Genomic DNA, 72,089 nt, shown 5'->3' with positions numbered 1-72,089 from the left:
TACGTTTCAAAACTTCGAGGGAATGAAGACCACATATAAACTGAACGTTAGCTCTCCTTGAATTCAGCGTTTGCCATTAGCTAGACACCAAGGCTTTAGGTGCATTTTCCCGTTCTTTACGGAAGCTCTTGGAGGGAAGCACCATCTCCATCCCATTTTGCTTGCAAGGAAGTGGACGTTCAGGAAGGTTTAGGTAACCGACCCAAAGTCACGCAGCTAGCAGGCGGGGGACGGTAGTGACCGGAAAGCGAACCCTAGCACCCGCCCACGCGCTCCACGATGGCCAATATCTAGTGTTAGCTGTTCTGGAGAAGGGCTGTCAAAGCGCAATACCAAGTATGACCACATACGGGCAATGTGGTAGACGGCACCAGGTAAAAACTGCAAACATTCACATGCCGAAAAACCCGGTGAACGAGATGGAAAGGCAAACCACACCCATGAAAGAATATACCCTGAAACATGAATCCCTTACACTACGTAGAAGCCACTCACAAGCGAGGAAGAAGAAGGCATATACCCCACCGGAGAAAAAATAAAATGGACAAAAGACGTGAACAGGCATTTCACAACAGTCCGTAAAGAAAATGGAAAAAAGTACTCAGCCACACTAGTAATCTAAGAGATGTGAAGTACAATATGATGCCATTTTTCACCAGCAGCAGTGAGATTTTTTTTTAATGGTATAAAGGAGATAATTTTTTGAAGTACGTTAATGAGATATTCTATTATTACTTTTCCCCATCTACCCCACCCATACCCATTCTGCTGAAGTCCTCCGTTTGCTTCATGGAAGATTAGGAATCTGACAAATGAATTGGCAAAGAAAAAATTCCTATTTAGCCTTTGACTGCCAGATAGGTTTTGAGTCTCTCGTCTCAAGGAAATGGTCCCAAAGTACGGTAAGGTAAGAATGATGGAAAGAGCAAATTGGATGCGGTTGCCAGCGTTGCAGAGTGGTCAGAGACGGTTTCTCTGGTGAGCTGACATTTCAGCCGACACCTGAAGGCAGTGAGAAAGTCAGACATGCAGATGTGTGGAGAGAGAGCATGCCAGGCTGAGCCCACGGAGGCTCTGGGGTGGGAATATACTGGTCTTATCCAGAGAGAAGCCAGGAGGCTGGTCTAGCGTTGATCCAAGAAGAGAGTGGCAGGAGAGGAGGTCAGAAAGTCAGCTCAGGACTGTGTCCTGTAGAACTTTATTATGACTTGGCAATGAACTTGGATGTTCTTCTGCAGGAGATGCAAAGTTAGAGCACGAGGTGACCACATGACTAGTCCTGGCCCAAGAAATGTGAGCAGTAACTCACTTCCCTGAGACATTTAAGAACCAGCCACCTCCACGTTCGCTCTACCGTCAAGGCCATATGCAGAGATGGCGGAATACACAGTGGAGGGGGGCAGGAGCCTTGAGTCACTACACCGAGAAGTTTTGCAGTGCACTTGCCAGATCTGTGTGGGAATGTGCTTAAGAGAGAAATAGACTTTGTTGGGTTAAGCTTCTGGGATTCTGAGTTCACGTCTTATCGTGGCACTGCCTCATGTAAAGTTACAGAGTATTTTCATTTCTTGCAGATCACTTCCCAATCAGTGTGAGTGGTGGTTTCCAACAGGGGCTGGCAAACGATGGTCCATGGGACACATTTGGTCCACTCTCTCTGTTTGTAAATAAAGTTTTATTGGGACATAGACATGCTTATTTATGTACGTATAGCTTAAGGCTGCTTTTTCCCTGTGATGGCAGAATTGAGTATTGGCAATAGACAGGCAGAGTGGAGTAGGTCCAATCTACGCAACATAACCCACAAACCTCAAGATGTTTTCTATTTCATCTTTTACAGAAAAAAAAATTTGCTACCATCTGGTTTTGTGCAAAAGTTTTTAAGTGGAGACTGACTTGGGTCTGAATCCTTGGCAAGTTATTTGAGTCTCTGAGTTTCAGTTCCTTCCCCTGGTGATTAGAAGGATGAAACGGGCTAACCTATCTAACAACTTTAACCCCACGCCAACTCCAAATGAACACTCATCGTTGTGATAGTTGCCCTTGGCGTTAAACATTCAGGTCGCTTCTTGTTTTTCATAGGATTCTACACACATAATGAAATCACTTGGTCCCTCAGAATACATTCATAGAAGGAGGATTCCTAGGTTGAAAAGCATACCCACCTTAAGGATTTTTGTGACAATTTGGTAAATCTCTGGAAGGTTTGTACCAGTAAGGCTCCCCTCCCCCAGTCCACACTAGGAATTATCATGGTAATAGACATGGACTTGCCTACAAGGCAGGCAGGCTGGGAAGTTTAAGCTTCCAGTATGCCTACAAAGAATAAGAAGATGTGACTGAGCCCAGAAAGAAGCCCAGAGAGAACCCCAAAATTGCTGCTATTTACAACAGCAAATAAGAGAGCGAATCGGAGACTTTTCACATTATTGCCTAGATAATTAAGCTCTACATATAATGAACAAAAACTGAAAGCAAAACCATCATGCACATTGGCATTTCTCATTTGAAAGACATTGATACAGGGTATACTTAATTAAGAGAGTACACTGTATTCGACTAAATACATAATGTATTTATCTGGACTCAGGCTAAACCCAGCTAAGGACCCCCGGATAATCTTCTAGGTGGTTTATCTGGCTTTTAATCATCACAAACTAAATGTAACAAGAGCCAGTTTCAGCAGGAAACAAGGCAAGGGAGTAGAGGGGCTGCAGGATTTCAGGTTTCTTTGATCCAGCAGGACACAGATCGTTTTGGTGGGAAGGCAGGAGGCAGCAGAGGGGAACAATCCCCTTCTTATTTCATCGCTAGCCTTGAAAAACACACTTAAACAGTCCGTGTGTGTTTGAGAGTTCCCATGACAACCAAATCACCCTCTCTTCTCCTTCAACAAACTGTAAAGTCATCTCCTACCTATTGACAACTAGATTACAAACTGCGTGCAGGCAGAGCCCGAGTCTGTGTCCTATTACAGCTTGGAGCAGTGCCTGCCTGATAAAAGACATCAGTGCCTACGCTAAGTAGATGCCAATTGCCTGAACAGACTGAAAGAGCAGACAGGCTGGAGGGCAGGTCTCAGGGTATACAGGACTGCTTCTAGAGCGTGTGAGGCTGGACCCTTCTTCAGGTAAGTGAGAAGCTCTGGGAAATCCGCCTATAGTGGTATTTCTCACGCCCCTCTCTAAATGGCATCCTCCTCTTCTTCTGACAACAGGGGGCCCCAGGCCCTTGTCCTCATGCTCAGTGGACCCCAGGGAGGAGCATGGGACCTCACCCTAGCCCATCAGCGTATCACATTCCCCTGGCCAGTGGTTCAGAGTGGGCACATAGCCTAAGTCAGTCCAGAGAGAATGAATCTCAGGAGTTTTTCAAATACTATGGGAAAGACACTTGTTCTTTCGCCCTGGACTTGAATGTGGCCAGATGTGAAGGTACAGTCGTGGGAGCTTTCCTGATACCCATGGGGAGCATCAGAATGAAGCCAAGACGCAGGGAACGTCCAGTTTCTGCTGAAATAGCTTCGGCCAGGGAGCCAGTCCTCCCCCTGGATGTTTCCTTTGCACCGAGCAGCAACTCTCCTGTTTAGGTGTCACTGATGGAGCATGTGTCACTAAGAAGACCAGCAAGGCCTGGCCCTTTTCCTCGTGGTGACTTTTCAGGATGAAAGCAAGCCTGGAGATGGGAATTCCAAACCCCAGGGTCCATGTCTAGCTCCCAGCCAGCATGACTCCCTGGGTCCCTGAAAACGACTCCCCTCCCCCCTGCAAGGACCTAAGAAGGAACATGATGAGTCACACATAAACTCTCTGGAGTCCACAACTTATCATTGTAATCAGGTTTGGGTCCAAAGGCAAGTTTCTCCCTTATGTTTTGATTTTCCTGTTTACTCCTCCACAGCTCCCATCTCACTGGCAAGTGGCCATATACCAAGTGACAGCTGCCAAAATGTGAGGAGAAGTGATGTGTTGTCATTTCTGGCTGAGGCAGTGAAAAGTCCAGGCTCCATTCTCCAGTATGCTTCTTCCCCTCTGTGGCTGCAGGGAAAGGCACACAATCCACACGGTGCAGCCTACGGCAGCCGAATGGATGACGGCAAAGTCATCAGCGTGGGGCCCTGGCACCCCACAAGAGACGTGAGGCCTGAGGGACAGAAAGAGAACCACTTCTGTTGAGTTAAGCCACGGAGATGTGGGGGCTGTGTGTAACGACCAGCCCACCTCTGCTGATCTAAGGCGGTCTGGGTCTGTATTCCTCCACACGTGCGTTCCCCACGAACTCAGAAAACATCTTCCTTCACGACCGAAGGCGATATTAAAACCATCAAAGAGTGAAGACGAGCACTTCCAGAAGGGCTGTGCACCAACCGAGGGATGAAGTCGATCTGAAGGACTACTCATGCGGGGTAATTCCAAAATCAAAAGGTACTTGTCTGGGGGACACGTGTGGAAAAATACAAAAACGGAACCCAAACCCTTGGCATTGACAACAAAGGATGTTCCCTTCTCCTAGAAAACAGAACAGACGATTGCACAAACATCATGATTCTTAAGCAAGTTGTAAAGTAAGGCCTTTCTACCTGCACATTATCAGTTGCTGAGTTCACTCTCTCTCCACGCTTTTTGTGTGTGTGTCTATCTCCCCATAATGACCAAGGAGAAACTCAGCTGGTTATGCAAAATGGAACTCTCATCGGATTTTTCGGATGTTGATGAAAATGAGCTTTACGACGCCCTACAACAAATGCATTCAAAGTGCAAATGGTTTTAAACATTTTTCCAGGTTTTCTGGCCACTAACAGTACAGCCAGAGGCGACATCTACGGTGTTCGTGTGAAAATTTTCGAGTCCTTGTTAATAGATTGCTCTTTCTTATGTATTTATAAGTTGCATGTTTCTAATTGACTTCAAAACACTAATAGCCCTGCAAAAAAAAAAAAAAAAAAAAAGGTTATTTTAAGCCAGGCCTGCGTTGTATGGCAAGTTGAGGCACACAGCTGAACAAAACGTGCTGTCAGTGTGTGCTCATTAGAAACAAATCCTTAGGGTAGCCGTATTTATGAAAAAGGAGCACAGAACAATAATTTAGGTAATAAAAATGTACTCAAGAGAAAAACATTTTAAAGCGCGAACAAAGTACAGTTTCCTGCTATGTTGATACCTTTTCTATCCATTATTTTCATCAATACTTAAGAAAGTTTAGCTGGGTAGTTCCCAACTACTTAAAAATATAAACGCTAACCAACGTCAAATTTCTTTCCTCCTATTTCCCAGAGCTAGGTGCAGAGCCTCGTGGAAGGGAAAGGGGAGAAAAGAACCAGACGGTTTAAACTTTGAAAACAAGATTTTCATCTGAGCTGGAGACATTCGCTTTAACTTTTCATTTTTGTTAAAAGAAGGAGAATCTTCAAAGTTTGCAGGATGTCTAGGACCTGGCCTTTTTTGCCAACATTCCAGAACGGGGCCTCCAGTAAGAATGGAGCCTTTTTTTTCGAGTCTCTCCGGGAGCTGGTGCTCCCACGCAGGTGGCCTTTGATTTGAGTCCATCATAGCCAGTATTCCGTCTCGTGCGCCCTGGGACCGGGACCCTGGCAGAGGCGGGTGGGTGCTGACATAGTGTCAGAGAGTGAGGCACATCAAGGGAGGCTGCGGGTACATACACGCACTTTCAAGTTTGGTTTGTGAGACCCCCCCCCCCATAAACAGGCCGACTGCACTGGGGTGCGGCTAGGGGCAGAGCCTGGAGGGTGGTGACAGGCCAGGAAGGTCACCAGGTAGGCAGCAGAGGCTTTGACTAAAGATGTCCTGCAACACAGACCCCACACATACCAAGTTCCGGCACACTCTGCTGTTGGGAGCTCATGAGCCACCAGCAGATAAGCCGGTGTTTCCAGGGACCTTTTCCTTGGTCTCATCTGCCCCAGGGGAAGTAATCTGTCATCCTTTCTTACTTGCTAGAAGGGTAACCTGGTAGGACTACCAATAGGCTAGAAGAGCACAAGCAAGGTCTCCTTTGCAGACCCACAGCACAGGGAGCACAGGACCACTGAGTGCGCCCGCTACCCCCCAGAGGGAGAGCCGAAGGCAGAGAGGGCAGGGTTCGAACAGTGCTAGGCATTCATTTAGCAAGAATGAAGAGATCCCTGAACCCACCCAAACCCTTCCTGTCTCATGCCAGTTTAAAAAAAAAAAAAAAAATCTCATTGGTAATTCCCTTCAACTTAAAAAAAAAAAAAAATCAAAACATGGTCTAGCCTTGAACAGGGAAATAGCCTCAAGTTTGGAAAATCAAACGCTGTGCTTCAGTGGAAAAAGCCAGTGGGTCAACTTAACAAGAGAGAGGAAACTGGAACATGATAAGAAAAGTCAGATCGGACGTTCAGAAGAATGAGACAAAAGGAGGGGAGATCTTTTCTCTCCTTTCCCCCAGATTTCCAGAGTTGGGTTTGAGGGAGACCTGTATACACACACACACACACACACACACACACACACACACACACGTGCGTGTATGCACCTGCTACCAAATGCTGTCTCCGCAGGGCCATCGGCAGGAGAGCCAAGGCATCGGTTCGAATTACTCCCCAGACTCCCCCACGGTGGTCTCCACGAGGGTGGCCACGCGGACCCCAGAACAGCTCCTGGAACCCTGCACCCCCTCCCCCCTTCCGCCTAGCAGCCCCCCGGTCCGGGTTTTGCTCAAGTTTGGGTTTGCTTTTAGGGACTTGACTCTTTACGACACGTCTTGGGGTATCTCAGCCTTTTGGCCGACGGCATGAATCTGCTTCTTGTGGAAGAATTTTTATTCCCTTCTTGTTCATTTCTTGCACTGAATTTTTTTTTTAATAAAGTGAAAATACCAGAGAACTTTGTGATTACATAACTGTCCTGGATTATTTTGGGAACCATTCTATTTGCTACTGAAATGTTACTCTCATTGACGCTCACTTTATTTTGAGAGAGCATGCCTCCTTTTGACAAAATTAAGAAGTAAAAAATAAATGGAGGGTTTTTTTTTTTTTTTGGTTAAACAATGCATCGCACTTAAAAGATAAATCCCTGCCTTAAAAATAGTTGCAGCAGGAATAGCACCAATTTTCATCCAAAGTAAAATTATCTCCTCACAATGATCTTCATTCAAGAGGAAAGACGGGCTGTGGCTATGTGACCTTGGCAAGGTGAGCTGGGTCTTTGTTTCCTCATCTGTACATTGGGAATAATACCAGAAAAGAAGCACTTTCTTCTGAGGAGCCTCCCCCCACCCACAGGGCCCCCCCATCCCCCAGGATGTTCACCTTTTCCTGTCAGGCTCTCCCTCTTGGGAATCTGGGACTGGCAGTCAGACACAGCCAGGCCGTGGGGGATTCCAGGTGAACTGGTATAAACTTGCAAACTCTAGAACAGCCTTCTCGTGCCATGTTCCATGTTTGTGGAGTGACCAAGAAAGCTGGACGGGACGCCTGAAAGAGCCAGGCAGGTAGGCAGAGAAATGAGGGAGAGAAGAGAGGCGCGGAGCCAGAGTTCCGGATCATCTTCTACCTTGGCCTCCCAGCTTTGCTTCCTGCCAGGTCTGACTGCGTTCAGCATTTGCCTTCCTTAAGACATCACTGTATTTAAATACAGATGTAGCAGGCTCCTGTGAAAATTCTAGACTCATTTAAAACAAGAATAAACTTGGGGCGGCCTGGGTGGCTCAGCTGGTTAAGTGGCCGACTCTTGGTTTCTGCTCAGGTCACGATCATTGCAGTTCATGGGTTCGAGCCCCGCATCAGGTCTGGCACTGATTGATGGGACCTGCTTAGGATTCTCTCTCTCCCTCTCTCTCTGCCCATTCTCTGCTCTCTTTCTCTCTCTCTCTCTCTCAAAATAAATAAATGAACTTTTAAAAAACAGGGACACCTGGGTGGCTCAGTCGATTAGGCATCCCACTTTGGCTCGGGTCCTGATCTCGCAGTCGGTGAGTTCAAGCCCCGCGTCGGGCTCTGTGCTGACAGCTCGGAGCCTGGAGCCTGCTTCGGATTCTGTGTCTCCCTCTCTCTCTGCCCCTCCCCCACTGTGCTCTATCAAAAATAAATAAATGTATAAAAAGAAATAAAATCACCTCTCCCTCCCTTTTTGTGTATGTGACATAAAACAGTACTCACTTATTATCTGTCAGGATCCAGGCAGGGCAGTTCTTCTGGTCGGGGCCCTATAGCTGGGCTTCACCGGCCCCACGGGATGGCTGCCCTTACGTGTTTTTATCTTTATTCAAGTAGAATTAACACAGCGGTCTATCCGTTTCCAGTGCACAACGTGAGCTTCGACAACTCCGTCCATTTCTCAGGGCTCATCCCGACCCCCTTGGCCTGTCTCCCCATCCCTCTACCCCACCTCCCCTCTGGCAACCACCAGTCTGTCCTCTGTATTTAAGAGTCTGTTTTTTGGTTTGTCTCTTTTTTTCTTTGTTTGTTCTGCATCTTAACTTCCACGCACACGAGTGAAATCACATGGTATTTCTCTCTCTCTGCCTGACTTACTTCACTCCACATAACCACCCCCCCCAGGTCCATCCGTGTTACAACCTCAAGAATTTTAACTAGAACACAGCAGGGGGAAAAAAAATGCCAAAGACACATCTTTCTTTACCCAGTCTGGCTCTTCAAAGAGAACTCTGCTGCCAGCCGGGGTGCACGTCGGCCCCTCCCGTGCGCGGATCCCAATTAAAGTAAAACAAGGTCTTTATGCCCACGTGACCACGATATGCATAAAGGTGGCACCAAACCAACATCAAGTGCCCAATTACCCAAATGTCTTGCTCACCTAACAGCCTTTAAATAGTCAAAGGCTCTCTGGCAAATCATTCTCTTTAGAAATACTAAAGGCAACGCTGAACGCAGATGACTTCACATCGCCTTCACAGCCACTCTTGGAATAATTGAAAGCGCTTCCCGTCGTAGACAGCGCCGGGTCAACACGGTCCCGTGGAGCCATTGCATTTAGCTGGGGGGAGGCCGTCCCAGCTCGGGCCCCCTTGGGGTTTTCACGTGTCCGACAAGCAGCTTGGCACTTACGAGGAGCCTGAAGGCAAGACCTCTTCCAGTGAGCTATTTGACAGGAATCAAGCCCGGGGTCCCCCTCCTGTCACAGCCTGAAGGTTCATTGTGTCCAGATGTGTTGTAGCACTGGGAAGGTCCATAAGGGCAGGGCCATCTGGGGGCTGGCTGGGGGGACAGGGAGATGTCTGAGAGTTCCTGACTCTGCCACGTGCAGTTCAGAGAACTTCGCGAATGATTTCCGGGACCACGAAGGAGGCCGGCGTGTAGCTGACGGGACAAATGTGATGTGTCACTGCAGATGTGAGTGCACAGAATTCTCTTCATTTGCCTACACCCGCAGTATTCCGCTGTATGTGTCCAAGCGAGCCCATTTACCAATGAGCTAGCTCTTAGTTTAGCAAGGAGAAATTCACACTCACTCCGCAGCGGAAGGATAAGCAAACTTAAGAAGGTCTGATTGGGGTGCAAATCAACTTCCTCTCGATTGTGTTTCTCACTGATATTTTCTCTGGACCCCTGTCACCGGGGGACACAAAGTCCCCCACCTCCCAAACACTGGAACAAAATCTAAGGACTCGCATAACCTGGCTAAGCCCGGGCTCAGGGTATGAGATTATGCTTAAGAAGACAAGCTTCTTACCATCTAGTCAACACCCCCCACATTTCTAGGAACATCTAGGAATTCCCAGGGGCAAAGAGGTCTATTTAGTGGTGGAGGAGAAGCAAAATCAGACTGTGTCTTTATTTGCTTCACGTGTATCACCGCTGTGTTGACTTCCGGTTTCAACTCCCCCCAAGTAAAGAGTTTGGAAGCTGTCCCTCCCATCCTCATAACAAGAAAAAGCTCAACGAACTGAGAATCAATGTCTGGTCTGGGACCCAGGGGAGCACCAAGGCCAGAGAACAGACTGCCACCCTGAAACCTAAAGAGGGGACAATTCAGAGGGCTGCGGCCAGGATCCGCTCACACGGAACAGAAGCCACTGGACCTATGACAGGCAGGAATAGTTAGGCGGTAATTCTCATGAGCCGCTGGGGGCTGAGAACAGGCTAGCATGTGGCTGAAATCTTAGGGGGACCCCACAACCTCATGGCCTTTACCTCTAAAAACCCCACCAGGTTCTCCCAGTGAAGATTCAGGTAGGATCCCCTGACGGCTCTGCCTGGGGGAGAAACGTAATCCTTGTGAATTACACACGGAGCGTTCCTCAAAACTCAGGTACTGCTGTCCTTTGTCCCAGACAAATCATAGGCGTCATGGGATTTTTGTTGGTGGTAATGCTGGACGGTTGCATGGATGGGTAAATGAGCGGAAGATAAGTCACCCAAGCCCTCATGGAAATTGTCATACGGAAATTCCTACATTTGTCCCTCACACAACGCCCTCACTAACAGCTTCTGGTGTTAATGGCTGTGCCATGATGTTAAAAAGTTCTTGTGTGTTCAAAAAAAAAAAAAAAATTGGTGGGAAGGGCTCAATTTAGGAAGTTAACCAGATTTCTTTACTACAGGAGACTGGATCCCAGGCAACTTTCTCTTCCTAGAATTTAGCACAGCTCTTATTGGACACTCGGTAAATTAATCAAGAGTGAAAACATCACAGAGTAATTCAGTCATATTCACTCCACAGATACTCACGGAACACCCACTGCTCTGCAGGCACCGAGCCAGCGTCTAGCGAGCAAAATGGGACAAACATGAGCAGAATCCACCCTCACGGAGTGGAAAGTACAGCAGAGGAAACAGACGTTTCACAAGTAAGCTCACAGGTAAGTGCAAAATCACCACCGTGACGCTCGTTACCGTAGAGAAGCAGATGGAAAAGATACAGTAAAGCGAACAGCCTGGTCAGGGAGGTTGGGAGAGGCTAACAAAGGAGATGAGAATTTAAGCATTAGGAAAAATCAACGTGACAAAATGGAATATGGGGGAAGGATCACTGGGAATCCAGTAGAGACAACGTGTTGTCAATGTCCTTTTTATTTCTTTTTAAAGTTTATGTATTTATTTTGAGAGAGAGAGGACCAGCAGAAAAGGGGCAGAGAGAGGGAGACGGAGAGGAGAGGAGAGGCAGAGAGACAGGATCCAAAGGGGGCTCCGTGCTGACAGCAGAGAGTCCAATGCGGGGCTCGAACTCACGAACCGCGAGATCATGATCTGAGCTGAAGTCGGACACCTAACTGACTGAGTCACCCAGGCGCCCCTCCTAATGCCCCTTTCAAGCCCTACAGCCAGAGGGAGCGTGGCACATACAAAGAATGGAATGAGATTCCACACAGCTGGGGAGGGGATTCCACACAGTTGTTTATTGGTTAAGCCTCCAAGTGTTGTAGAGATTTGTTACGCGGCATTAGATGCCTAATACAGGTATAACTCAGAGAGGTCAAGGTTTCTGTGCTGGATATGCTCCCTTGACCCTTCCAGATTCAATCCCCACCACTGTCTACCCTGCTGTTTGCCCTGAAAGTCACTTGGACGAGCTGCATCAACCAGGCTCCCTTGTCCTCTGGATTCCACTTGGGTTTGGCCAAGCGGTGGCACCAGGAGAAAGTCGGAGGGTGGGAGGCAGGAGAGGTCAGCCTATCTCTCCTCTGCTCTCCCAGCTGAGGTGCACTTTGACACTCACTGTATTCTCTACCCAAGGCCAAGAGCTCTTAGGGAGTGGTCCTTCCTACAGCTCCAGTCCTCCCTGGGTTCCAGGACCCACTCTCCACCTTGCTCCTTCAAGCTTAGAGGCATAAGCGGCCTCCTGCTGTTTCTATCCCTGGGTGGCTTCACCAACCCCCACTGTTCCCTTGATTAACCCCACCTACGCCCTTGCAAGCAATCCTTTCCGTTGACTCTCTCTTTATTCATCCCCTTTGGATGTTCTATCAGATTCTGGTGGACACAACTCATCTAGAAAGTAGTAGAGCTGGGACATTAAGTTTCAGAAACTCAAAATTATTTCTTTTTTGAAACTAGAGTATCTATACCTTCCCTCAGCGGGCATAAGCCCAAAGACTGAAAATACACCAACATGGGTCCAGAGCTTCTGTGGAAATTGAATCGGCCTCTTTGGGCCTCAGTTTCTCCATCAGCAAAAAAGGAACAATACCTACCAGTCAACTGGTCACTACATAAAATTGCCGTGAGAATCGAAGGCAAAAACTTACGTCAAACACATGGTACACAACACGGGCCAGTAAATGACCACTACTGAGACGCCATCAGCGGGGCGCCTGGGTTGCCCAGTCGGCTAAGCAAGCCCAACTCTTGACTTTGGTTCAGGTCATGATCTCACAGCTCGTGAGTTCGAGCCGCGCACCGGGCTCTGTGCTCACAACGTGGAGCCTGCTTTGGATCCTCTGTCTCCCTCTCTCTGCCCCTCCCCAACTGGCTCTTTCTTTCTCTCTCTCTCTCTCTCTCTCTCTCTCTCTCTCTCTCTCTGCCTTTCAAAAATAAATAAATGTTAAAAAAAAATTTTAATGCCATCAGCAAAATATCTCATTTTGTTAAACCAGCCTGACCCTTTTTGTATTGTCAGTAGCCGCAGGGGCTACAGTAATCACCAGTTCAATCGGCCGACCCACAGGCAGATACTAGAAGGAGGCACAGAGATATTATCTGACCCGTTTTGTATGTACCTTAGCCCTGCAGAGCTGCGCTAGTCAGAATCGCTTACCAACGTCGTGTGCGACTCCTAGTTCAAAAGAAGCGCTTGGCTTGTTCAGGCGCCACCACTCTTCGCCATCTCAGTGGTATTCAGAGAAAGGAACTGGTCCCGGAGTCCTGTCACATCGAATCTTCTCCTCCCGGGGTCACACGTTACCCAGACAGGTTTTTGAATGTGCAAAAGCATGAGGGAGGGATAGAAGAAAACAGGAATCTGCACTCGGTGACATTACCAGAAACATGTTTTGACTTCCGATCGCGGTTCTGAGAAAGGGCAGCACTGTATGCCACGTTTACAGCCGTTCCAACTATGTTTTAATGAGTCCCTGAATGCTGACAGGAGGGCCACTTAGACTTGAGTAATTGGGTCACCGCAGTTTCCCAAGGACAGGGGGCAGGCTGCGGGGTCTGATCGTTGGCAGAGAAGTGGCTGGTGGACCCGATTCAAAGTCACCGGAAAGTGACGGTGTGCTGGAAACGGGGCCAGGAGCCGGAGGGTCCCCAGATGAGTGGCACAACCCCGCCAGGAGTGTGGCCCCACTTGGCAGTCCGCTGTCCCTGCAATTAGACGTGCTGTGACTGCTTCCCAGCGTCCGCTCGTGCTCCCCACCGAGGTCTCTACAGGCTCACACCCCACTCGTCCATTATTTATACTTAGGTCTCTTTAAGTCGACCCAAAGTCTTACTGAAGTAAATTTACTGTCATTGAAATTTTGTATCGTGACCACCAGCAGAAGCCACCATCACTTGCGATCAAGAGAAACCAACAATTAAAATAAACACCATGAAAACAAGCATCATTACCAGATTCCCACTGGAGACGGTTTTCTATGGAATGGTCTGAGTCTGCTACTGTCTCCTCGATTTAAAAAAATAAAAATAAATAAAAAAAAAAAAAAGGAGGTTGGCACGTGCTCAAGCACCAAACGAGATTTTTTTTTTCTCCTATAATCGGAATCATTAAAAGAGAATGGGAAAGAGAACAACTTTTGGACTGTGCTATTCAATTTTACTTTATGCTGAAATCACCGAGGAATGCATCCACAATCATCTTGTTACGTAACCCAGGGTTAGCCGTCCGGGATTTGGCGTCTCCTCTGCACGGCTGAAGCCTGGCCCTAAGCGATACCAGCCATAAATCACGGTCTGTGGGGCTGGTGCACACTAAAGAAAGTAACTATTGCAATTAATCTCTTCCAAGTACCATCTAAATGCGTCTTGTCTGCTCCCCAGGGTACGGATGCCACCCTTTGCAAAATGCCGAAATACACTGAACTTCAAGCTCCACGGGCGAGAGACCCACGTAGATCACCACCTTGCAGTGCGAGAACTACATCCCAGTGAAAGGAGCCACCTTCTCTGCCGCAGAAGGGGTCTCTGTGGCCAGAAAGATGTCAGGGAGAGATTCTGCACAAAGGAAGTTGGAGGACATCAGGGGTCTCATCCCGATGAAGACCCCCAGCCCCCAGGCCTTGGAGATGGAGTTGCAAATGGAAAGCGCTCTGGATGGGTCCTCAGAGGACCCGCAGTCCACAGGCCAACACCTCCTCCTCGGAGGTCAGGACCCTTCTCTGGAGCCCCGGGTTTGGCTCAGGCAAGCTTCTGCCCTACGTGCTTCCTACAGCTGGATGGTTAGGCAGAGCCCACAGGACTGACCTGGGAGGCCAGCCATCCAGCTGATCCGGCCGGAATGTGGCAAATCCACAGTCGGCTGGAGTGACCAGTGCGATGCGATTCACTCACAAGTTCGTCTCATGCATGTTCGTTAGGTCCCTACCACGTGCCAGGTACTATTCCGTGTACTAATGGTACAATGGGAGAAAACGGGCAAATTCTCTACTCCTGTGGAGTTTACGCTATGGCTGGAGAGACAGATAATGAGCAAAGGCAGGAAATGTCAGGTGATCATCCGTGATCCGTGAGGACGACGGTCGGGAGTGAGGTGGGAGGGGCCGCGTTACAGGGAGTCCAGGAGGAGGGCCTTTATTTTTCCTTAAGTTTATTTATTTATTTTGAGAGAGACAGAGACAGTGTGAATGGAGAAGGGCAGAGAGGGAGGGAGACAGAGAATCCCAAGCGGGCTCTGAGCCGGGCTTGACCCCATGAAACCGCGAGATCACGACCTGAGTCAGGTGCTCAACTGACTGAGCCACCAAGGCGCCCCCAGGGGGGCCTTTAGACAGTGGGCAGTTGAGGAAAGGCCTCAATGGGATGAGAGAGTGAGCCCCGTTCGTCTGTTGGGAAGGGAAAAACGTGCCAAAGGCGGGACCCGTGACGGCAAAGGGCAAGCACCCGACCGGCGTGTCTGGGCAGCAGCAGGGGAGGTGGCAGGAGACGTGGTCGGCGGGAGGCCACACGGTGGGGGCGTCGGCATTGACTCCGGCAGAGGCGGTCGGCCCCTGGAGAGGTCGGAGCAGAAGAGCGGACATCGTGTGACTTCCGTTGTGGAAACACGACCGCGGCTGGCAGGCAGAGAGAGCATCACGGGGGCCGGGGACCAGGCAGGGTTCCATCGGGAAAGGGTCTGGAGATGACGCGGGGCACCCTGGTGCAGGGCGGAGGCGGCGGAAGTGGCAAGAAAGGGACACATCTGGAAGGCGTGGGTGACGGCACTTACAGGGGAGGGAGCTGAGCCAGGGGTGATGCCGAGACTTCTTGTGAAAAGGGAGCTGCCGTTTGTGGAGATGCAGCGACCTGGGCAGGAGGCTGAGAACGGGGCTCCGGGCTGGTTCAGTTCCAGACCCTTCAGGGCTACACGAGCGGAGACGTGCACCGGGCGGCGGGAGGTTACTAATCACATTCACCGCTACTTGCCAGCCTGGCCTCCGAGTCTTCACGCTGCTCTTCTCTCCTTATCACCTCAGGTCCCACCTAGTCTGTCCTCAGGCGTCTCCCGCCCCCCACGCTCACATCCTCAGTCGGGGTTAGGGACCCCTTCTCCGTGCTCTTCCCCCCATGATCTGGTGTCTCTCCTGCCGACTACACGAGACAGAGTTTTAATATTTTTTTAATGTTATTTATTTATTTGTTTATTCATGTATTTTGTGAGAGACGGAATGAGTGGAAGAGGGGCAGAGAGAGGGGGAGCAGAAAGAGAATCCCAAGTGGGATCCACGCTCAGCACCTGAGCCCGACTCGGGGCTGGATCTCACACCCGTGAGATCGTGACCTGAGCCGAAATCAGAGCCGGGCGCTAAACCGACTGGGCCACCCAGGCGCCCCGAGTTTTAATATTGATACAGAACTTCCCTACAGTTACGTCTGCCAAAGGGCTTTCCATTCCCACCCCTCAATGCCCTCAAGGTCCTGTGACGGTCTCTTCGGCCCAGACTGGCTATTTGGGGACTGCTTTTTCCCCAAGCCATGAATGTGCAGAAAATTAAGGGAAAAGTACCAATTTAACAAGGAAAGAAGCCTAGTGTTGGGAGGGGGTGAGAGAAGTGCAGGCCATTCCGATAGGTTTATTTTCCCATCCACGTTGTTCTCCGTTCCCAGCCCCCGCCCCCACCCCCCCAGCCCACAGCTTCCTTGCGGACCACTTGGAGCTTCTGAAATTAAAAACATCACTGCCTGTCTAGCAGACAAGCAAGGGTGGGACCCGGGGAGGTAAGGAGAAACATAAACATGACATGTCAAATGGTCCAGCTTTCCCTCTAGAACCCAAGGTCCGTTTTCCTCATCCCAGAATTTGAGGGATTGTGGGTAGAGGAACCAGACATTCCAAATTTTATCAGGAAAAGATGCCGTCTCTTACTGTGTGACTTCGGACAAGCGGCTTAACTTCTCTGAGCTGTTTCATCTGCCCGAAATGACAGTATTCGTGATATGTATCTCACAAGTGATGGAAAGTTTGGAGGAAATGTGTTAAGGGACCTACAGTGTCTGGCCCAGAGCAGACACTCAAAAAAAACAAAAACCAAAAAACAAAAACAACAATCCGGTAGGCTCTTTGCCAGGTGATGGCAGGACCCCCCATGTTATCTTCAGAATGACAAAAGACAACTCTAACTGCTCCTCAGAGAAGCTTGGAGTCCCGAAGCTGCTCCTCCCCTTCAGGACGTCACCATCAACAAGGTTCTGATTAACTTTGCCAAAGATCTTTCTAATTTAAACTGAGTTCTGTTGGACAGTTCAAGCTGTCAGAGGAGGAAGAGGCACAACCATGGCTGACCTTTTCAAACAAGCTAATTGCTTGGGGTTTTAAGGTTATGGCGCTGAAATCTTGCCATATATTGATCCAGGGGTGCAAATTTCCCTCCTAATTCCTCATTTCCTCTGGAGGAGAAAAGCAGGAATTTGTCATGATACCACCCATCTTCTGCAGGAGGAGCATGAATATTCAGGAACTTTCCGCTTGCAAATCGAGTTGGCCAATCGTGCAGCGCGATTTCTCAGGCGAACGCTCTGACCTGACCATTTAGTTTTTCATTTGGCCAGTAAATACTTCTCGGGCGCGTCTGGTGGGCCAGGCAGTGTGCCGAGCTCAGAAGTCACAGTGGCGGGCACGCCTGACGGGACAGGGGGAGGTCGCTGTGAATCAGGGGATTACGCAAATCGACATGGCGTCGGGGGAGAGCTTGGGTGGGCCAAGAGGGGCTGGGGCAGTGGGGCCCCCCCAGGTGCTGGCGGAAGTGGGGGCTTAGTCTGTGGGGGACGTGAAGGCAAGTCAGTGTGCTTTTCAGGGTCATCACATGCCGGAAAGTTTAAACGCTATTGGTCCTAAATGCTCCTCCCTCTCCAGATAGACCTCCCTCCCACTTTCATCTTGGGTGCTCCAAGAGGAGGAAGAACGAGAGGACTTGTCAAGTTCACGGCAGCGAGGCTTTCCAGGAAGACGGGTCCCCACGCCAGGATGGGAAGGAGGGCCTCGGTGCTCCCGGCAAAGCCATGAGGGCACACGGAGCAGTGATCCTGGGCCACTGGAGGGAGTGGACCAACCAGAGCAGGGGCCGGAAGGTAGCACACACGAGGGGAGTGGGCTGGAGGGGGTGGGGGAAGGGGCACAGACACAGGCGTGTGTGTCCCAGAGGAAGGGCAACAGCTACTCAGCGGCAGCTGATCTATTCTCAAGAGAAGCCAGAATTCGGATTTTTAAGTAAAACATGCTCTTTTTTTTAAGTATTGACAACCAATTTAACAATCAGAACACCAGGGGCTCCTGGGTGGCTCAGTCAGCTGAGCGTCCGTGTCTAATTCTTGATTTAGGCTCAGGTCATGATCCCAGGGTCATGGGATCGAGCCCTGCGTCAGGTTCTGTGCTGAGTGTGGAATCTGCTTGGGATTCTCTTTCTCTCTCTCAAAAAAAAAAAAAAAAATCAGAACACCATATGAAAAGCAAAGTACATCCATTGGACAAATTGACCTTATAACCTCTCCACTAGGGTAATCAGAAGAAATGGGAACCAAGGAAGAAGAAGCAAGATGAGAAGGAGCCATCTTCCCGGGGAGAATTAACCACAGCTCCCTCCCCTGAGCCCCTGGGCATAGACCTGGTCCACTCATGGGCTCGCTCTATCATGGGGACGATTCTGTTAGGCTTGGCCACTCCTCTCTCCCCCCCAGGATTCCGTAAGGGCCTCGAAATGGACCTTCATCCACTTTGCATCCACTCTGGGCAGGAGGCAGTGTTGGGCACTTGGTAGTGATCAGCAAACGTTCCTTTGGTAGAATGTATCAGCTGCCCCCCATCTTCCAGCCCCCCATCTTTCAGCACCCCCATCTTCCAGCCCCCCCCCCATCTTGCAGCCCTTTAGCATACTCGGATGGCTTAATGCTCACTCTGAGAGAATACCTACCACCTCCTGAGCACCTGCCCTACCCCCCGGAATGACCCTGACCCCTTCGCCCACATCGTCTCCATTTATCCTCCCGACCCTACCGTCAGGTCTGGACTATTCTCCTGCCCGCTTCACAGAAGAAGAGACAAAGGCTTGGAGAGAGAAGTCAAGTTTCTGAAAGTCATGAAAGGAGTAAGTGGCAAAAGCTAAGCCCCAACTCCAGGTCATACCTACTCCACAGTGCGAAACCATAACCACTGTGCTGCACCGAGATACAAGCAACGGAATAGCACCGAACAAAAAAGCTACCGCTCCCGGAGAGGACACAAAAGCTCTGCACAGAGTGGCCACCATCCGTGGTTTGCACAAACCGCTGTAGGTGCCATTTGTTCCTGGCCGCACACTTGCTTGCCAGCTACGACCCACGCTCCAGATGGGAGAAGCTCAGTTCAACGGTCTGTCACCTCACCGACACCTGGGACAAACCCACACCAACCCACCCAGGCCTACAAAGGAAATGGCATCCCCCAGCCCTCTTATTCCAGTTTCTTGGCTTGAACAGTGTGTCCTGTACTGTAGAGCGGAGGCAGATACCCAGGATCTAGGGTCGATGGATGAAAGCAGGTTGCAGCAACATACATAATATGATCCCACTTTAAAATGGTAAAAATCAGGGTGCCTGGGTGGCTCAGTCAGTTAAGCCATCAGACTTTGGCTCAGGCCATGATCTCACTGCTTGTGGGTTCGAGCCCCACGTCAGGCTCTGTGCTGTCAGCTCAGAGGCTGAAGCCTGTTTCGGGTTCCATGTCTCCGTCTCTCTCTGGCCCTCCCTCTCTCTCTCTCCTCTCTCTCTCTCTCTCCTCAAAAATAAGTAAACATTAAAAATTTTTGACAATAAAATAATAATTTCTTAAAAATTTTACTTAAATAAATACAGGTAATTTCAATGAGTCTGTGCGTGTGGAGAAGGGTCTGCAAGGAACTCACCCACCTGCTGACAGTGGGTATCTGGGGCTGGGGGCTGAGAGAACGGTTAAGGGTGAGCTGTTTGCTTTTCGGTTCCAATATTGTTGAATATTTTGCTAGAAGAGTATGTTACTTTGCATTTGGAGAGAAGGCGTCCAAATGGGAGGCCATTCGTGCCTTTGGAATTTGTCCCCTTTGAGGAGAGCGTGGCCGCCATGGGTTGAACCCACACGGTGTAGCAAAGCCCTCCCTTGCTCCACGATGAGTCCCTCCCTCACTGGAAACACAGAACCACTAACAAAGCCCCCAGTGTTCCAACATGGATGGGAAGACAGGGCACGCTCACACATTACATGTGGCTAATAAGAATCATAAATAATAATAGCGACTGCCGCGCCATTTACCGAGTCCTCCTTCTGTGCCCGACACTCAGCTACGACTGTTTATATTAACCCACTTCATCCTCACAAAGACCCACGATGAGGCTTCTGCGATTATCCTCTGGTGTTCAGACAAGAGAAGACGGAGAGTAAGTAATGCACACACCATCACATCACTACATGGCACACCCGAGATTCAAACCCAAGTCTATGCTGAACCATCCTGCCACTGCCCCTAGATATTCGTAAGGGCATATCTGGAAGAATGGGTGCTGGTATATACCATCATCCCCCCCATCACCATCGGCATCATCATCACCATCGTCAGAGGTGAACAGGCACCGCGCACCAGGTATGGTGATAAATGTTCTACAGAAGATCATTTACTCAACGATCTGGCCAACACCATCCTTCTGTTAAATAGGCAGCATTGGGGTGCCTGGGTGGCTCAGTCAGTTAAGCGTTCGACCTCTGATTCGGCTCAGGTCATGATCTCACAGTTCATGGATCGAGCCCCGCATCAGACTCTGTGCTATCGGCATGGGGCCTGCGTGGGATTCTCTCTCCTCCTCTCTCTCTGCCCCTCCCCTGCTCTCTCTCTCTCTCTCTCTCTCTCTCTCTCTCTCAAAATAAATAAACTGTAAAAAAATAAAAATAAGTAGGCAGCAAGAGTACTGCTACTCTTTACAAATGAAGAAAATGAAGTTTAGAATGGTTAAGTCAGACCAAAGTGGCCAGAGACTACCCACAAACTACAAAATAATAACACTCAAGCTTGAGCCTATCAGAACAAAGATAATTCACTATTCGATTTTTTGCCTTAAGCTGGTCTCAATGGTTCCCCCACTTTACCTCGGTGGTTTACCATTTTTCGCTCTATAGTTCAAACTGCCAAAGTGGTCCGGTTTTCTCTTCTGTTGTTATTATTATTATTATTATTATGTGCATCAGATTGAGTCAAGAAAATGTTGGAATATCTGTCTGACAGAGATGTGTCCTTACGTCTCACGATAGTAAGAAGGAAATTCAAAATTTCCCCCAAAACATCTACCGTCCTGACTATATGAATAAAATGTCAGTGGAAACGTAAATTGTTATGAGATCTATAAATACAAAAACATGCTCTACGATAATATAGATACACCAACTACATCCCGTGTCAAAACCTTAGCCAGTGGATAGAGCTAATGGGACATAAAAGTCTACCGTGTTCCCTCTCCTGCCACGAATCTCAGGAAATTTTACACCTGTCAGTAAAAAGGAATCTTTTATATTATAAGATCATGACATTTCTAGGCTAAAAAGACCTCGAAGGTCATCCAGCCTAACCCAGACCAAGATGTGTTAAAGGCTTCTTCCCCTTGATCAAACGGACACCACAGACTCCAACAGAAACCGGACTCTACCAGGGCTGGTGTCCGGGGCCTCGCGGGGAAAGCCTCATCCTACCTCCTACTGACCCTCTGGAAAGCATCCTGCTCCAGTTCCAGCAAATCTTTCTTTTTTTCAATTTTTTAAAAATGCTTATTGCGAGAGAGAGAGATGCGCAAGCTGGGGAGAGCAGAGAGAGAGGGAGACACAGAATCCGGAGCGGGCTCCAGGCTCGGAGCCGTCAGCACAGAGCCCCACGCGGGGCTCGAACTCGTGAACGATGAGATCATGACCTGAGCCAAAGTCAGCGCTTAACCGACTGAGCCATCCAGGTGCCCCTCTCTTTTTTTTTTTAAACTTATGTATTTATTTTGAGAGAGAGAGAGACAGAGCATGAGCAGGGGAGGGCAGAGAGTGAGGGAGACCCAGAATCTGAAACAGGCTCCGGGCTCTGAGCTGTCAGCACAGAGCCTGACACGGGGCTCGAACCCACAGACCGTGAGATCATGACCTGGGCCGAAGTCGGACGCTTAACCGACTGAGCCCCCCAGGCGCCCCCGTTCCAGCACATCTTGACACACCACTCCCTGACTGGGAATCGGAACCAAAAATTTCCCAGTTTGCTCCCTGCTTCCTCGTACTCAGAAGATAAATCAGCTGTAGGACAGGAGAGAGTTCTGAGGGGTCCTGGAAGGTCTGGGTATCACCTAAAGTCACATAATTGATGACCCTCTTTAAAAACAACTACAGGTCTAGGAACTCAAGGCCTTTTAACACTTCACACACAAGAGACGGAGAACAGCTAAACAGAACAAAAAGATGAATGAATGAATCAATGAATGAATGAATGAACGAATGAATGAATGAGTATGTGGACATAACAAGAGGCCCACATGGTCTTAGCTGATACTCTGTGTCCCCATCTATTCCAAAAAATAATACAGCATAACAAAACATGTAACCAATAGGAATCCAAATCTTTACTCATTCCCACGAGTCTTGATAAAACAGGATATTATTCACATACATTAAACATTTTTTTCCAGTGCATGGCACCCAGTTCTGCTACTCCCCGTCCTCCACATGGAAAAGTACTGATCCCCAGACTCGCTGCTGAAACATTTCCTGGAAACACAGTCTGTATGGTTCTTCTGACCCTTTATCATCCTCCTCTTTGCCCCAATTTATGCTTGTTTATTTGCTGATTTACTTCTTTTACTATGTCATTCCCTTGCGCTCTCTGACATCGTTCCTTGAGGCCTTCCTTGTCATCACCCAGATCCTGCTCAACAAAGGAAAGCTGGGGCACGGGGCGCCTGGGTGGCTCAGTCGGTTAAGCACCTGACTCTTGATTTCGGTTCAGGTCATGGTCTCACGGTGGTGAGATCCAGCCTGGCGTCAGGCTGCGTGCCGACAGTGTGGAGCCTGGTTAGTGCTCTCTCTCCCTCTGCGCCTTCCCTGCTCACGTGCACTCTCTCTCTCTCTCTCTCTCTCTCTCTCAAAATAACATACATACATTAATTAATTAACTAAGGAAAGCTGAGACTTGATGCCTGAAGCAAAAGTCACTTCCTTTTATAAGGCAAGGGCAACACTGAAAAAATTGTAAATTAATCTCTTTCAGCTCATTTATACACAAATGTACATGTATTTTCAAGATGTATTTCTGTATGTAGACCGAAAAACGTTCCTTGCCTTTTGATCACAGCGGCTTGTGGCAAAACTGTCGGTTTACTCAACCGAATGCCAAGAGCCGGTACAGAAGTTCACAGCAGCAAAGAACTCTGTCATGGAAAATTTTGAGAAGGCAGGTACTACAATCAGGTGGGAAACCGCACCCAGCCTCTCGGAGTCCAGGTAAGAATAACAAAAGTCGCACAGCGGGTCACTGAGCGGACACTCAGAGAGCCCCGGCTGAATTCAGGGCTGCTAAGGAAGGAGTGAGGTCCCTGAAGGGGGGGGGGGGGTGTTTGTTTTAAAAACGACTGTTGGGTGGGTTGCTATTTAATCGTATCACTGGGGGAAAAGGTTCAATTTAATTTTTCATTATCGAAGCCAATTTTTATTTCCTTTAATTAAAATGTGCATTAGGGGCGCCTGGGTGGCTCAGTCGGTTGGGCGGCCGACTTCGGCTCAGGTCATGATCTCGCGGTCTGTGAGTTCGAGCCTCGCGTCGGGCTCTGTGCTGACAGCTCAGAGCCCGGAGCCTGTTTCGGATTCTGTGTCTCCCTCTCTCGACCCTCCCTGTTCATGCTCTGTCTCTCTCTGTCTCAAAAATAAAATAAAACATTAAAAAAAAAAAATTTTTTTTTAATGTGCATTAAATACCCTTTTCTCCAGCCCCGTTAATGAGACTAAGGAGAGGCACGTGGCCTCACCCCAGAACACCAACAGCCGATTGTTCTGGGCTAGTTTCTGCTGATGGAGCCTCACGGATGGGCCTCTGCTGACCTCACACTTAGGTCCCCAGCACACAGGGTGGAAAGGTCTATTTGGAGGAGGCTGGGAAAGAAAAGGAGATAAATTATTCCGTTTGTTCATCTGACACCCACATAGATCAGACGGGAAAACAACAGTCACCACAGATTTCTCAAACTTCTTTTTCTTTTGTTCCCCAGGGACATTACCTTTATTTCATAATCTTAGTGACCACAAACCCCAGTCCCACCTCACAGCCCGTCTCCACTACCACAATATTTAATTGGGAGAAAATGCAAACTGCTCTTTGATGATCCCTCGCTTGGTGTTAAAAAAATTGGCTTTACGTCCAGATCGATCGGAAAGAAACCATTGTAAAAGCTTGTCCTTGCACATCGCAAATGCCTGTCGGGACACCCTGGTGTATTTCACTATTATTAAAACAGCAACCCAAAATAAATAAATAAAATAAAACAAAGAGGGAGCCCATGTGGGGGCCGAGTAAGGCAACGACTGGAAAATCATCTCTGCTTTGGCAGAAGATTAGAATCAAGAAATGCAACCATTTCATCGCGGGTATGACTCTTTGTAACGGATTTCAGCGATGGCCCCAAATGGATGGTGCCTGCTCTTCTGTTACCCACAGTTGATAAATGTGCATCAATTTTTCATTTTGAAGCGTTTTTCCTTTTGCAATTTGCCAAGTGCCTTTTCATGCCCCATTTGAAGACTGTCCCTCGAACAAACCTCCTTCAGGGAAGACAAGTTAATTATCTGACCGCCACTCTGATTGTTGGCTGCTGGAAATAAAATCCTTCGCCAGCCCCGATGGTGAAATGCCAACTCTGCCATTTGAAAATGGTGTCAAATTCCCGCAGGTCCAGTCGTGGGCAAGTAGGAGAGCAATGGCCAAGAACCCAGACCTGGAGTCAGTCAGACCTGGGCCCAACCGCTGCACTTACTTTGGGCAAGTTATTTAACCTCGATGAGCCTCAGTTTCCCCCTTTGTAAAATGGAGGTAAGACTAGTTCCTGGGCTCTGAGATTATGATAAAGATTAGACAGCATGCGTACTTAGCTGTTGGCACGTAGTAAGCATTGAACAAATATTTCTGTTCTGATAACTGTAACAACCAAAGAGTCCCCTGCCGCTTACCAGGAGAGACTGTTGATTTCATGATGCTTCTCTAGACATCACTGCAGAAACACTTCCACACTAGACATATTTTCTCACTTCCCCTATGTTTAGTGTGCACATTGATGACTTCGGGAAGGACGGTGCCAATGTGCTTTGTGTGTGCTCTGTAGCACATCGCTGCTTGTTGGGGAGATTTTTCCAAAGGCAAATCAACATTCCTAGGTGCTTCTTCTTTTTCCTGAGGCAACACTTAGCCACTCTCCTCTACAAGTATACCCTTCGTAGTCATCTAGTTTTTAAGAGTCCAAACAGAAGGAATCTGGGACAATGCCATTCCTGAGTTAAAATAATTAGTTTACCCCAAGAAAAGAGAAAGGAGGGGGTAGAAAAGTCCCTTTGGTTTAGTGTTTAAACATTCAAGCTGTGGGATGCATATTCTAATCTGAGTTTCAGAAGAGGAAAATAAACAGTACAACACCCAAATATGTATTAATTATGGTTTATTTATTTAGCGCCACTGATGCGTATCAAGCTATGCAGACGGTAAATTGAAGGGGGGAATAAGGTCCCAGTTCAAGGGAGCAAATCATCTCAGAATACCTCCACATCTGAATGTTTTACATAGAGCTCAGTGGCCGATGATGACGACGGGAAAATGGGAGTTAAATCCACAGAAGAGGTGTGAGGGGGACAAGGCAGAGGTAAAAAAAGAGAGCTAAAGGAAACAATTCCAACACTGTTTAAGATCCCGGCCATGCGGGGGATGTCAAGGGAAAATTCCCGCTGCCTGTTCCCAACTCCTCTGAATCCTTCACAGACCAAGAGAGACAAGATTGCAAATCCAAGGCAGTCGTTTGGACCACCTTCCTGCAGATCTCACCACTAATTTCTAATCATGCAGACAGAAGGCTCAGGATGCCCCTGGAAAGACATTTCCCCCTTGATGAGTTAACATGAGGAGACTCACCAGTCCTGACAGCAATATGTAACTGTGAGTCATGCAGGTGCTGCTTGAGAAATGCCTCCCGGAAGATTCTAGAATCCTGAACCTGCAGGCTGCTGTGAAACATTTTGACAAGAGCAGGAATCATGACACATTCCTCTGTTTTGATTTCCCAAAAAGACCTTATTTTTTTATAAAAGTCTCCTTTACTGGGGTCTAATGTATATAGGATACAATTTACTCATTTTAAAGGCACAGTCTGATGAATTCTGAGAAAGGCATACAGTCATACAGCCACTAGCAGAATCACGGTGGAGAAAATGTTCACAACCCCAAAAGGATCCCTCATGCCCCTCTACAGTCAATCCCCACCCCAACCCCAGGCCCTCACGACCACAGATCTACCGGCCATCAACATGACTCTTGCTTCTTGGAGAATTTGCTACGAGGGCTCTTGTCCCTGGCTTATTTCACTTTCAATAACGCCTCCAAGGTCCGTTTGTGTCTGCAGTATGTATTTGCTGTCCAGCCTTTTTCTTGCTATATAGTACTCCACTGTGTGACCGCACCCCAGTTTATCTATCCACGGACATTTGGGGTGTTTCCAGCTTGCTGCTAGTATGAATACAGCTGCTGCAGATTTCAACTACAAGTCTTTGTGTGAACATATTTTACTTCTGGGGGGAGATGCCTACGAATGAAACCACTTGGCCATACGGGGAATGTGGCTGACATTTAGAAGAACTGCCTCTATGTTTTCTAAAGAGGCTGTATCATTCTGCTTTCCCATCCTTGCCAACACTTGCTAGTGTCAGTGTTTAATTTTAGCCATTCTGGTGGATGTGAAATGGTATCCGCTGTGATTTTAATTCCTATTTCCCGAATGACCGATTATGTTAAGCAACTTTTCACGTGCTTGTTCACCGTTCATATATACTCTTGGGTGAAATGTCTACTCAAAGATTTTGCCAATATTTCAGTGGACTGTGCTTTTTATCCAACTTATTATTTCTTTCATGATTTGTTGTTTTTATCTCTTAACAATCTTTGCCTAACCCAAGGTCAAAAAGATTTTCTATGTTTTTCTATAAATTTTTATTGACAGATCTTGACATTTAGATATATGATCTACTGCACTTTAACTTCTGCATGTGAAATGGGATAAGGGCTGAAGTTCACTTCTACATATAATATCCAGTTGTGGGGCGCCTGGGTGGCTCAGTCGGTGGAGTGTCTCACTCTTGATTTCAGCTCCCATCATGACCTCGTGGTTCGTGGGATCGAGCCCCACGTTGGGCTCTGCACTGTCAGCATGGAGCCTGCTTGGGGTTCGTTCTCTCTCTCTCTCTCTCTCTCTCTCTCTCCTCCTCTCTCTCAAAATAAATAAATAAACATTAAAAAAGAAAGTTATTTAAAAAACACCCAGTCATGCCAACACCATCTGTGGAAAGACGATCATTTCCCGCTGAGCTGCCTCTGAGCAAAGCTGGTGAATGCCGCCAGGTAAATGGACTCAACAGCAGAGCTCCAAGTGAGAGGTGGTGGTGGGATGATTCCAAAACAGTGACAGAAGCGTTTAATCACATTAGAGAATCCTACTCCACAGCCATTTAAAGTGATGATAAAGATCTGTATTTATCAATGATGAAGATACTTAATAAAGTATCACTTAACAAAGCAATGAAAATGTATCACTCGATAAAGTGATGAAAAATGTATCACTCGATAAAGTGATGAAAAAACCATATTACAAAACAGATAGATAGGATGATTTCATGTTTCTAAATAGAGTGGGAGACAATATGAAACACAAAGACAGGGGCACCTGGTTGGCTCGGTTGGAGGAGGGTGCGACTCTTAATCACAAGTCTGAGTCCCATGTTGGGTGTAGAGATTACTTACAACACACACACACACACACACACACACACACACACACACAGACCGACAAAAGGTCTACTCCAAAAGTACGTCGTGGTCATCTCTCCACCAACGTGAGTTAAAGATGATTTATATTTATATTTTTGGCAATTTTCTAAAGTTTCTCAGTGTGTGTAAGGGGTGTTTTCATGATAAAAAAGACTTTCCTATTTTGAAAGAGTGTCACAGGTGGAAAGCCAGAAGTGAGGGTGAGCAGTGAGTTCCTGTTCCAGATCCGAAGGGCTAAGCCATCCCATTTGTCACTAGTAAGTCTTGATGAGTCTCAATGCCATGTGAACAGCATGGAGAGAACCTCAAGTATAGTTCCAGACAACGCACCCACTCTCTGTAAGATGCATGCTGACGTGTGTAGTTCTTAGATCCGAGGATGCTAAGGTCGAACGCATGGCAAGAGAAACTGCTGGGAAACGTACGAATAATGGCAGAAATCCGTAGTCAAGCTATTTCCGATTAGTTCTCATTCAGAGTCAGTTGTTCATGGCCGTAAGGCAGCAACACGCCACTGTCTACAGAATCTTGGAGTGACTCCGAATTAACTATAATTGGATTTCCTGCCTTGCAGATTATCTGCAGTGGCTCTCGAATTGGCCCATTCAGCCCAGCAGCTCTCCAGCTAAGTGCCATCACGGAGCCCAGTAGCCCAGCATCTATCCAGAAGAGTTGAACGCAGACGCAAAAACAGAACAAGGTCAAGGAATCAGGGATGGACTAACACAGAAACAAGATGCCGAAGAGATTACTACATCCACCTGCAGGTTTTTGATAGTAAAGTTATTAACCAGCCAGGCAACAAAGGGGAATAAGTAAACCTAAGTTAAAATTAGAAAGATTTTCACTTTGGCCGCAAGATATGCTTTCCTGAGAACATGGTTACATTCGTTCACTATGAACACTGTGGCTCAGACCACGTCCATGGTTTTTCAACAATGACCAGTTGGGGCTCAGATCCTAAGGGGGCCCCACGGGGCCAGTTCCTTGGATTCTTGAAAAAAATAACCAGACTTTGGCAATCAGCCTCCAAAATTTTAACCACACGTCAGTGATCAAAAGCATCATTGATTCCATCAATTAATAGTTCCTGATAATTAAATATAACCTGGCCACTGCCCATTTTCCCTCAATACCTTCTATTCATTCTGTAGAGTGCTTTAGGAAATAAATACGTCTGAATGAACATCTCCCATAGCAAGTGTGATACTCCCTTGAGATTTCTTTCAGCGGGAGGAACAGTACTCCCGGCCTCCACAGCTCTGGCAGTCACAGAAATGTCTGCCCCACACCCTCTGGTCACCATCACCTTTTCCTACAGGTGCTTGTGCTGCTGAGCACGGGGAGCAACAGAGAGAGAGGAGGAGGAGAGGAAGAAGGTGCAGGCTTGGCTCTGTGGGGTTTCAATTCCTGAAAACTATTCGCAAGTCTGACTTAAGAAAGTAATTTCACACAGAGTCAGGGGTTCTCAGAAGGAGAACCCCCTTTTCCCCTTCAGATACTAGCTATTTTGAGGCTTCTTGGATGAGGACTCCTTTGGGGTGACAAATTTCTGCCTTCAAAGCCTATCAGGGAAGAAAACTGAGTGACCCATTGTACTGCATTACAGCTTCCCTTAACGCCGGAAACAGGGATAAATTTCTGGAGTTGCTATACAAAGAGGGAAAACAGGTAATGTCAGCCCATCAATAGTAACAGCTAATGATTATGGAAATTCTCTATGAACTGATACTATGCCAGGTGCTTCCACATATATCACTTCATTTAAAAAAAATTTTTTTTAATGTTTATTTATTTTTGAGAGAGACAGACAGACACAGAGAGTGAGTGCGGGAGGGGCAGAGAGAGGGAGACACAGAATCCAAAGCAGGCTCCAGGCTCTGTGCTGTCAGCCCAGAGCCTGACACGGGGCTCGAACCCACGAACTGTGAGATCACCACCTGAGCCGAAGTTGGTCGCTTAACCGACTGAGCCACCCAGGCACCCCGATAGCACCTCATTTTATTCTCACCCCAACCTATGAAGTAGGTTACTACCATCACTTCTTTAATGGGCTGGGAACTGGAGCTCAGAGAGGTTAAGCAAGCAGTCCAAGGTAACACAGCAGTAGAATCAGGGTTTGGACTCTCATCAGCCTGTCCCTAACCTGGGCTTTAAGTCACCAGCTGTCCTGCACGTTCTACACCCAAGAGAAGCAGACTGAACTCCAAGAGCAGTTACTGGCCTCATCACAACGTATGCTCTTTGAGGTTTCGGGTCTTTTTTTTTTTTTTTTTTTTTTTTTTTTGCATCTAAATAAGATTAACCTAAACAGAGCTCTTCCTGAAACCGTGTTGATCAGGATGAAGAAGCAGTAAAGCCATCCAGACAAAGCCTGGTGCGCCTCACCACAGAGCAGTGCCCTCTACCCCGTTCCCAGCCACCGCCAATGCCTTCCCATGGGAAGACTTTCAGATTTTTCTGCCAACACACTGTGGGAGTTTGACGTGGGCCCACCTGACAGCTGAGAGGAGACTTTTGTCTTGTGCTTCCAGAAAAGGGGAAAAAGGAAGAAACGAGAAGAAAAACCAGAACAACAAAACCAGGGAGAAGCCTGCTTGTCTTTTCAGCACCCGTTCAATCAGTTCGGAGTGGCAGCTGGCAGAGTGTCCCAAACCATCGAGCAATGACCCTACTCAGGAAAGACTTTCCAGTTAGACGAGAAACCAACCCAACAACCCCTCCAGCATCTAGCAGGGCAGCGTTATGACCTTAACCAACAAAGTGGTGTTAGCATTAATTCCTATAACAATAGCTATTTTTTTTTTTTTTTTTTTTTTTTTTTTTTGCTCAGGGGGATTAAGTGATTTACCCAGTTCATCAGCAACACAGCAGGGATTTGAACCCAGGCCCGTCTGAGTGCACAACCCCGGCTGCTGACCACTCTTCTGGACCAAGCGTCAGCACGCGCTTTCCGTAAAAGGCCACGTCCGTAATATTCTCAGCTTTATGAGCCACGAGGTCTCTGTTGCAACTTCTCAGCTCTGCTTCTGTGAACAAATGGGCGTGGCTGGGTGCGAAGAAAACTTTATTACAAAAACAGGTCGCCAGCCAGATTTGGCCCAAGGGCCACGGTCTGCCAACCCCCATTCTAGTCTTTCACACAGGAGAAAAGACCTGAGCTGCATCTGTTAAGGACTGTGCATTCGTTTGCGAAGGCTGCCGGGACAAAGTGCCACGAACTGGGTAGCTTAAACAACAGAGATTTATTTTCTCACAGTTTGGAGGCTGGTAATCTGAGATCCAGGTGTCAGCAGGATTGAGATGGGTTGAGAGAGTCCAAGCCCTCTCTCCTTGGCTTGTAGATGGCCATCTTTTCCCTGTGTCTTCCCATGGTCCTCTCTGTGTGTGTCTCTGTCCCTTAATCACCTCTTTTTATAGGAACACCAGTCATATTAATCTACCAGCCTCCTTTTAACTGAATTACCTCTTTAAAGACCTTGTCTCAAATACAGTCACCTTCTGAGGTAACAAGGCAGTTAGGACTTCAATATATGGAGGGCGGGGGGGGGGGACACAGTTCAGCCCATCACAAAGGGAAGATCTCAACAAAGAGAGGAAGGGAAGAAAAGTAAGGAAAAGTATAGGGTTTTATGAGTGTCTGTACAAGTCAGCCAGACCTTAAATTGGGTGGTTAGGGATCTTTCCCTGAAGAAGTGATATTCTAGTTGAAGTTGCCTAAGAATAGCATCAAGCAATCAAACCAACAAAAAAGAATATTTATTGGCTCATGGAATTGAAAAGTTCAGGCCTAGGTCTAGCTTCAGGTATGGTTTGATCTAGGGGCTCAATCACTGTCACCCACAGAAGGTTGTGTAAGGAGAAGAATGCCTTTATTTGTTTAACAAACACATACTGAATTCCCTTTTCACACCAGCCCTCTCTTAGCACTAAGGCTTACCCAATGAATGAGGCCTTCAAGAAGGTTCCAGTCCCATGGATGCCACCATAGCAGAGACCTTGAATGAGGGTAAAACCCACACAGAAGAAAACAGTGCTGAGAAATGGAGAAGAGGACAGATCTAACGGCATTGATGAAACACCCGCATCAGGGCGCCTGGGTGGCACAGTCAGTTAAGCATCTGACTTTGGCTCAGGTCGTGATCTCACGGTTTGTAGGTTCAAGCCCCTCGTCGGGCTCTGTGCTGACAGCTCAGAGCCTGGAGCTGCTTCGGATTCTGTGTCTCCCCTCTCTAACCTTCCCCCACTCACTGGCTCTCTCTCTCAAAAATAAATAAACATTAAAAATCTTAAACAAAAAACACCTGCCTGAAGCCACACCTGAAGTTACCATACCCCTAAATATCTCAGTCCATGGCCAGTAACTTCCATTGATTTCGTTTGCTGCATTTCGCTGTGTACTTGGACCATTCCAACTCAAACATCCCTTCTTCGTAGGAAGTGATGCTGACCATCCATAAGACCAGGTCTTCTTTATACCCACCCATAACCCCCAGCACTTTTTCATGCCAGTTATCACACCTGCAATTAAGTTCTGTAACTAATTTCCTTAACAGCTACCTCCCCTGAGAGCCCTATGCTGGCACACGGTGGGTGCTCGCTCCACCAAGCTATTTTTTTTAATACGTCTCCAGAGCAGTTTTAGGTTCCCAGCAAAATTGAGCAGAAAGTACAGGAAGTTCCTGGGGCCCCTGGGTGGCTCAGTCGTTTAAGCGTCCGACTTCAGCTCAGCTCATGATCTTGCAGTTCGTGAGTTCGAGCCCCACGTCGGGCTCTGTACTGACAGCTCGGGGCCTGGAGCCTGTTTCAAATTCTGTGTCTCCCTCTCTCTCTGCCCCTCCCCTGCTCATGCTCTGTCTCAAAAATAAAATAAACATAAAAGTTAGTTTTAAAAAAGTACAGGAAGTTCCCATTTACCTCCTGCCCCCCCCCACACACACGCAGCATCCCCAATTATCAATATCCCGCACCAAAGTGGTCCCCACCAAAGTGGTCCATTTGTTACAATCAGTGAACCAACTGTTGATATATCATTGTTGCCAGAAGTCCCTAAGTTACGTTAAGGTTCACCCCTGGTGTTGTACGTCCTGTGGGTTTTGACAAATGTATAATGACATGCGTCCACCATCATGGTATCACACAGAGTAGTTCCACTGTCCTGACCCTCCTCTGAGCTCCACCTCTGCATTCTTCCTCCTGTCCCCAAGCCCTGGTAAAATTTAAACAAACAAGAAACAAACAAGCCCTTTTACACAAACAAGAAACCTGTATTTTTTATGCCCCTGCTACTCCGGGATGCTGCTTTCTGTCCTGGCCCCTTCTTCCAGCCTCCAGGGCGGTTCCCTCCAGGTTACCAGTCTGTGCCCAGGATAGGACAGGAGCACAGGGCACTCAGTAGCATCTCAGAAAGGGGGCCTCGAAACTTCCAGGCTTATGCCCTCTGCAGCCTCCATTCCACTTGGCAACCGGCAGCCCGGCCACTTTTTGTCCTGAGATGTGCCAGAATGCATCTGGAGCGAGGCATGATCCCCCCACTTCCGACAGATTCACTTAGTGTAAGGTCACAGGTAAATGTATCCAAACCCCAGAGATGTTCTATTTATGGTAATTGCTCTGAAATGTTACCAACGTGTGTCTCAAAATATAGGTGTTGTCTTGAGCATGTGATGAGAGGGTGAGGTGTGCCTCTTTTCCCTTCTTCATCTTGGACCCCCTCCCGGAACAAAAGGCTTCTGACAATTAACGATTCCCTGTTTTCTTGGTTTATTTCAAGCCTTCCGGAAGGTACCGTGAGCCTCAAGGCTCAGCCTCCCCGTCTGATCTCACTAATGCAACTTACATAGTATGTGCCATTGCCAATGTTAAAGAAAGGGATCCAGGATGCCCCCAAAGTGTCTTTCATACTCTCATCTGCCTTCTGGGTTTTCGGACAAAGACAGATTGAGAGGGCGGGGGGTGTTCACTGCCCAGTCCTCTTCCGCTTGAAGGTAGGAAGTATGCTTCAACACCAATGGATTCGGGGGTGTGGTGCTGATTTCCCAACATCCACCTCCTGGAAAAGTCATGAAGCCTCATCCATGGCTCTGCTCGGCCTTTCCTTCATGCCCGGTCCTCACCATATCTCCCGCCTCAGGCATCCCCCTCCCTATCTCATGACCCAAAGCCCAGAAGGATGGGACCAGTACCTTGGGCTCTGCAACCTGACAGAACACTCCCTCCAAGGATGCGGTGAGGAAGGGAGCTGCCAGGACTTGGGACTCCCCTCATAGAAAGCATCATCCGCTCAAATTCTGTGTCCCCCCCACTCTCTCTCTCTGCGCCCCCCTCCCCCGCTCACACTCTTTCTCTCTCTTTCTCAAAAATAAACATTTTAAAAAAAAATTTTTTAAAGGGGTGCCTGGGTGGCTCAGTCGGTTGAGCATCCGACTTCGGCTCAGGTCATGATCTCACAGTTCGTGGGTTCAATCCTTACATCAGGCTCTGTGCTGACAGCCCGGAGCCTGAAGCCTGCTTCAAATTCTGTGTGCCCCCTCTTGCTCTGCCCCTCCCCCACTCACATTCTGTCTCCCTCTCTAAAATAACATTAAAAAATAAAAAAATAAAAGCACCATTCACTTCACATGTGCTACCTGAGCATGCCCGGCATGATGGGGCCTCTGGGGACGAGGCCGTGTGAAGGAAAGAGGAAAAGAGAACAGTCCATGCCCTCATGGAGCTAAAATTCAATTCAAGACACAAATTTTACCACACAAATCACACAAGTACGTGTAGAATGTCCAGTGGTGACCGAGAATACAGAAAAGCACGTGGTCCTGTCTCTGGATGACAGCAGGGATGCGTCCCATCAGGGCAGGCCTCCCTGGGGACGTAGGACTCCCGGCAGTCACTTCCTCAACTCACTCAGGTCTTGCTCGAAAGTCGTGTCCTCAGAAAAGATGTCCTGGACCCCCTGAAGTAGCCCTCTCCCTACTCCCTGCCCTCACTCTGCCTCAGTCTCTCATTCTACTGACCACCCCCTGAAATTACACTGCACGTCCACTGGCCTCTCTTTGCTGAGAGAATATAAGCCCCACTGTCTTCTTTTCATCCCACCAGCAGTACCTACAACAGCGCCCGGCACATAGTAGGCGCTCAATAAACGTCTGTTAAATGAACGAGTCCGTTGTGCAGATCTCTGAATGACCACTAGGTGGAAACACTAGGGATCCATGAGGGGAACCAGACCTTGGGCGGTGTAACCAGTGTCACGAATGCCCGAGGGACCAGCGTCCGAGGGGCGAAAGAGATGGGACCACCGAGGATGAGGAGGCAGGGGCCGAGTGGCCGGGGCAGATGTCATGGTGTCTGGTGTTGCTCCAAACAAAACTGTGACCAGCCAGCATTTTCACCTTTACCCTAAAAGGAAGAGAGGGCTAAAGAATCATTCCAAGCTGGGAGGGAGATTGCGAGGGTGGTTAAAATATAACCAGATTCGGGGCACCTTGGGGGCTCAGTCGGTGGAGCCTCTGACCTCACAGTTCATGGGTTCGAGCCCTGAGTCGGGCTCTGTGCTGACAGCTCAGAGCCTGGAGCCTGCTTCACATTCTCTGTGTGTCTCTCTCTCTGCCCCTCCCCTCCCCGACCTGTGCTCTCTATCTCTGTCTCTTTCTCTCCAAAATAAATAAATACACACTTTTAAAACTTAAAAAAAAAAAAAAAAAGAGTTGGAGGGGAAGGCTGGGAAGGTTCCCCAAGTTCCACGCAGTGACCCACGAGACCCAATGTGGTAGCCATGGCCCCACCCCCTAACAGTCAAGAACAAGGGGGCTTCTTGGAAACCCGGGCTTAACCCCGAACCCACCACCTTACGAAGACGTCCTCCTGCACCCATCCACCTGAGGGTGGTGTTCTTTTCCCACCTAATGTAAGCCTCCGACTCTCCGGGTTTTCTTTTTCACTCGACTCGAAATTCTCTTGCTTTCCCCCTCACGGACCTAAAACAGACACTAGAAGTGCAGGAAGGGGCCCCTCCTCGACGCACCCAGGGAGAGGGAGGTTGCCTACAACAAGGACCCACCACAAAATTACAATCTCTTTCATATTTTATGTTCTATCGACCACCTTGTTGGTGAATTTAATCCACCTTTGAAACCCACCGAGAGCCCGCATGGTATCGAATATACGGGGCTTTTGTACGATTTTGAAATACAGGGTGCCTCTGGTTAGAAGTGAAATTGCCAGGAGAAAATCATTGCTACTTAGCAAGCTTAGCGTGAGGGGAGAATATCAATCAACAGCATGTGTACATGCACAAGCGTGTGTGTGTGTGTGGTGTGTGTGTGTGTGGCCGCGCGCACACGTGTGCGTGTATGTGTGGCACAATGAGAGGAGAAAGAAATTGCCAATTAAGTGGGGGAGTCACCTGCTCTCTCTCTCACGCACACACGCACGCGTCTGTACTCTTGACCCTAAAGTGGAGGCAGCTTGAACCCTTTGTGGGTTGCCATCACCACCCGTCAACGCATGTTAACGACAGAGCCCTGCACTTCTCTGATACACATGAACGAAGCCCAGAACTGTTAACAGGCTTGCAATGGCCTCCTGGATGGCTCAAACCGAAACCGTGACTGTTCCAGAGCCAGAACGCAAGGGAAAGAAAGCACGGCGTGGATACGACTGCCCACGACCTCTCTGACGCGGGGACGCAGCAGCTGTGGCACATCTTTTATTCCAGACCAAGGCACTGATAGGAAATCTGAGCGTGAAGAGCTGCTGTCACGTGGCTGCATCTCGAAACCAGCTCTCTTTGTGCCCCTCCCCATGTGGCATGCACGTGCTGGAGTCCGGGACCGAGGACGGATTCCAGACCCTCTGGCCACCGCCTCTAAAGCGTTTATCCAGCCCCACTCTGCCCACGGAGCCGGCTGCTTCCGATCCTAAGACGGGCCCGCAGAAAACTGTGCCAGCCCTCACGTGTCCACTGGTTAGGGGGTGTTGCTACCTCTCTGATCTCAGGTTGGGGTCCACTCTGAGCTCTGCCGGTTACGGTGTGATGTCAGGAAAGTGACCCAACCTCTCTGAGCTTCAGCGTTTTCCTCTGCAAAACAGGAATGGAAGGTCATCACCCCACCCCCCACCCCCGTTCTAACACACACACTGATTTCAGAACTGTCCGTGTGGACTAAACGCAGTAATACACGTGAACTGGTCAGCGAAGGAAGCGTCTCATGTTTTGTTGATCGACCACGTCTTTCATACAGCTCAGTTTTAGATACTTTTCTAAGCTACGGCAAATATCAACTGATTCCATGTTCAAATGACCTTAGGAGGCAGATACTGTTGTTGTTTCCTCTGCTCTATGGATAAGGAAACTGAGGCATCGGGACAATGCGGGATGTGGCCACGATGCCAGCCAGTCAACGGCGGCGCATTGCTCAAACCCACGCCTGGCTCCGGAACCGATGTGCTTCGCCGCTGCACTTAGCAATCAAGAAATGTTCGTGGCGCCCCTGGGTGGCTCAGTCACTTAAGCACCTGACTCTTAGTCTCGGCTCAGGTCACGGTCTCCCAGTTTATAGGTTTGGGCTCACATTGGGCTCTGCACGCAGCATGGAGCCTGCTTGGGATCCTGTCTCTGCCTGCCTCTCTCTCTCGCTCGCTCTCTCTCTCTCTCTCAAAAAAAAAAAAAAAAAAAAAAAAAAAAAAAAAAAAAAAAAAAACTAAATAAACATAAAAAAAAAAAAAAAGAATGTTCATTATTCTCGTTGTTTCAATCCCTCATTCTAAGCATCTCCAAAGTCAGCATCCAGCCGACTGTCCTTTCTTTTACACATTTTGCTCAGCTCCACTTTTCCAGTCCACTCACCATCACCTTAGAAAATTCTGTTTCCAGGGCACCTGCGTGGCTCAGTCGGTTAAGCGTCCGACTTCAGCTCAGGTCATGATCTCGTGGTTCGTGAGTTCGAGCCCTGCACCGGGCTCTCTGCTGTCAGCGCAGAGCCCGCTTCAGATTCCGTGTCTCCCCCTCTCTCTCTCTCTCCCCTTTCCCCATGCGCTCTCTCTCTCTTTCTCAAAAACAAATCCACATTTTTCAAAAAGAAAATGCTGGTTGCCCTGTTCTAATCTACCCTGCACGTCACTACAGAATCAGCTCTCCTCAAGTGTTGCATTCTGCTTCTGCCTACCCTACCTGCTCAAACCCTTCGATACTTCCACTTTGCTTGCAGGGCAAAGCCCAAACCCCTGAGAGCCCTTCGTCAGCTGGACCAACCCAAACTGTCTCGTGCCACCCTGCGCAAACCCTCCGGTCACCTGGTCCACCCGGGCCACGGAGGCCCTTCTCCACTCTTCCTGCCTCCCCAGTGCTCACGCCGGCACTTGCCCAGAAATGCCTTCACTGCGCCTTTCCAGACTCTGCACATCCTGTACCCACCCTTTACTGGGCACAGCTCAAACCTGTGGGGGTGGGAGGGAGTGTCAGGAGCCCAGGGACGGCGTGAACTAGAGGGCGAAGAGGTGCCCTCAGAAGGATCCATCTGGAAGCAAATTTCTGAAGAGACTCAGAGAGACAGAGACGCAGAGAGAAGAAACAAGGAAGCCAGCGATCCCAATGCCGAACTTCCTTAACAGTATCTCCTTCTCTGATTAATAACAACATCAACACAGAAGTCTCAAGCTGATGTTGAACAAATCAAAAACAACCCATAGACGTGTTTTTCTTTCTTTTGTAATTTTTTTAAATACAGAGAATTCACAGGAAAATTCAGATTGCTAGCTTCTCTTTATTTTTTTTTAGTTTATTTATTTATTTTGATGGAGAGAGAGAGACTGTGTGTGGGCGTGTGCAATGTGCACACTAGTGGTGGAGGGGCAGAGAGAGAGAGAGAGAGAGAGAGAAAATCCCAAGCAGGCTCCACACTGTCAGCATAGAACCTGACATGGGTCTCAATCCCAAAATCTTGAACCTGAGCCGAAATAAAGAATCGTATGCCCAACCGACTGGGACACCCAGGCACCCCTCTAGCTTCTCTTTAGAAGGTTTAGCCACTTTGGACCCACATTCTCCCTGCGACAACATGTGTCAGATCTGACTGGTTCTGCAGCTGCTCCCTTTACACAGGGCATTCACCTTCTAGTTTGCCACAGTCCCCACCACTCTATTATTCAACACTGAAGTCAAGTTGCCATTTACCATTGGGCTTACACTCTTTCTTTCTTTGCAGTAGAAAGCCACGTTTTTTTTTAAGTTTATTTATTAATTTTAAAAGAGACAAAGATAGCATGAGTTGAGGGAGGAGCAGAGAGAGAGAGAGAGAGAGAGAGAGAGAAGAAGCCCAAACAGGCTCTGCACTGCCAGCACAGAGCCCCACGCAGGGCTCAATCCCACAAACCACAAGATCACGACCTGAGCCAAAATTCAGAGTTGGACACTCAACCAACTGAGCCACGCAGGCACCCCGAAAGCCACTTAGTTATAACTAAGGTCTGTCATAGAAGAAAGATCAAATATAGACTAAGAGGAACATGTATTTCCAGGCAAAAAAAAGAGGCAAATACTTTTGGTACCTGGAAATGAGGAATATTCCTACATCTTTAATATGCAAACCCACTATCTGATTTGACTCTTTGTGTTTACCTGCCGTCGTGGCCATTAGAAGTTGTGACCCCAGCTTTACATCCTTCCTGGAGCTTCCTGCCAAGCCTTACTCTGCTTTGACTCTGGAAGATGGGGAAAGGCCATCTTGGAAGCCATCACAAACCAGGACGGCCCCCAAAGGCCGGTCCGGTGCCCTGAACCTTCTCCTAACATTGCTTCTGCTTCCAAAACTTCTCCTCACCTTTGGAGAAATCATATGAACTCATTCCAAATAAGGTATGGAGGCCTGATGATGGTTTCACGTACTCTCCCTCCGGGTTACAATTTAACAGGTGCCCACAGTGCTTCATAAGCCGGTGGTTATAAATGGGCTTCCTGAGTCCTTAAGTTCCTCTCGGGGGCTGGTGTGGGAAATCAGTTACGGGGAACAAGGTGAAGGGAAGATCACATCATTCGCCAGACCAGCTCCAATTTCCCCTGCCTTCTAGAATGAAGGTCCCTGTAAGATGCCATTGGAGGGGAGAAAGGGGAGGGGCGGTGCCACCACTTTTAAGAAAAAAAATATGTGTAAGTTTTAAAAGCAACGACGTCGCAGCTACGGTTTTGATTGTGAGTAAGCAAAGAAAACCAATTCAGACTGCGTTTACAGTAAGTATAACGGCCCCAAGGAAGGGGGGGGGGCGGGCACTCCCAGACATCTGCGGGAGCTCAGATGGGTCAGACTTGAGCGCAGGCACCACGGGCAAGCGGGCAGCAGGAAGCAAAGCATCGTACTGGAGCAGAGTAGCTGGGACGCTACCCTGTGGCCACCGCCGTTAGAATGCGTGGCTTCCATGAGGCCTCTCCTTACTCGATCAACCTGGAAATTCCAAGTCACAGGAAAGCGCGTCCACTTTAGCCCAAGATTCTTCAGCTGTAGCACTGTCGACATGCGGGGGCTGGAGCAACTGTTGAGGGGCAGAGCTGTGCACCGTGGGGTGTCCAGCAGCCCCCCTGGCCTCCGCCTGCTAGACGCCAGTAGCACCTCCCACTGCTCATGACAACCAACAATGTCTCCAGACATCGTCAAAGGTCCCTGGTGCCGAACTGCCCAGTAAGAATTATCAAGTTAGGGTGGCGCCTGGGTGATCAGTCAGTTAAGCGTCCGCTTCGGCTCAGTCATGATCTCATGGTTCATGAGTTCCAGCCCCCTGTCGGGCTCGTGCTGACAGCTCGGAGCCTGAAAGCCTGCTTCTGATTCTGTGTCTCCCTCTCTCCCTGGCCCCTCCCCTGCTCACGCGCGTGGTCCTTCTCAAAAGTAAACAAACATTTAAAACAACAAACAAACAAACAAAAGGAATTATCAAGTTAGCCTAACTTGAGAGATACCCTGGCTGTCTTGGGATGGGGCGGGGTGTCTGGGCCCTCAGCGTCCATAACAAAAGGCAGGTGCCCTAAAATTATCCTCATACTCAAATGATAATTAATCAACAAGGAAATCTGGGGAATATACTATTAGGGTAATGAGCAACCGAAAGCTAAAATTCTGCAAATGATTAGTTCCATCACCTCAAGCTTCAAACAGAAGGGTGCGCTCGCTCTCTCTCTCTCTCTCTCTCTCTCTCTCTCTCTCTCTCTCTCTGTCTCGGCCACTGTAAACAGCCGCAGAAGTAATGAGATGGGAAACATCAACTTTCCCAGAGCACCTCATATCTGCCATTATCTGCCTGCCCACCTGCCCCATCTCATCAGCTACTCAGCAACTAAATTCTCCAAATCCAGTGCAGAGAGAAACGGCTGGTTCCACGAGAGACCTTCCAGTCTGCATTCCCCAGTCTGGACTTCTCTGGGGCGCCTGACAGGATGTGCCAATCCTTTTAATGGGGTGGGGTGAGATCACAGGTTAGTTCTCTATCAACCAAGACAGCAGATTTGTTCCCCCGACCCCTCATTCCACAGTCCCACTGAATCGTCACTGTGCGACCCTTGCAGTTCGGGATCATGTGAATTCGTGCCAACAAATCATCTCTGCCACCATGTGCTTGGAATTTTTCTCCCCCTCCCCGCCCCGGGACACAGCTAAAGTTGCTCACTGCAAGCCTCATATCTTGGAAGCCCTTCAAAACTTTTGAACTTAGTTCCACCACAACGAATGGCTTTAAGATCATCCAAACAATGAGAGAAGGAAGGCCGAAAAGCGAACAGAAATACAGAAAGAAGCAAAGGAATAAGTCTCTGAAGAACTTGAATGACCCCCCCCCACCCCGCACGTGATGCCTGAATTTAAGTCTGCTCTATATTTGCAATTCATTCTTGGTGCACAATTACATCTTAAGTAGATAATCCTCGGTAGAACAGTTCTTCTGTAAACAGCCAGTAATTTTGACATATTAGAATTAAAGGAAGTTTCCTAAGGCCAAATTCTGCCATGTTTTAAAAATACGTACCCTGGTTATTTCGAGAATAATTTTGCTTCAGGGACCCAATTAAAGTTATCAAAACTGTAGGTTCTCCTGGATGCTAAAGATGCAATATATTTTGCACATACCTCTACGGTTATTATTTTTCAGGGATTTCATTTTACAGATTCAAAAAAATAAAATCTTCAACTAAGGGGAAGGGTTTTAGAAGATCACATAATTCTAAATTGCGAGCAAAAGCACAAAGCCCCGTAATCACGAAGGCTTGTAATGAAAGAAGGACCAGGTTTGCTCACGGACAGTTGAAAAGGCAATTGCTGATAGGTCTGTTTATGAGACGCTGTGATTTTCAACGCTCTGAAGTTTAAGATGTGGTGAGCACGGTTCATAGAGGCATAAGCAAAAGCAGAGGTTTCTGCTCCTGCAAAATTATGGGGTGTCCCATATGGGCTGGCGTCTTGTGCGATTGTAGATATGGTAATTACCCTGCAAGAATCCTGACGTTCCATGCTTTCCCGGGGAAGAGAGGGGAACAATGATACAGACAGGTGATGACAGCCTTTGAGTGTCTCAATCCTCCCGGCTGCAATTGTTAAGGTCTGAGCAAAGGAGCGGCCAAAGAGAGCCAGAGAGAAGGTGTTATGTGTGGAGAACAGGTAAATCAAAACAGTTCTATTTGTGAGATCTGTCAGATTCTCTGTCAGCCTGATAACTGGTGAGGTTTCCGACACATTTCAGTTAACTGGGTATTATACTTGCAAAGAAGATTTGATCAGCTTGACCTTATCATTTCATAACTAGCAAAGGATTTGCCTGTCATACCATGATTTCTGTTATATGGCTTCAAAAAGCAGGAGCCAGAAAGCAAAAAAAAAAAAAAAAAAAAAAAAAAAAAAGGAAAACCGCATTGGTCCATTTCGCTGCTGAAATGTCACCAAGTCAACCTATAGGATGTGGTCCAAGAGACAGGACGCCAATCTGGCCTCCAGAAGTAACAGTTGGCTGGGAGGCTTGGTGGGCAGAGGAGGGACCTCCTAGGTCTACGATTTCAGAAGCTGAAACGTCCAGATTTTTTTTTTCAAAAATAAGTTGGATCTGATTCCCCGCCCCCCCCCGCCCCATTTTCTAGAGAAGGGGCCAGCAAACGTTTTCCGTAAAGGGCCAGGCAGTAAATATTTTAGGCTCTGCAAACCACAACAGTCTCTACTTACAGCTACCCGATTTTCAAGCCGCCATAGCATACTGCGAATGGATGCACAACGGCTGTGTCCAAGAATGCCGAGTCTTACAAGACAACTAGCAGGGCCGCACTTGCCTGTGTGGCTTGGTTTGCTGACCCCTGGTGTAGTAGTTGGACGGGCTCCACATACCCTCACAGCTTCAGAGGTGCTACAGGATCTCCAAGGTTTGGGGAAATCTCTCCTGTAGCAGCTATGACGTTTTGCTTCAACGAGGACGAAAAAACCTGTCACCCACGACAGAGCTTTATTCTTTACTGTCTTTACTTTGTGGATCCCATCCTCCTCTCTCACGCAAACCCTTCAAGCAGGTATTTTCAGGTCCATTTCACACAGGCTTGTCCGAGATGGCCAGGTGAGAGGGACAGAGTCCCCGATCTCCATCACAGCTTTGGCAGGTGCAGCCGGAGAACAAGGGGACGTGTAGCTGCTGCTCGCCACCAGATCCCTTTCCAATCCAGGGAACACTTGGCAGCTTCTCACTCAGGCTGGAGTGACCCCAATAGCCGCACCGCCCAAAGTCCTGGCAGAATCACCCAAGTAGAATCCGGACGCCTTGTCGCAGGCTGATAATGCTTTCTTTTCAGTTCAAGGCGCCGGGATTTTTTTTTTTTTTCAAAGCATCATTTTCCTTGAAAACTAAAGCCCTGGAAACATTCGATGCTTTTGAGGAAAGCTGGCTCTTTTGTCTGCTACAAAAAGCCACCTTCCCTCTACTCTTATTGAGTTAAAACAAAATTGCTGGTTTCACATTTCATTCATTTTGTTTTCCTCGAAGTTCTTGAGTAACGTGATTCTTCCCAACGCTATGCTTAAAAACAATGTGTGGATGTAAACTCTCATTAATACCAGTTTGGAAAATGTGAGTGTTACAAAACGTTGCAATAATGAAACTGGCGTACCTGTAACCCCGGACCTCAGAATTCTTTCGCTTAATCTATCCTGTCAGTTACTAGGAAGGACATCCTCGTACTTGGATCCTTGGTTTCATCTCTTTGGGGCTCCTTCCTCCCCCTCTGAGACCACTAATGGAACAGCCCAGAGCCTCTCACTTTCAAGGTGAATGAGCTCTGGCCTGGCCTTGTTTAAGACCCAAGACTTGTCATTCAGGGTCTGAAAGTTCCAGCCCCATCCTCCCGCCAGCCAGCCACTTTCAAGAGGAGCAATGAATAGAAAGAGCTTTGCTGGCTTTTTAAGAGGCTGAGGGCGGCTTTTCTACCCCTGGTAGAGCAATTTAAATAACAAGGGTCAGGATTAGTCCTTTATAGAATTCAGGTGGGGAAAAAAAAAAAAAATCCGCAGTGGCAGTGAAATGAGAAAGGTGGACAGGATTCATTCTCCTACAATAGATCCTTCCCATCTTGCTAAGCACACACGGCCGTAATTATATTGCCCGCCGCTGACTTGTATATACTCTACCTCCCTGCCATAAACACACATGCGCCTCTATAGATGAGAACCGATTTTAATATAGAAACCTCGGTATCTATAATTCATGCTCTTTAGCCTTTACATATTTATTCTGCATTTTAATTAAGGCCAAAATCTGAATACTTTAGATGGATGGTTTCTTTCTTCTATGCATAGCTTATAGGCAAATTACCTGGCAGAGGCCCAAATGTTAAGCAAACATAATACAGCCGGAGACTGGAGTAAGCCATTATCTGGACACAACCAGCCCCGAGAGCTTACAAAGCTCTCTCCTCTCAAAGGTAACCATCTTCCGACTGGCAGCATTCACCCTCCCTGCAGTCGTGACAAAAATGCCAGGACAAAATGCCAAAGTGTGGGCTTACCAGGACATCACACGTCTCCAAAGCAAAGCAGCAACGGGTCACATCTGGTGACCTCCAAGAAGGGAGGGTTCAAGGGGTTGGGGAGATGAGAAGGGGCTTGGAAGGCCCTGAAGCGTGCCCAGAATTCACCATCAGGACCTAGGACAGAAGTTCCCCCAAACTAACACTGGAATAACCCACTGACACTAAACACAGGCCTGAAATCAGAAAAGCCAGAAGCTCACGCTTGAGTGTGGTTGGAACGACCAGATTTTTCCACAAAATGTTTGATGCCATGGAACCCTAAGAGGTTTCCTCATCAATAATTTATCAAGAGAGAGAGAGAGAATCCCAAGCAGGCTCTGCTCTGCCAGCACAGAGCCCAACGCAGGGCTCGAACTCCTGAAACCACGAGATCATGACCTGCGCCAAAACCAAGAGTCAGGTGCTTCACTGACGGAGCCACCCAGGCGCCCCTCTTTTTTCAATTTCTAAAGCAGGTCAAACCTGAACCAGTATCTGTTTTGTAAATACAGTTTTACTGGAACACAGCCACGCTCACTTGTTTACAAATTACCAATGGCTGCATTCTCTCCGGCATGTCAGAGTACAATACTTGGGACACAGACTGTCCAGCCCGCAAGCACTAAAGTATTCACTCTCTTACACTCTACAGAAAAAGTCTGCCAACCCTGCTCCCAACAGTGGCCCCTCGGCTTTCTGCCTTTTATTTTCTTCCTTCTGGAAAAGAAGGGGCAAACAAATCAAAGAGACATTTGGAATTCCCAAATTGTCTCCACTGTACTGTTTCTTCTAGTCTTTAGAGAGCGATAAAGAAGCTACAGAAAATTCTCCCCAAGCAACTTCTCTGGAAGTAAAACAGCCCATAGTAAATTTTCAGTCCTCATAACACTGTACTGGTAAACTTCCACACTAACTAAAAGCAACGAAAACAATGCAAAACCACCATGGACAGCGCCTATGGGCCAGGCACTGGGCTAGTGCTTTCACCCCGTTATCTCATGTTAATATCCGTACCGCCACAAAGTACGTTCTGCCAGAACACCAATTTCACACTCTTGATAAGAAGCAGTTTTGAAACGCTGATGTGTCTGATTTCAAATCCTGTCATCTTAACTACTATATGCTATAAGCTGCCTGAGCTCTGACCCCACCTTCATTCACTGCTGATATTGATACACTTCTGCCAGGCACTGCTCCATTACCCCTCAAAATAGACCCATAGTGAGAAAAGTGATAGTATCATACCTATTTTGCTGATCAGGAACTCGAGGCTCAGGTAGGTGACATGACTTACCTAAGGTTACCCAGCTCGTGTGAGGTGGTGCTGGGGAGCTGACTGCAGAGCAGACTGGTAGGTTCTTCATCTCTGGGGCTCAGCCTTCTAGCTATAAAATAAGGGGTGTAACTTTTCAGGACGTTGAAGATGTAGCAAAAAACTGATTTGCTAAAAAAAAAGACAAAATGTTTGCGGGCCACTGAATAGACTTCCAGTCCTCCCCAAACCTCAGAAGCAGCTGCCCAGAGGCCACTGTGGACATCAAAACTCTGCCCCCAGGTCATGTCAGAATGGACATTCAATTCCACATAGATGAAGGTCTCCAGAGAGGACTCTACAAGGACATGTTTTTTTCCTTCCACTACGAATTTCCACAAGTGCTCAGGGTTCCCAGATCTCCAATTAAAATGCACACTAAGTAAGTAAATAAATAACTACTGAGAAGGCAGAAAGAGAATGTAGACGATGCCACGATATGAAAGTGGTCTGTGGATGCTTACAAATGGCTTTTTTTTTTTTTTTTTGCCTTCCAGAAGTTATTCTGCTGTCTTTGAGAAAGTACCCCAACTTCCTCTGCAGGAATCACCTTGCCCCTGTTGGATCAATTGGGTTAAATGGGATCTCAAATGTGCTCCACCCTTGCCTGGCCAAGAACAGGCCACACCCCAAGCTAGGTTTCTCAGAGCTGGTTTTGGAAACTCCAAAAAGAGGGTGTTCACATACAGGATTCTTCATGGATCCTGGTAGCAAGAGCCAATGCCTCAGCCTTGGCCAAGCCCAGCTCTAGCCTTCCCTCTGTTGTGGGAACCACCGGGCAGACTGCCAATAAATCCTGTCTTGCTTAAGTTACCCAAACTGGTTCTCTTGCTTATAACCACACTAATTTTTTTTTTACAATTCCAGAAGCATAGTTCTTAAAGAACAAATTGCCTTCATTCAGTATCATTTTGGCCTCACCTGGGGTCTCCTTTCTAAGCATATTTTTCAACCAATTTTGTTTCTACTTTCTCCCTTCAAAAAAAAAAAAAAAAGATAGCTATTTTAAGATTCCAGGTAAGGTAGAAACTGACTATATATGCACAGACCTACAAAGTGAAATTTAAAAAGTGACACTTCATAAATACTTTTCTGAATTGTCTTAACGGGGAAATATGCATTTATTTTCATTTATCATTCAGATCTGACCATCTAATTCATTAGCTTTCCTCTCCAGCATCGCCCTCTAGAACTGAGATTCTCTGAACTCAGCTGGGTCTTGACCTCAATCTGTTGTCCAAACAGGTGCAAATTCGCTGCAAAACATTACAGTCCACTCAAGATTTTACTACCTATCACAAGTTATTTCATTAAATGCTTTCATGAACATAATCCACAATATCCACAGAATGTCTTTGCTTTCATAAATAGCACAAGAAAGGAAATAGAGTTACTCGGCACCCCCTTGTTCATAGGAACCCTACAAACAATCGTTTTCTTCTCAGTGTGCTTATAGACATACTGAGTAATATCTGTCCCACACTTTAGATCCTGCAACAGTGTCCATAATATCTGGAATGAAATCCAAACTTCTGACCATGGCAAACAAAGCCCCCCATCAGATGGGCACTGCCTGGAGCTCCAAATTCATCACAGACCTTCCCTCTCTTCTCCCCCCTCCCCTTCTCCTCCTCCTTCCCCCCTCCCCTCGCTCCTTCTCCCCTTCCTCCACCTTGTCAACCCTGTCCCTGCTCTCCCAGCTGCCACCTGTTGCTCACACAGGCCAAGGCCCCTCTCACCTCAAAACTTGCCCTTGCCCTGCCTGGAACGCTTCTCCAATCTCCAGGACTGGCTCCTACTCACCATTCAGGTCTCCGCTGAAATATCACCACTTTAAAAGGCTTCCACGGGTCACCTAACCTAAAGTATCCCCCCTCCCCCGCCCCCAACTTGCTCCCGTATCTCCCTGTTCTGCTTTGCCATACGGAATACATTATTTATGCTTTGCTTCCTTATCTGTTGCCTCAACTACAGTACAAGATCTGTGAGGGCAGGGATTTGATAGTCCCAGCACATAGAACAACATTGTCTGGAACAGCAAGCTTGTGAAAGACACAGGAAGGAAGAATGGAGAGAGGAGGAAGGATAGAGGGGAAAGAGGTTTGTCAAGCCCAGGCATCCCTTTGGCTGGCTATTAACTTCTGTAACCTAAGCTTTCAAAAGCTAGGACACCAGGCACCTCTCCCTAAACCTTCTGATCATCATAATAATAGTGATTCCTCAGGTGCAAAGCTTAGTTTTGTGGGACTCTGTAAGTTTCAGAGACCCTCTTTTAGAAAAAGGATATAGAATTATGTACATGATGGCAGGTATAGAAGGGCATATTTATTTAAAATGAGAAAAGAAATCAGGACAGATGATAAGAATTTTGGAAACTCGACTCCTCTCTCCCTGGATCTCTCTGGGTAATTTGCCAGAAATCTCAAATAGAAATGCTTCCTGACAGTGGTCTGGCCTCCGCTCCATACCCGGAACACTGGACTACTCCTCACCACCCCCAGAACTCGGGGGTCCAGGCCCGTGAGAGCCCCATAGGCTGTGCTTTTGGTTCCCGGCACGTGGATAAACCACGAGGCTTGGCCGTATTCTGTCTTCACTCTACCGTGTCATTTAACCCAGAACCCGCCCCAGAACCAAGCCTCACTGCACAGAGCGGGCAGCTGCTAAGGAGGCGGGGGCTGGTTCTCAGCACCTGCAGGGTCATTTGGGTCCAGGCCCAAGGGCAGCATCCTGCCTTCTCAGGAAAACATGAGCTCTTCCCGGGAATGCCACCCTCTCCCCATCTCCCATTCTTATTCCAGCCTAACAATTTTCCTCATCAGTCATTTCTATTCCAAGCTGCGGCTCCCTTTAGTAAGTTTCCTGACCACGCTCTTAGCATCTTTAGGTTGGCTTTCGTTATTTCCATGTTTGCACAAGTGTGGAATTCGGTGTCCCCCATGGGTTCCATTAGCAGGCTCTGTGCCCCTCTTGCAAGTCACAAAGGCAGCTACACAGAATGGTGATAGACGGTGTCCTACGAAGAGCTGGGAGGGGAAGGCAGACGGCCAGGGGCTGCTCTGCTTCTACGCAAGAGAAGTGGAAACAAAACCGGCACTGCCGGGCGGTCTCTCGCCGACCAAGTGAGGCTCCGGGGACCCAAACTCGCACGACCTTTTTCTGGATGTCTTTGGCAATTTCTATCAAAATCACAAACGCACTGACCCTTGACTCAATAAGCCCACTTCCAGGAATTTTTTTTTGCATGTGTATATGTTTACTTACACACTCACACATGTGCAAAGAAATGAATGCCTAAGGTCACTCAGGACAGTGTTATTTCCAGTAACAGCAAGCTATAAGCAAGCTCTGTGTCCATCTTTAGGGGCCTAGTGAAATGAATCATGACACAGCCAGGCAACAGAGTATCGTAAAGCTGGAAAAAAGGAACAGATGAGCACTTTATCTTCAACTAGAAAAGGAACCATATTTATTGACGTAGAAGCAGGCACAGTGCAGTACGTATAGTTGAACGGCGTTTTTCATTTAAAAAGGGGAAATAAAGGGCACCTGGGTGGCTCAGTCGTTTAAGTGTCCATCTCAGTTTCGGCTCAGGTCATGATTTCATGGCTACGGGAGTTCGAGACCTACATGAGGCTCTGCACTGACAGCGTAGAGGCTGCTTGCGATTCTCTCTCTAGTCCTCCCCCACTCATGCTGTCTCTGTCTCTCTCAAAATAAGTAAATAAAATAAAAATATGAAAAAGGGAAATAAATATTTTTAAATATTTTTAATGTTTATTTTTGAGAGAGAGAGAGAGAGACAGAGAGAGAGAGAGAGAGAGAGAGAGAGAGAATAAGCAGGAGAGGGGCAGAGAGAGAGGGAGACACAAAATCCCAAGCAGGCTCCAGGTTCCGAGCTGTCAGCACAGAGCCCGAGGTGGGGCTCAAACTCACGAGCTGTGAGATCAGGACCTGAGCTGAAGTCAGGCCCTTAACTGACTGAGCCACCCAGGTGCCCCTGAAAATAAATATTTTTCTTATTTAGATGAATAGAAACAGCACATGAAGGATAAACAAGAAACTCATTAACTGCAGTTACAAGTTTTGTTTTCGGAGAGCATGGGAATCAGGACAGGAGAAATATTTTTCCACTACTGATGTTTTCATCATTTTTTGTTTGGCTACAAAGGACTGGATAACCTTGTCAAAAATTAAAATTAAAAATTAAATGGGTCACCTCACACTCATTAGGAGGGCTACTATAAGGGTAAAAAAAGAAAGAAAATAACAAGTGTTAGCAAGGATGTGGAGAAATTGGGACCTTTAAGCTCTGTTGGTGGTAAAATGGTAAGCTGCTATGGAAAACAGTAAGGCATGTCCTCAAAAAATTAAAAATAGAATTACCAGGGGCACCTGGGTGGCTCAGTTGATTAAGTGTCCGACTTCAGCTCAGGTCATGATCTTGCGGTTCACAAGTTCAAACCCCATGTCAGGCTTTGTGCTGACAGCTCGGAGCCTGGAGCCTGCTTTGGATTCTGTGTCTCCCGCTCTCTCTGCCCCTCCCCCACTCATGCTCTGTCTCTCTCTCTCTCCCAAAAATAAATTTAAAAAAAAAAACATAAAAAAAAATAATTACCATATGATACCATATGATTCCACTTTTGGATACATTCCCAAAAGAATTCCAAACAAGGTCTCCAAAAGAGATCTGTGTACTCATGCTTACAGCAGCTTTTTCACAATAGCCAAAAGGTAAGAAGCAACCCAAGATTCCATTATAGATAAACAGATACACAAAATGTGATGTATCCATACAATGGAATATTGCTCAGCCTTAAAAAGGAAGCAAATTCTCACACATGCTACCAAGTCCACATGGATTATCGAGAACATTATGCTAAGTGAAGCGAGCCAGTCACAAAAGAACAAATACCACTTACGTGAGGCATTTAGAGTAGTCAAAATCATATAGAAACAGAGGGGCACCTGGGTGGCTCTGTTGGTTAAGCATCTGACTCTTGATTTTGGCTCAGGTCATGATCTCACAGTTCTTGAGATTGAGCCTTGTATAGCCTGCTTGGGATTCCCTCTCTCTCTCTCTCTCTCTCTCTCTCTCTCTGTCCCTCCCCCTGCTCGTGCTCTCTCGCCCTCCCTCAAAACAGGTGAACAAACTTTAAAAAAAAAAAAAAAATCATAGAGACAGAAAGGAAAATGGTGGGTCCCAGGGAGGGGGAGGGGTGGGAAGTTTTAACTTAATAGTTTCCATTTTACAACATGAAAAGGGTCCTGGAGATAGATGGTGGCAATGGTTACCCAACATTATGAATGTATTTAATGCCATTTAACTGTCCACTTACAAATAGTTAGGATGACAAATTTTATGTTATGTGTATTTTACTACAATAAAAAAAATAGAGAAAACAATTAAATGGGGAGACTGCAGACTGAATCATTAACATCTCTCCAAAGAACAGTATCACTGGCCATTAGTCATCAGTTGAAGATACATATGGTATCCCAAGATCTTAAAATTCCTGTCATCGTGCCAAAACTTATCAAATCTAAAAGGGGAGGTTCTTTCAGTTACAAATTGGTGGACTGAACGTTCTAAACAAAGAATACCTTGAGGGAGACCGTGGTGCTGTGCTCAGCAGGTATCTCACTTTGTCTACCCAGAATCCTTCACTGCCTTCTCCCGGTGGCAAAGCCCTTTTACTTTCAACACCTGTCCCTCTACCACGTGGTGGACCCAGTCCAATCACAAGTTTACTTCCCTCTTCCGGGTGGCATGTGACTCAGGCTGGCCAATAGGAGCCCTCTGATCAGAGCACAGTGATTGGCCCATGGTGACCCAACCAGGCCAACAGCAGTTCTTATTCCAGGAAAGGGAAGGAAAGGCTGTGGTCCCCGCTGAGACTGCGGGCATTAAAGGTGCTGCAGCCCGGCGCTGCTGCAGACAGCAGGAGGGTGAAGACGGTGGAGGGCGACACCCTACCGAGAAATGCAGAGCGAAAAGATGGAGAGAAATCGGGGCCTCGTGGCATGGATCCAGCTATGGCTGAAGGAGGACCAGTCGCGGGTCTTTCCCATTTATTTGAACCAACATATTCCGCCATACTGCTGAGGACATTCCAAATTCGTGTCTGTCACTTGCAAACATGCACGTCATTGATGCCCAGCATGGCAGCTGTGGCTCGAGTCTCGCCCTCACTGGCTTCTATAAAGGCACTGTTCTGAGAGCAGTTAGTGCTGACAAATCTCCTTCAACGGTGACTGTCCGGGCGGTGAAGAGAAAGCACCAGCGTGGGCAGCAAAGTCACCACAACCACGGGCTGTGATGTTGTTCGCTCCACCCAACTCCCCCCAAGCCCCACTCACTCCAAGAGATGACTCACAGCAAACAGCTTAAGAGGAAATGACGTAAGCCAACACCCCATCCAGACTTCCTCATAAGGAAGTTAGCAGGACTTGAAGTCCTGACATCCGGCAGAAACCAAAGTCAAGCTCCTGATGTGCTGTGGACCAGCCGTGTGTCTCTGGGCCAGTCACCTATGCCCTCTGTACCTCGTTTCTAATCTGTAAAACTAAGCCCATCATCCCCCTATCACAGGATTGCTGTAGGGACCAGTGACATAGCACAGGGGAGGAGCTTACCACTGAATAAGTGCTCAGTGAAAGTTAGCAATCAGTTATCATTGATTCGTTCAGTAACATTGACTTATCTCTTATCAGCAAAGTGCAGTGAAAGACGAAGCAGAGAATATAAAGTTCATCACACGTGGGTCCTAACTTCAAATAGCTTATGGTTTATTTTTAAAAAATTTTTTTAACGTTTTATTTATTTTTGAGACAGAGAGAGACAGAGCATGAACGGGGGAGGGGCAGAGAGAGAGGGAGACACAGAATCGGAAGCAGGCTCCAGGCTCCGAGCCATCAGCCCAGAGCCCGACGCAGGGCTCGAACTCACAGACCGCGAGATCGCGACCTGAGCCAAAGTCGGACGCCCAGCCGACTGAGCCACCCAGGCGCCCCTAGCTTATGGTTTATTAAAGACACAGTTAGGACAAGTATTCATATAACTGTTAATAAAATACTAATAGGTCACACTTCCTGTGCCAGGCCCTGGAGATTTGGCGATCAGTAGGACGATGGCCTCTGTCTTCATGGAGGGTTTCACATGTTATTGGAGGGGACTCGATAAATAACTGAGTATCTGATTTAAAGTTCTGGTAAGGGGGAGTCTGAGTGGCTCAGTTGGTTAGGCATCTATCCCCTGATCTCAGCTCAGGTCATAACCTTACTACGGTTCGTGAGTTCAAGCCCCACACCAGGCTCTGCGCTGACAGCACAAAGTCTGCTCAGGATCCTTTCTCTCCCTCTGTCTGCACACCACCACCCCCCCCCCCCAAATAAATAAATAAACTTTAAAAAAATAGAATAAAGTTCTGGTAAGAACTACAGAGGAGGAGTCCACACAGTAAGAGAACAATAGCACAGACTTAGAGGTGGGGTGTCTTGACATGAAAGTGATGTATTTAAAAAAGCAGCCCCCAGAGAGGCTGGGAAGAAGCAGGAGAGGGAAGGGGAGGAGGCCAACCATAGGGTCTACCTCCTGCAAAGTCACCTGGCCCTGCAGGGGACCGGGAGTGTAAGTGAGGACTCAGATTTGTCCCAACCTGACCCCAGCAAGCCGGACTGTCACAATCCCACACCTGTCAGCCCTTGGCAAAGGGCCACGCTGGGAGACACAAACCCAGACACTCCTGGTCTCTCTGGTTGTGGCAAGATGGCCCCAGTAGCCCAAAGGAGGTCCTTCAGTGGAGATGTGCAGATGCAGGCAGTGGGGGCAGAAGCCCAGGAGGCCAGTGAGGGGCCCCCAGAGCAGTGGAAGTAACCTACCGGATGTGGGTGGAGCTCCGCAGTGTCCATTATCCTGGAAACCTTGACCTCCTGTTAGGATGCGGTATACAAAAAGGCTTCCCTGAGGAAGTGACGTTTTGGCTGAGTAGGAGTAGCTCGACAAGGAGCAGGGATAGTTCGGTTTGAGATTAATTAAGGGGTTATTTAGATGTAACATTTTCATGGTAGGCAGCGGATCTGGGGAGCTTGTAGGATGCCATTCCCACCTGGGCTCTGTCTGCAGCCATGACTCTCTCTGCCGAAGCCGTTAGCGGCTGATGCCAGGTGGCCGGGTTGATGTCTGCCACTGGTGACAGGCACCGTAACTAGAGATCCGGGGATCTCAGCGGGAAGCCCTTGACAACCTCAGAGCTAAATGACTCAACCTTTCAGGGGCCAATTCGTTACTCCTCCAAATCTTCCCAAACACAGAGCACCTGGCGCTCTCTGGGTACCAATACTTAAGGCTCCCTTACTCCCAGAGTCCCTTGCCACTGATTATGTTTTCCTGGTGCAGAAGTTCTGAAAGATCTCCCTTCATTGTCAATCACGTCCCTAACTCTTACCCAAAAAGTAAGATCCAAGAAATATGGGGGGGAGGGGTGGTAATTTTTTTTATTGAAAATTAATATTTTAATTTTTTTATTTATTTTTGAGAGAGAGAGAGAGTGCGATGGGGGGGGGGAGCAGACAGAGAGAGGGACACACAGAATCTGAAGCAGCCTCCAGGCTCTGAGCTGTCAGCACAGAGCCCAATGCAGGGCTCGAAACCGTGAACCTCAAGATCATGACCTGAGCCCAAGTCGGACACTCAACCACCTGAGCCACCCAAGCATCCCGCAAGAAATACATTTTAAGAGAAACCAGATCTGGGTCTATCTATACCGGTGCATCTCATCTGGGGATGGAGGTCTGTCCCTCAGGAGACATTGGCAATGTCTGCAAACATTTTTACTTTTCATAACTTGAGGTGGGAGTGGGGAGTGGCATCGGGGGGTAGAGGTCAGGAATGCTGTACGAGTGTCCAAAATGGCCACGCCAGCAAAGAACTGTCTGGCCCAACATGTCAACAAGTACCAAGGGTGAGAAACCATGAAATAAAACAATGGCCAAATGCGTGGCAAAGGTTGGATCTCCAATCTAAAACCTCTCTCTTTTTTGCCAAGTTCAGTGATGTGGCGTGTGTAAGACCCAATTTTTTTCAGTGTCAAGCAGCAGCAACGATGTTCAACTATCTTAAGCATAAAGGATTTGTCATTCAAATAATTGATCGGTCCAGGCACGGACCAGTGTCCACATGACGCCATCAGGAATCATTGTCTCTCTCCCCCGGCCCCTCTCCCTCTCTCACTACTTCCTTTGCCCTCTTTCCTCCCTTCTGCTTTATCCTCAAGCAGACCCTTTGCACGTGACGCTCTCAGGAGCACAGGCTTCCATCTTGCCAAAGTGACCCCCGGGGGCCGGAGAGCTTCTTTTTCCCGCTACCGTAGTTACATCATGATCTAACAATTGGTTTGACTTTCTAACTGGGGTGATGTGACCATCTCTCAACCAATCACTGTAGCCAGGGGGTGCAGAACTGCCACGGGTTGGGCCCGAGTCCCATGTCTGCACCTGGAGGCAGAGAAAGTAAACCCACCCAGACTGGATCTCCAGGAAAACAGGTGCTCCATGTGTAAATGCGCGTTCAGTCCTCACACTGGTCCTGGAATGAGGAGGGTGTTTCACACCATTGTTCAGGCAGGGAGTCCACTGAGGAGGCACAAGGTGAAGTGGTCGGAATTGCACTGTTTGGAGCCAGATGGACCGGGTTCAGCTCCCGGCTCAACAATGACCTCTGGCCAATTCTTACCTTTTGTGTGTTGCTTTCCCTGTCTGCAAAGGGAAACGGATTGTCCCGGGAGTTAATGAGTCCACACGTATGAAGGGTTGTAAATCATGCCTGGGACAGACGAGCTAAGCACTTGACAAATGTCATCTATCACTTTTGGGAACTAATCCAAGCTCCTCATCTTACAGAAAGAGAAACTGAGGGGCGCCTGGGTGGCGCAGTCGGTTAAGCGTCCGACTTCAGCCAGGTCACGATCTCGCGGTCCGGGAGTTCGAGCCCCGCGTCGGGCTCTGGGCTGATGGCTCAGAGCCTGGAGCCTGTTTCCGATTCTGTGTCTCCCTCTCTCTCTGCCCCTCCCCCGTTCATGCTCTGTCTCTCTCTGTCCCAAAAATAAATAAATGTTGAAAAAAAAAATTTAAAAAAAAAAAAAAAAGAAAGAGAAACTGAGGTCAGAGAAAACTCGGACTCCTTCCAGACCCCGCAGAGGGTCTGTGGCAAATACAGGACCAAAGGGCCCACCCGTTCTGACCCAGGGCTCTTTTCGCTACACCACGGACCCTTCTGAAGCCTTCTGTCAGCTGTAAATTTCATCAGCCCCAGCACGTGAAATGTACCACAGAACCCAGCACTTGTGGATTTTATAAACTCCCTCCGCTATGGCAAGACAGCCTTTCCCCAGGTGGAAAAGCCTCCCCAGCCATTCTGGGAACGAAGAGCCTGACCTTCTTCCCCTGGGTGCGCACCCCCCTCCCTTGGCCGCAGAAGAGGGACGGGTCCCAGTTTCGAGGCTCACTCACTCACTCACACTGCTCTGGCTTTCCCAGCAGCCTCCCTCTTGCTTTCTCAAGCTCCCTGGAAATCCATCAGCTTCATGATATTTATTACATGCTCCTTCCATTTATGAGTTTGCTACGGAAAAGGAGAAGCCGTGTGCTCCTTTCAGACGGCACGAGAGGCAGCGAGAAGAAAAGGTTATGGCTGTGTTTACTTTACTCAGTGCTGTTTTCCCGCTGCCTCACAATCGACGCGCCCCAGCAATCCAATAGCATATTATTAACCAAAGAGCTTTTTCCGATAAATACCAAACAGTCGCTCTAATAACACAGAGCCCAGGTAGAGAGGCAAAGATAAATGCTAATTTCAAAATTAAATTGCTATCCCCCTGCGTGTCTGAGAGAACGGGACGAGCATAAGGAGGGTAAGCGAGGGGACGCTATGACGGGGGACGCGCCGCATGGGGCATAGGAAAGGCAGCAGTGACCACGGTGAGCACGGACGCTGAATATCTGTCACGTGCCAGACACGATGCGTTATTTCATTCATGCCCATGGTGACCCTCTATAGACACACGTGTTTTGGGGATCTTCCGTCCCACATGAGGAAACTGAGGCTGAGAAAGGTCGAGTAATCGGCACAAAGTCCTGCCGGGTATAAATGCAGAAGTTCAGATCGGAATCCAGGCGGCCTGGCTCCAGAGCCCATGAATTTAGACACTACTGCTCAATTACGTCTAGGACCTGTGCACAGGGACACAGTGTTTCTCAGATTGGAAGGTACCTTTCAAGTTCATCAGTTACTCATGTAACAAATATTTACGAGCTCACAGTTGTTGGCCACTGTGAGCTGGCTACAGCAAAACCACCTAGAACCTCCTGTTGCTTCCTCACAAGAACAGGCTTATGCATGTCCTGGCAGAGGGAAGCAGGCTTATTTAGAAGGAAAGATGGCTAGGGGGCATCCGCTGGGGGCCCAGAGTTTCCTTTCCAGGAGGGAGCTCCTGTGGCCCAGTGTTTCAGCTATCAAGAGAGCTCGGTTCAAATCCCAGAGTCCTCTCTCGTACTAGGCGCCACCTGCAGAAAGGGACGTGGTCCCTCCCAGCATTTTTCCTCTGTGTGCAAAATGGAGAAAATAATCCTGCGTACCGCTCGCGGTCCTTGTAAGGATTAAACAAAGATCTTTACCAATTCTGCTGAAGTTCCAAGTTTGCCTGCAGGAATTAGGCTGTCGACCGCTCCCCTGCCGTCTTAACTGTCAGACATCGTTTCTTCCATCACCAGAGTGCTCCTGGCCTCCAGAATCCCTGGGGCCACCCACTGGAATCTTCTCATTGCATCCTGTGCCCTCTGGTGGAACCGGAAGCCATCTGCACTAACAGCTCCAAAGGGCTGGCTCTGGGAAAGTAGTCTGAACTCTGTGCACAATGCCGGCTCATGACAAGCATCCGTTGGTATTATTTTCTCCACAAAACCCCAACGGATTTCCTTACTACAAGTTTGAACATGCGAATGGGGCAATGGAGGCATAGTGATAGATCTTTCTCCTTACTAAAAACTCCTCACACTGATGAGCTGAGATCACCTGTGGTCGAATCACTTCTTCGGTCCCGATTCTCCATTAAATATGGTAGTTAGTGCAAAGCCCGCCCGTGACAGTAATAACCCACATGTTTAGCGCCTCACCAATGCCAACATCGAGTTAAGCACTCCCTAAACATGAGTCCATGAACTCTCACTACCTCATTATGAAACAAAATCGGTAACTATTCCCGCTTTACATGTGGGGGCACTGCAGCTCAGGAAAGGCTGCTGATGTCACCCCAAGTCGACACGTTATTATATAATTGCTGAATTAGTCTCTCTTTTTTTCAATATTTATTTATTTTTGCAAGAGAGGAAGAGCATGAGCAGGGGAGGGGCAGAGAGAGACGGAGACACAGAATCCGAATCGGGCTCTGGGCTCCGAGCTGTCAGCACAGAGCCTCACGCGGGGCTTGAACTCATGAACCATGAGATAGTGACCCCGAGCTAAGCTGGACACTTAACCAGCTGAGCCACCCAGGTGCCACTCAGACAGTTTCTTGGGTTGGAAAGGGCAGACCGCGCCCAACCCAATGTGAGTTAAGAGGAAAAAGAAAGCCCGTGAATATGTTGGCACATACAACTAGAAAATTCAGAGGTAGAGACTAATTCAGGCATGGAAGGATCCAGGCCTCAAATGTCTCCTGTGACATCTCCTCCTTGACCCTGCTTCCTAGGTGTCGACTTCATCCTCAGGTATGCTTCTCCTTCCCGATAACAACATGGGCACCAAGAAGTCTAGGCAACACAGCAGCAGAGGGACGGAGAAAACTGAGCCATCTCTCTGGTGTCTACAGTTCCAGCAGGAGACCTGACTGGGCTTCGGGGTCCATCTCGGGGGGGTCACGTGCTAGCCCCTGTCACGTGCTAGCTCCGGCATCCATCACTTCCGGTGACGAGGAAGCACCGCCCCGTGATTGGACACACCTGTCATGTGCGCGTCCCTGGAGCACGGGGATGGGAGAGCGGCGCCCAGAGGGCCTAGACAGAGAGTGCGAGGTGCGGGCCCCCCCAAAGGGACGTCAAGGGACTGCCAGCACCAGGAGCAGCAACACGAGACGCCAGACAAAGCAGAGTCCCGGAGCCCACTCCCGGAGCCCACTCTCTGGTTCTCTTTTCCTTGCTCTCCTGATCAAAAGGCACGCCTTTTTTTTTTTTTCAACGTTTATTTATTTTTGGGGGGACAGAGAGAGACAGAGCATGAACGGGGGAGGGGCAGAGAGAGAGGGAGACACAGAACCGGAAGCAGGCTCCAGGCTCCGAGCCATCAGCCCAGAGCCCGATGCGGGGCTCGAACTCACGGATCGCGAGATCGTGACCCGGCTGAAGTCGGACGCTTAGCCGACTGCGCCACCCAGGCGCCCCAAAAGGCACGCCTCTGATGCTGGCTGGCTTGGCTCCTGCCTCTGGCCCATTTTCCCCGACCTTGCTCTGTGACCGAGCAGCCGTGTAGAATGGAGTGAGCGTAGGAAGCTGTATAACCATGAGGATTAGTCTAAGAGTGGCGGGGAGGCAGGGGGAGAGAGAGAATTGAGTCGACTCCTTTCCCAAAGTTTTGCGGCAGCCTAGAGGTCTCTGGTTTATGGATACACATTAAAGAACCTTTTCAAGAGGGCTGTTTCATGTGAGGAAGCCGTTTAGGCACGGAGGCACTTGGCTGCTCCTTCTAAATGAACATTTTCAATTAGTCTGAAGAAGTTAATTACACCATCCTTTAATAACTGCCCTGTGATTCTGCAAATCCTCCATTAATTGATTCAACCGTCTGCCCCCAAACCAAGAATCAGCAAACAGGTAGAAAGAGACCGAAAAGCAGCAGGAGTGGAGCGGGGGAGGCAAAGATGAAGACGTGCTATGTCGTCTGCAGGGGCAGGTGAGACACAAAAGCCGCGTCTGGGACGGTTGTGGGAAACTGCACAGGGTGAGAGGTTTGGGAAATTCATTCCACGGATCCAAGGGGCTTTCACAAGCGGATACACAATATGCTGGCAGGATGCGTCCCTCCCTCTGCTGCGTGTCTCAGAGAGAAAGCGAGCCCGTGGAGCTTGGTCCAGACCATAACAAAGAGCTCCTGGAGCCACATTCCCTGGCCCACGGTCGTTCGGGAAACTGCTACAAACAACAGCTTTCCTGTGGGATAGAGAACATCACCAAAGCAGAAGTCAGAAACCAGGAAATCCAGTCCCAGCTTTGAAAAAAAAAAAAGGGGCAACTTCTGTCCTGAAGTGCACAGCACAGGCTCCTGTCATACAGGCACCGGACTGGCCTGGGTTCCGATGCTGGCTCTGCTCCTGGCTGGCCGCGCGGCCCCGCGTAAAACCTGATGGGCTCTCAGCTTCCCCATCTGTTAAATGGGGAAATACACATATCTGTATCATAGGAGTCTTACAGCAATGAAATGAGATAATGTCATATAAACTGTTCAGGTCCTGGAATATGGTAAGAATTCAGTAAATCCTGGGGCACCTGGGTGGCTCAGTCGGTCAAACGTCTGATTCCTGGTTTTAGCTTGGGTCACAATCTCACCGTTTGTGGGTTCGAGCCCCTCACCAGGCTCCATGCCGACAGCTTGCAGCCCTGCTTGGGATTCTTTCTCTCTCTCCCTCTCTCTCCTCTGTCCCTTCCCTGCTTGTGTTCTCTGTCTCCCTCAAATAAGTAAATAAGTAAGTAAATAAATAAAAAATGTTTAAGAATCTAGTAAATCCTTACTGGTGTATCAGTCCGCCCTTACTCTAACAATGTTACATAACAAACCACTCTCAAAACTTAGGGGCATTCATCAACAAGCATTTATTTCTTGCACACGAGTCCGCAGGTTAGCTGCAGTTGAGCTGGGCCTGGCTTCAGGATGCAGGCTGGACCCAGGCCCCTGCAGTGTTTCTCATCCTCCTCGGGCAGGTCGCTACTGAAGCATGTGCCACTCACACAGAAGAAATACAGTGGCTGAAGAGGGCAACGCTGACCCCAGAAGTGCACTTCAAGATCCTGCTCACATCTGCTAACTTCTGGTTTGCGAAAGCAGGTCACACAGCCAAAACCAAAGTCAAGGGCAGGGAAATGCACTCCCCCCATGGAGGTAAGAGAGAAGGAATTCTATTTGCCAAAGAATTATCTGATTTAGCACAACCACCTTGGTCATATGCGATGAGCACACAAATGACGGCGAAGCCGGCTAAGATATGATTAAGTGTCAAGTGACGGTTTATTTTAGACTGGATTGTGTTCCCCGAAATGTATATTTTGAAGGCCTAACCCCCAATGTGACTGTATTTGGAGACAGGCCCTTAAAGAGAGAATTCGGGTTAAATGAAGTCATAGGACCAGGGCCCTGATCCCACAGAACTGGTGTCCCCATAAGAAGAGGAAGAGAGTTCAGGGTGTGTGCACCCAGAGAAAAGGCCACGTGAGCACGCTGTGAGAACGCAGCTATCTGCAAACCAGGCAGAGGGGCCTCAGGAGAAACCGAACCCGGCGACATTTGATCTTGGACTTCCAGCCTCAAGAACTGTGAGAAATAAATTCCAATTGTACCCAAAGAAAAGACAACACTAATTCAAAAGAATATATGCGGCATTATTTACAACAGCCAAGATATGGAAGCAACATAAGTGTCCACGGATGGATGAATCGATAAAGAGGATGTGGTGTCTGTCTGTGTGTGTGTGTGTGTGTGTGTGTGTGTGTGTGTTCATACAATGGATTATTACTCAGCAATAAGAAAGAAAAAGATCTCAGCATTTGCGATATGGATGGACCTCTACAGTATTCTAAGTGAAATAAGTCAGAGAGAAACAAATACCATATGATTTCACTTATATGTGGAATCTAAAAAACAAAACAACAAAAAATATGAGAAGCGCCTGGGTGGCTCAGTCAGTTGAGCCTCCGACTCTTGATTTCGGCTCAGGTCATAATCCCAGGGTCATGAGATCGAGCCCCATGTCGGGCTCTGTGCTGAGCATGGAAACTGCTTAAGATTGTCTCTGTCTCCATCTGCCCCTCTCCCCCGCGCTCGCTCTCAAAAAATAAACTAAAAAAATAAACAACAATTTAAAAAAAAATATATAAAAAACAAACAAAAAACCAAAAACAGACCCATAAATACAGAGAACGCACTGGCGGTTGCCAGACTGGGGGCGCTGGGGGAAAGTGGGTGAGGGGCAGCGGGAGGCACAGGCTTCCAGCTATGGGATGAATACGTCAGGAGACAAAGGTACAGCAGGGACTATAGTCAATGGTATCACAACAGCGCTGTATAGTGACAGATGGCAGTCACGCTTGTGAGCACAGCGTACCGTGTAGAGTCGTCGAAACGCTATGTCGTACACTCAAAACTGACGCAGCCATGAGTGCCAACTCTACTTCCGATAAATTCGTTCATTCATTCATTCATTCCAATCCACACAGCCTCTGGTATCTGCTTGTTAAAGCTGCATCAGACCAACAGGGCAATAGAGAGATTAAGTCCCAAAGGAGGAAGAGATTGCTTAGAGACAGAAGGAAGCAAACTCCACGGAGAAGACATCTTCTGGTGAAAACACAGCCAGGTGGGGTCCAACAGGTGCCGGTGGACGCGAGTCAAGAGGACGGCATCCGAGGGCACCAGAGATGGCCGCAGCCTGTTCTGCAGACGGACAGAGAAGGTCAAGAGCCAAGACCTTTGAACCCCTGGCTGCAGGCACCGCCTCAGGCGCTTCACACGAGTGCTCGTGTTTCAGCCTCAGAACGGCCCTAAGAGGTGGGTGCTACTGGCCTTTTCCACTTGGAGGAGGAAGAAACAGGTTTGCCAAGATAACGATTAGCATCCAAGGAGATCGCGCAACAGAACAGAAATATGTCGGCAATTTCTCCTCACTGGTGGTCATTAGCTGAGGTCTAGAAAACAATCCTGTGGCCTAAGGATGGGGAAACAAAGCGCTTCTAAGAAATATCAGACAGTGGGGGGGATACGGGGAGTACCTGGGGGGGCTCAGTCGGTTAAGCATCCGACTTCGGCTCAGGTCACGATCTCACGGTCCGTGAGTGCGAGCCCCGCGTCGGGCTCTGTGCTGACAGCTCGGATCCTGGGGCCTGCTTCGGATTCTGTGCCTCCCTCTCTCTCTGCCCCTCCCCTCCACTTGCACTCTGAGTCTGTCTCTCAAAACTAAACATACATTAAAAAAAAAAAAAAAGAACCACGCCTTCCCTGACATTCTCAACAGCAAAATGGTAAGCCCTACAACAATGCACGTTTTTTACATGCGTCCTGTATCCCCAGGGAGCCCACAAGCTCCCGGGAAGGGGATCTGCTTCACATCACACAGCCAGGCTCCTTACTGAAACCACTGCTCCCTACCCCAATAAATGCGCATCGTCACATCTCGCTGGCAGCTCCCGACCCACCCCGGCTCCCCAATCCTCTTCATTCCAGAGCTAACAACTCTGGTTTGTTTACTCCTTCCAGGCTCAGAGACACTTCTGGAATAATGAATCTTAATGTGGGGTGGCTGAACTGGGGGATGCCGTGTCAGGCGGTGCTGTCTGATTACAGTAAACCCTGGCCATGATGTGATGAGTGGGATCCCAAAACGTAGCCACATCAAAGGTGGGCTGAGTTGTTACAAGGAGAACGCAGTCCTCCCAGGAGAGCTTCCCACCGCAACCCCACCCCCCCATCCTGGCTGCCTCGCGGCGCCACCTGGTGGCAGGGGCCTGCTCTGGTTGAACTAACTCCAGGGATGATGCGGGGCTTCGGAGTCCGCTCTATCTGCCAGGAATTAGGAATCTCGCTCTTAGCTGGCACGCACTTCCCCAGCCTGGTCCAGGAAAACAGAGCCAGGAAAATTCCAGGCACAGCGGGCCCCTCCCTCTGCCTCCCTGCTTCCTGGCGTAGAGATGGGGTCACACTGCCTTTTCCAGACTTGCCCACCCCATCCACGCCTCCCTCCTCCTCTGAAAAAGTCAAGCTCTTTAGCTCTAACCCCACTTGGCAATCAAGTAGAAGAGAGTCACTCGGCCATCGGGTTATATCAGCATTCGTATTTCAGGACACGTTTTCTAAAGGTCCTGTTGTACTACATTATTTGAAATTTTGTAATAGCCATGGGTCTGCCATGGGTCTTTTTTGTGATCAGGATAAAACGGGCCATTAGCATTTGGAAAATTAAGAAGGAAAGAAAGTCCACTGTGTTTCTTTTCTATTTTTAAATTAATGTGTACATGGGGGGGGTGATATCTTTAAAATTTTTTTTTACATTTATTTATTTCCGAGAGACAAAGAGAGACAGACACAAGCAGGGGAGGGGCCAAGAGAGAGGGAGACACAGAATCGGAAGCAGGCTCCAGGCTCCGAGCTGTCAGCACAGAGCCTGACACAGGGCTAGAACTCACAAACGATGAGATCATGACCTGGGCCGAAGTCAGACCCTTAAACCACTGAGCCCAGGCACCCCTGACATCTTTAAATACATGTCTTCCATCAAAGCAAAATTCACTACAGTTTTTCCTGATTGGCAGTCCGTGAGCTAATACATGTTCTAAGCCCTCACATTCCCTTTTTCCAACTGTGTTTTTAACAAATATTATGTTCACTTGATTTCTCAGGTGGATAGAGAATTTAACCTTCCACATCCCCAAATTAGATAACTGACCTTAATAAGTTGACCTTATAGGGGTACCTGAGTCAGTTGAGCACCCGACTTTGGCTCAGGTCATGATCTCATGGTACGAGGGTTCAAGCTCCACATTGGGTTTGCTGCTGTCAGCACAGAGCCTGCTTCGGATCCTCTGACCCCCTCTCTTTGCCTCTCCCCTGCTCGTGTGCACTCACACTCCCCCCCCCTCTCTCTCTCTCTCTCCTCAAAAATGAAAAAACAGAAAATACAAAGAAATGGAAAAAACATTCCGTGCTCATGGATTGGAAAAAAATACTGTTAAAATGTCAATACTACCCAAAGCAATCTACACATTCGATGCAATCCAAATCAAAATTCCACCAACATTCTTTTCAAGCTAGAACAAGCAATCCTAAAATTTTTATGGAACCACAAAAGACCCCAAATAGCCAACGTAGTATGACAAAGAAGACCAAAGCAGGAGGCATCACAATCCCAGACCTTAGCCTGTGCTACAAAGCTGTAATCATCAAGACAGCATGGTATTGGCACAAAAACAGACACATAGACCAATGGAATAGAACAGAGATTCCAGAATTGGACCCACAAAAGTACGGCCAACTGATCTTTGACAAAGCAGGAAAGAATATCCAATGGAAAAAAGTCTCTTTAACTAATGGTGCTGGGGAGAAACTGGACAGCAACATGCAGAAGAATGAAACTAGACCGCTTTCTTACACCATTCACAAAATAACTCAAAATGGATGAAGAACCTGAATGTGAGACCGGAAACCATCAAAACCCTAGAGGAGAAAGCAGGAAAAAACACTCTCTGAACTCAGCCGCAGCAATTTCTTACTTGACACATCTCCAAAGGCAAGGGAATTAAAAGCAAAAATGAACTATTGGGACCTCATGAAGATAAAAGCTTCTGCACTGCAAAGGAAACAATCAAAACAAAAAGGCAACCGACGGAATGGGAAAAGATATTTGCAAATGACATATTGGACAAAGGGCTCATATCCAAAATCTATAAAGAACTCACCAAACTCCACACCCAAAAAACAAATAATCCAGTAAAGAAATGGGCAGAAGACATGAATAGACACTTCCCTAAAGAAGACATCCAGATGGCCAAACAGGCACATGAAAAGATGCTCAACATCACTCCTCATCAGGGACATACAAATCAAAACCACACTGAGATATCACCTCACGCCAGTCAGAGTGGCTAAAATGAACAAATCAGGAGACTATAGATGCTGGAGAGGATGTGGAGAAACGGGAACCCTCTTGCACTGTTGGTGGGAATGCAAATTGGTGCAGCCACTCTGGAAAACAGTGTGGAGGTTCCTCAAAAAATTAAAACTAGATCTACCCTATGACCCAGACATAGCACTGCTAGGAATTTACCCAAGGGATACAGGAGTGCTGATGCACAGGGGCACTTGTACCCCAATGTTTATAGCAGCACTTTCAACAATAGCCAAAGTATGGAAAGAGACTAAATGTCCATCAACTGGTGAATGGATAAAGAAGTTGTGGTTTATATACACAACGGAATACTACATGGCAATGAGAAAGAATGAAATCTGGCCATTTGCAGTAATGTGGATGGAACCGGAGAGTGTTATGCTAAGTGAAATAAGCCATACAGAGAAAGACAGATACCATGTTTTCACTCTTATGTGGATCCTGAGAAAGTTAACAGAAGACCATGGGGGAGGGGAAGGAGAAAAAAAAGAAAAAAGAGAGGGAGGGAGCCAAACCATAGAGACTCTTAAAAACTGAGAATAAACTGAGAGTTGATGCGGGGTGGGAGGGACGGGTGGGTGGCAGGGTGATGGGCATTGAGGAGGGCACCTATTGGGATGAGCACTGGGTGTTGTATGGAAACCAATTTGACAATAAATTTCATATTAAAAAATGAATAAACATTAAAATAATAATAATAATAAGTTGACCTCACAAGTTTCTCCCCCCCAGAATGGCTAAGATGAGAAAGACAGAAAATGCCAGTGCTGATGAGGATGTGAAGCATCAGGAACTCCCAAACACACAAGTGGGTCCACTTTGGAAAGCAGACTTTGGCCATACCCATCACCGGCGGAGCAAATGCTGCCTTCCACCCCAGGAGTTCCACATATGTTCCCAAAGAACACGCACCACAGCAGTCACTGCCATTCATGATTCTATCGTACGGCAACATACGATATTGTAATATATGTTACATATGTTATATATCGTATATATACGTTATATATTGTATATATACGTTATATCATATATATATCATAATATACGTTATATCATATAACATACGCTATTGTAATACACGTTATTATTCATGATTCAGTCCTGCTCATAATAGCCAAAAACTAAACACCTCCCAAATGCTCATGGTGATAGAATAAATCATTGCATATTCGCACAATGGAATATTCTACTGCAATGGAAAGACAGAACAACTACACTCGACAATACGGATCAGCCTCGCACACAAGAAATTGAGAGAAAGAAGCCAGACTCAAAAAGTGTATACTGTTCAAGTCTATTCATAAAAGGCACAGAGACAGGCTAAACTAATTTTGAGGAGAGAAGTCAGAAAAGTGGTTACTCTTGGTAGGACCAGGGAAGGGGTGACCAGACAGAGGCAAGCAGGGAGTCTGGGGCGGGGTCACATTCTATTTCCCGATATTGATGCTCCCGACGTTGGTGTGTTCAGCATGCGAAAATCTAAGCTGTATGATTTGGGCACTTTTATGTGCATCGTATAGTCAAGACGTTTTTAAAAATAGCCATCAATTCCCACAAAGGATTAGGTTTTGATCAATATAATTCACATCAGTGACCTTTTCTCCAATTAATACCAAAAGAGCAAAAAGCAAAGCCCTGCCCGTTAAAACCGACCAGCGGACAGATAAAAAGAAAACAATCAGATGGCATGCCGTGCCCACAATCTTACCAAAACCAAATGCATATTTTCTCATCAACGGGTTTCTTATCAAGAGGAAATAGCTCCTCCTCCAAAAGGAAGAGTCTTAATCGATCTCTGTGCACAGCTATTTGAAGGTATTTAAACATGGCTGGTTTTCATTCTGCTGCCTGCCTTCAGTTTAAATGAAAGCCACATTTTCTGGAGACGTAAAAGGGCCGAGAGAGGGCATACTGACATTTGACCTGATTTTTGATCTAGGTTTCATCCAAAAACAGTATTTATGCACCAGACATTGAACTGCCTAGAAAATGCTCTTGAGTCTCTAATGCCCAAACAAGCAAAGCCAGGTGGCCACCAGTACTTTTGACCAGGGACTTCCCAGTTACCAAGGGTGATTCTCTGTTCTCTACGCAGGCAAACAGTGACACCCAGTGGAAAAATGGAGAATAACAAGCTATCTTTGGTAAGTGCTGCTAATGAAAATTCTGTATATGGGTTCACTTTAAATGATCTAGGGGAAGTTTTTCAAAAGCAGTTGAGAGAGGGGCGCCTGGGTGGCTCAGTCGGTTGAGTGTCTGACTTCGCCTCAGGTCATGATCTCACGGTCTGTGAGTTCGAGCCCCGCGTCGGGCTCTGTGCTGACAGCTCAGAGCCTGGAGCCTGCTTCAAATTCTGTGTCTCCCTCTCTCTCTGCCCCTCCCCTGCCTTATGTGCACTCTCTCTCCCTCCCTCTCAAAAATAATAAACTTAAAAAAAAAATTGAAGTCACCCATTTAAATGAGTAAAGGAGTAAGGAGGCAAACAAAAGAATATAAAGTTCAAATGGTAAATAATATATATTCAAATATGTTCCATGATACTAGTAATTGGAGAAAAAACATTAAAATAGCACCCAAACAACCATTTTCACCTACCTGATTGGAAAAATCACTAAAGTTTGATCATCTCAAGAACCAACAAAAGTTAGAGAGATTCGGTATCCCAGTACTCTCCTGGTGCAGGGGGAACAATACATCAGTTCTGTACTTTGGAGATGCACTGGATGTATTTTTACAAAATATTAAATGTGCACAATGCCATAATTCTGATTTCCACAATTAATCCTAGACCCTAATTTTCATTTTTGTGCCAGAACGTGAGGACTATCCAGGACATGTACTAGAAAGCAAGGAGTCATGAGTTCATGTCCATGAGCCGACCAGAAGGGGGCGCCTAATGGCCAAAGTCGAGATGAGCAGAACATCAAAAACAGCAATGACTGAAACAGAATAATATATAAAGTCCACAAATCCTTACTGATACACAAGAAGGTGTCAAAGAAAACACAACGTAAATTTATCCGCCATCACTGGAGATAACTATTATACCGTCTCCTTATTCTAATCACTGACAATAATGGGAAAGCACTAAGCATTTACCCTACATTTCTAGCGGGGACTAGAATTTAGGGTCACCCCACAATTCCAGGAAATGACAGAAATCTCTTCCTTACAGAAAAACGTCAATGTAGAAGACACGGTAGAATTTGCAAATCAGCATCCTACAACCCCAAGTGAAATCGGTGACTGATCCCAGGCCCAACACAGAGGGAAATGATGGGAGCTTGACATGTGCACAGTGCCGACATACCCTTCCACAGATTCGTTCCTGTTTGCAAGGGGAGAATGTGTGACTTCGCAGTGCAGAGATGTGACCCGCCCCACATCAATAGGCCAGTCATCAATAACAGCATCTCCAGGGGCGCCTGGGTGGCTCACTTGGTTGGGCATCCGACTTCGGGTTATGATCTCACGATTCGTGAGTTCGAGCCCCACATCAGGCTCTCCACTGTCAGCGCAGAGCCTGCTTCAGATCCCGTCTCCCTGTCTTTCTCTGCCCCTCCCCTGCTCATTCTCTCTCTCAAAAATAAACAAACAGGGGCGCCTGGGTGGCGCAGTCGGTTAAGCGTCCGACTTCAGGCCAGGTCACGATCTCGCTGATCCGGGAGTTCGAGCCCCACGTCGGCTCTGGGCTGATGGCTCGGAGCCTGGCGCCTGTTTCCGATTCTGTGTCTCCCTCTCTCTCTGACCCCCCCCGTTCATGCTCTGTCTCTCTCTGTCCCAAAAATAAATAAACGTTGAAAAAAAAATTTTTTTTTAAATAAAAAATAAAAAAAAAATAAACAAACATTAGAAATGATAATAATAGCATCTCCAATGGTGGGACAGCCAGATGCTATATGTTTTCTGTTGTGACATAATGTGGAATATACATTTGCTATACCTACCAATATTCTTGCCAAAAAGTTCATCCTGAATCTATTCAAGCCTTTAGGTATAATTTCCTGTTTGCAGAAAATTTAGGTGATAGACGAACAAGTTAAGCACCATCATAAAGAAGCAATCCTCAAACCCAAAAGATAAGGTGATGGTCTTAGGTCTTCAAGACAGTATCACTAAAAAAAAAAAAAAAAAAAAAAGTGGGTGGGGGGTGTTACCATCCTAGATTAAAAGAGTTGCTTAAGGACAAAGTAGAACAGTGGAATGTAATATACAATGAGTCGTCCTTGATTGGGTTTGATTTGAAAAACATTTAGGAGACGATTAGGAAAAATGTAACGGGAACTGGACATCAGATGATGTCCAAGAGCTACTAGTAAGGTCATCTTCATTTTTTAGAATCCCATACTGAGATATTTAGGGGTGAATGCTACGATGCTAATCCACTTTAAATTTCCAACAAAACAGATGAAAAAAATATGTCAAAATATTAACAACTGTTAATCATAGGAGATGTGAACATAGGCATTCATTATTCTATTCCCTCTCCTTTCTGGGCTTCAAGTTTATTTTTTTAAAAAAACTAATGATATACAGGAAAAAATATGATGACTTGTACAAGAATATTCAATGTAACACTGCTTATCAGGGCAAAAATTTGGAATCAATCTAAATGTCTTTCAACACCAGAATGAATAAATTACCGACCTTGATAAACAGACTTCACACCCAGCAGAATAGTTAAGACAAAAAAGACAGAACATTTGGTTCTATGAAGTATTGGCAAGCACTAAAATGACAAGTGTTTCTCTACTTGATGTGTACTTATTTCTAAAGTTTGTTCATATTTTATTTTACTCCTCATCATATTCTTAGATTTGGCATCTTAGAGATGCACATATTTACTAAGCTTTAGCAGATAGGCTCTCCAGGATAGTGGCTCAAAACTTGTATTTGAGGGATGCCTGAGTTGCTCAGTGGGTTGGGGTGTCCAACTTCGGCTCAGGTCATGATCTCACCGTTCGTGGGTTCGAGCCCCACGTTGGGCTCTGTGCTGACAGCTCAGAGCCTGGAGCCTGCTTCCGATTCTGTGTCTCCCTCTCTCTCTCTGCCCCTCCCCTGCTCATGCTCGCTCGCTCTCTCTCTCTCTCTCAAAAATACATAAATATTAAAAAAAAAAAATTTTAACTTGTATTTGATGAACTGGTAACATTTCAAAATTTCACCTCCCCCGAAAATATAACACAGCACAGTTGGAAATGGCGTAAGTTTCTTATTTTACTACATAAAAAAAAAAAAAAAAATAGGACGTTAGTTACTTGTGTCATCTTTTCACACAAGAAAAGACATTTTATCACCTAAGAGTACAGATAGATGGCTATCGTCCAGAAGAAGAGCAGTCCCTTATACAGAAATACATTTAGATTTATGAAGATGCTATCATCTGAACAACCAGGACAAACTTGGCATTTGAGGAAACAGCTGAACTCTGGGGGTTGGGCTTTTATCACGTCACCTGGCTGCGGACAGGGCATAGCACAACATGGCACACTGTCGGCCTGAACGGAGACTTCCGGTTTCCCTTATCTGTTCAGGGAGGAAATACACACCATTGCTCAAATTATAAAGAAAAAATTTTAAAAAATTTAAAACGTTAACTGAAAATAACTCCTCTTGACAACCAAGGCTCAAATGAATTGGAATGCACTAGAAAAGGCTGCGTCTAAAATCCTAGAACGCAGAGCCCGAGAAACATCTGAAGTTTCTTCAGAGCCCTCAGACTTCTCAGCAGAGGGCAGGAAAGCGCTGTGTGGTGAACACGACTCCGGGCTTTGGACCCATCAGACTGGATTTGAGTTGAGCCCCACCAGCCAGGGACTTGCATCCTCTAATTCCAGCTTCATCACCATCTACCATAAGTAAAGCAAGAGTGTCTTGTCAGAGCCACGGGGATCAAATGGAGGGACGCAGGGGTCAACGACTCAGCACAGTACCTAGCTCTTGGGGTGAGCGATCTCTAAAGAATAGCTCTTGGTACTACTCTTTTACTCCTGAAACGAAATTCCCCAAGCTAGAGTTCTTCTCCAGCTAGGCAGATGGAGACCTAGCCAAGATAGAGCAGGCGGGGTGGTGGGGGGGTGGGGGTGGGGGTCAGAGGGTGGCATCACCAAGCACTCCGGCATTCCTCCCCATCCAGGGACACTGGCCGCATATGGCCGGGTCAGGTCCTACAGCAGCTTGTAGGGAACGGTGGGCTGCAGGTGCAGAGGGAGAACAGCACCCAGACTGCCAATCC

The sequence above is a fragment of the Lynx canadensis genome, chromosome A3, assembly GCF_007474595.2.
Source record: "Lynx canadensis isolate LIC74 chromosome A3, mLynCan4.pri.v2, whole genome shotgun sequence".
NCBI lineage: Eukaryota > Metazoa > Chordata > Mammalia > Carnivora > Felidae > Lynx > Lynx canadensis.
Note: the sequence above shows the minus strand (reverse complement) of the source record.